This window comes from Haemaphysalis longicornis, unplaced genomic scaffold (assembly GCF_048455015.1).
Source record: "Haemaphysalis longicornis isolate Haplotype H1 unplaced genomic scaffold, Haemaphysalis longicornis Haplotype H1 scaffold_8, whole genome shotgun sequence".
Lineage (NCBI taxonomy): Eukaryota > Metazoa > Arthropoda > Arachnida > Ixodida > Ixodidae > Haemaphysalis > Haemaphysalis longicornis.
This window is the reverse complement of record NW_027526445.1, coordinates 106,300,700-106,359,485: the sequence shown is the minus strand read 5'-3', so window position 1 is coordinate 106,359,485 and position 58,786 is coordinate 106,300,700. Positions and strand designations below refer to the sequence as shown.

Here is a 58,786-nt window from a genome sequence, read left to right as displayed (position 1 = left end):
AGCTGCGGTGGAGATTCTCATGGTTTGCCGTTTCCGGATTAGATCTTTCGTCTCCTGTGAGAGTTTACCAGCATCCTGTCTAGCCATATTGCCCCCGTTTAACTCCTATTTAACTCTAACTCCAGAACTCTTCCTCGAGGCTCTGCGCGGACTGTAGGTAGAGTTCTGGATGCTGGCGCTGACGGCCTGGGTTCGAGCCCCAGAGGATCTACCCTTTAATTTTCATTGCACATTTCTTGTCTTATGAACTATTTTACGTTTTCTGAATGATATTGGTGATTTTCTATGCTTTTAGTCGCTTTACGTTCGGGGCGCATCCTATGACCACGTTATAAATTAACGCTCTGCATCGCGTGAAGACACATGTCACGTGGGATGGCTGTACAGCGAAGTGTTTGGAAATACACGGCCGGGGACTGACTCCATTTTTTTCCTCCAGCAACACCGAACTTGCGGTTTGTACCACAGATCCGCTGTTGAAACACAGACTGCGTTCAGCGAAGTGTCGCTGTAGAGGCCAGTGCGCCGTGAACTTTGATGCAGGCAGCGCCATGTTGTACGATTTTCTGAAGGCGCGCGCCCTTACTCTTTTCCCTTATCCACGTCTCCGCAACCGTTTAGGCGGCTTCCCGGCCCTCCAGAACCCAACTTTCGGCAACCCGAACACGGATCGCTTCAAATAAAGTGTCCGTCCGTCCGTACCTTGACCGCACGAGGCGCTTGTTTGAAGGTCAGAGGGACGCTACCAGGCGTTCGTACCTGCAGTAATAAGCTTAGCTTTAAGTGGGACAGGCATCTGATTATGCACACACTGCCATACTCGTACGTGTGTGTGATATATTGACTGTTGTATCGAAAGCAGGGGACCTCGGTGCGGGAATGTTACCACAGTATTCGACCCTCATACGAATCCCTGCGCGTGGGATGTATAAAAGAGATGGCGAAATTTTATTAGAAAAATATTGACATGACTTGGTAGTATCGTTCAGGAACAAAGGTGTGGGCTGGAGACCGTGTTCCTCTTTGTCATGCAGCTGATCTCCCACCTGTAAAGAGAAGGGTAAAGTGTCCGTCAGAGCCAGCACTGACAGACGATCCTTCCCTGTACCTGTAGAATTGCACTTCTACTGCTATTGCATTTGCACATCACACCTTAAAGGGGCACAACACAAAATTTTGAAGGCGAGATAACTTTGTAGGTAGATTGGTGTGAACACATATACATCATCTGTAAAATATCGGCGGCGAATTCAGCCTAGAACATCTTTAAAGTCAATTTTAAAGTGTGCGAAACGCAACCGAGCAGCCAGCAGAGGACCGCGCGAAATCGACATCCCGCGGATATTTTGTAAATAAACAACATCCAAACACATCACGAGTTTGTGTTTGCTGCTACCACACATCCGGGGTTTTTCGCCGGCTGGCCCGGCTCGCCGCTCCAATCGGAGGGCCGGAAGGCGGAGCTTCTGCTCTCGAGAACGAATGACCCGATCGTTGGTGGCGTAGGCGCTGTGATTTCATCAGCTCATCGGACAGCTGGCCGCGACCAATGTTCTACAGCGATTCCAGGCACTGTTTGTATTACTTGGTATTTACATTGGACGCGAAAACGCGCCGGAGACACGCAAAGCCCTCTGAGCGAGCCGCACGGTCGCTGTGCAGGCGGCGGCCACGGCCGCGAAGTGGCCCAGGCCGGCGCAGGTAGCTCGAGTGATAGCTTGTTACCGCTGCACGAAATTGTACCCAAGTGGCAGCTTATGAGAAAGGAGTTAATGATGCGATGGCGGGTTGCATTAAAAATTGTCATCTGCACCGCTTACGAGAGCGGCAATCGAATATCCGCCGCAGTGCTAAGCCGAACATATCTGTAGGCGGACCTGTAGGCAGACCGGCCGGCTGCTCCCAGCGTGCGTCTTGCCACCCACTGTCTCGAGCGTCGCGCGTCGTTCTTTAGCCGCGGTAGCATTTGCACTCGCAGCGCCTGCGTCACGTCCACGGTCGCTTTTTAATTAAGCGGCTCACGAGATCAGTACGTGGGGGCATTCGCAGAAACTGCCGGCGATGCGGATTCGACAGTGCTACGGCGGCTCCAAGGTAAATGTAACTGGTAGCGAAGGTTCCATAGAAGCCCATTAGTTCAGAAAATGGCGGCTCTCGAGCTGCTCATGGGGCTTAGCGCCATCTGTGTGAGGAGGGAACACTTCCGGCAGAACAAAAAACAAACCGGATGTGAAGCAAGATCCGGTCAAAAAGTGACGTCATTTTGGTGGCATTAGCGCGAAAATTTGACTTCAAAATATTTTTAGCGCGCCTCTGATCGCTCAGGGCTCATGTCATTGCCATCTGACGCAAGTTGGCGAGCCGTTGGCGTGTGTGCTTCCAGTCAACGCCAGCCTAACTAGTACAGACTCGTGACTACAGAAACGTACTTAAGCATACTGTCGTATGATCAACCTCGGCGTTGCTGAAAACATCTTGCATTATCTCTGAAACTTTATTCTGCATTCATGTCTTCAACTGCTGTACAAAAGCAATCAGTTGTTTATTTTGATTGCAGTGCGTGGCAAACCGGGAACCGGGCACGTACACCCCCGACCGGAATTTTTTTTTTTTGCCATAGGATGCAGAGCACAAAATGACACTCAACCACTCTCCCCCCCCCCCCCTTCATACCAAAAATGTGCCCACTCCTCACCCCGATACAAATTTCTACCAACGCCACTACTGGGCTGTTTAATTGCGTCGCACTTACGCAGGTTGCGTGCGTGCCTTAAGTATAGATCAATGTTATATAATGCTTGCTCGGTTTGTGTGCTTCAGTTCTAAGAGAAGAAATAACGCATAGTCAAGCTATAACCAAGATATTTGAATTTTATTCCAGCATAAACATAAAACAACTTTAACACACTGTACAAAATCAGCACGTATACAATAAGTACAAAATGCTCGTGGAAACTACATCATATGATTTTTTTACGAGCCAAAAAATTGACTTTACCTGTAACACATAGTATTATGAGCAATGAAAGCCTCAACAGCAGAACTACTTCGAAACAAGTGAAAAGAACTAGGCACTGCATCTTGACGCAGAAAACCAGGCCGCAGTAATGCGGATTCACGAAAGTGAAGCGAGCACACCGCAGCTGTCCCGGCGTCTTATCAAGTAGACATGGGTTTTTCAGAACTTCACCCAAGATTCACGCCGGCAATTTTATGGTTGCATTGTTTAGGCAAGTGTCGCAACAGATAAGTAAAAAAAGCAGGAAAGATCTGGCAGCAGGGCAGCACGGAGCAGCACAACACAGTACTGCGATGGGAATAATGCTTGCGGGAAGCAACGATCACTACAAGCGTTGTAATGCAATAAAGAAGGCACTGAGATCGACAATTAAAGTGAATCATTTGAATACAAGTGTGAATACGCTGAGAAGTCCTAGAGTAATTGACACCACTTGCTCCGATGCAACCTGAGGTGAAATCAAGAGGTAACTGTGACATAACAAAGCTTTAGACCCACTATTTTTCGAAGCACCACCACGTCCCCTTACACAACCCCCGTGCACGTATTAACAGTACCATATTTTCGCGTTACCTGTGAAAAAGAGAGGAAAATGGTGCAGTGAAACGCCAGGCGTACGGGAGTTGCTGTTGAAACCTTGTACAGCACATCGTTTCCGTAGGTACCGAGGAAAGCGCTCCGCTCCAACCGTTGGCAGCATAGTCAGCATAGTCCCGTAGTTCACCGTGCCCGCCGGGCACGGTTCTAAACGTGTTCACCCACGATACGACGCACCTCGCAACTCCACGCACAGCAAAAATTAAGGGCACACTAAATTAACAAAGAAGAACGAATGCAAATGCGCACCACCAAAACACGCGAGGGGCGTTTCCTAGCAGACGAACTTAAGGTGCTCCTTTCCGAACCACAATGACTGCATCACAGAAAAATGACATGTGCCATTCTTCAGAGGGCGCTACAAAAAAGGTTTTTAAGAATGAACAACATTTTCATAAGTTCTTTGCACACTGTGCCTAAATAAATGTGATCCAAAAATAAATACAGTTCGTAAAATATAAATGTTGCTTTATTGTTGAATAAAACTTGGTTTTTTGTTACTAGTGTTTGTTCCCTCCTCACCTAGTCGCGCTTCAATCGCTACTCCCATAAGCCCCCATGCTGATGTTGCTGGCAATAGGTTCTGAACCGCTTTTCGCGCGAGCCTTCGCTACCATTTATATTTACCTTGGCGGCTCTGCTCTGTGATATCCCTCCGACGGTCACGTGGTCAGCTTTGTTCACATAAAATCAATCGTTTCGCGGCACCCGCTGAAACCGAAACTGCGACTGGCCGCATTGAAAATGCCTGATTAAACAACCGTCGCACGCTGAAGCAAATGAGGTTTTTACAGGTGATAAGTAGGTCACTAGCGACTTATCGCAACAAAAAAAAAAAAACAAGATGCAAAATTTTTGTGTCAGTGCCCCTTTAAGTTCAGCAACAGCTTCTGGAGCTTTTCTGCGGTACGTTTTGCTTTTTTGTTATTCCGGTACCGGAAGCAGTGGTCCCTGTGACAGGTGTTGAGTTTCCCTTTGACACGTCGGAACCCACGGTTCAGAAAGACCCCCAAGATATCTGCTGCTACACTGCTACGTCATGCCTACCGTAGTAACCCGAGAAAGGGTATTAAAAATGGAACGCGGATACAAACGTAAATTGTGAGGGGCAATGGAACTGGGAATACCCTCTCGAAACGAACAACCCGCAAGTTGTGTCCAAACTGTAGCAAACTCCCCTCGTTATATTTTACGGCCACCTTCAACGTTACTTCACTCTGGTTCTTCAGCTTCGGCAACTTTGAAACCTTTCAGAAACGTCTTCAGATAGGCACTTCATTGGCAGCGAAGTCACATCAGAGGAACATTTGACCCGGGCCGGAAATTCAAGCCTATATAGCATTCGACTGCAGTCACAAAATATGCCACCTTGTGGTCCTGGAAACGACACAATTATGCAGAAAGAGCTGCAATTATCCACGGACTTCTTCTGCCTTAATTTCCTGGTTGACAAGTTGTTTGAAAATGAAGCCTCCCCGTTACGGCTGTAAGACGCTGCCTCTAGACATCGGTCTAACGATGGTAAGCCCAACTTCCAATGGCTGGGCAGTGTGCGGGGGCGAACACTAAACGTAAACCTACTTGTTTTCCTCGGGAAGGCGGTTCACGTCCTGGTGGGAGTCGATGAATACTAGGAGGCACAAGGTCTTCAGCGAAGGCGCTGTAAGAGAAAACGCATGCAGGCTCCTTGATCCCCCGAAGAGATAATTTTATGTGAGGAACAAAAATGACGCCTCCCATTCTTATTCTTGTTCCCCGTATCTTAATGCCTGCCTTCGACCGAATCGAAAATGCATCAAATTACCCGCTATAAACGAAGGCCTATTGTGTCACGGCTTAATTCCATATACAACTATGGAGAAACTTCGTACGAAAAGCAGTTCATCTAGAAATCAAAAGAGGTTGATTGAACCTAATTGATTAGATATTTAACTAACAGAAATCGAGTTCTTGAGATAGCTAAGTTATTGGTGGGTAAGAGCTCGTTGATTGATTGATTGATTGATTGATTGATTGATTGATTGATTGATTGATTGATTGATTGATTGATTGATTGATTGATTGATTGATTGATTGATTGATTGATTGATTGATACGCGTGTTACAAAGCCATGAACCCCTTTTTGGTATGTGCTATTCCGCACGTATGTGCTTTCGGCGAATGCCACGTACGCCTTGCATCGCAAACTCCGATCATGCACTAAGCGTCGACGATGTGAGCCAACATTTCTGCCTACAGGGATGTCCAGTTGCTCGGGCCTTCTGTAGGTTCTGTGTCGGTCTCCAACGGTAGCCAGATTTCTCCGAGGAGGGGGCCCACTTATCGTTCAGCCTACAGCAGGGCCGTACCCAGAGGGGGGGTTTGGGGGTTCAAACCCCTCCCGAAATCTTTTCCAGGCAGCACGTAAACAATACTTACTCTTGCTTTCAGCAAAATTACCCCCTTCCCAAAATTCATAACCCCCCCCCCCCCCCCGAAAAAAATTTCTGGGTACGGCCCTGGCCTACAGGGTAAGTGTGCCGTCAGTGTGCTATGCTCACGGGAACGGCGCTTGTATCAAACACCGTTCAAATATCATTCGTTCTTACTGGTTGACTGCATCGCATTGAACATTGGGGAAAGTCAACAAACGGTTTAGCTTCTCAAGATAATGGGACAACCATTGATCAGCAGCCGGCAGGTGCTACGACATACATTTAAATATAACTGCCTTCAAAGTGACCTGGCCACAGTGAAGTGGAAATAAAGGTAGTAACGTGGCGTTTTGCTAACGTTATTCGTTAGTTAGTTTAGTGAGTGAGTGAGTGAGTGAGTGAGTGAGTGAGTGAGTGAGTGAGTGAGTGAGTGAGTGAGTGAGTGAGTGAGTGAGTGAGTGAGTGAGTGAGTGAGTGAGTGAGTGAGTGAGTGAGTGAGTGAGTGAGAAATGAGTGTGTTCAAGATAGCCACGAGTAGGCGCTCACCGAAGTCGAGTACGTGGAGGTCCGTGTGATCGATGAACTGCGTCCCTTCCAGCGACTCGCGCATCCTCTCCAGAATGCTGCCTTTGCTGGACACCGGGCTGCGCCAGGCGCGGTGGGAGAGAAAAGGGAAATTTACTCTCTTCAACGCCACGCAGTGTGCACTGCGAGTGTGGAAAAAACTCTCCTTTTTAAGAGCGGAGCTGTTTTTACTGGCCGCAAATTGTCTGACGCGAACAGACAACCTCCGACTGGAAAGGGAAAAAAAAACGCTTCCCGTGGTGGGAATCTTACATGCGTCCCTGGTATTATTAAACCGGCGTCTATCCGATTAACCTATCATCGCATTCCGAGCGCACAGCATTATTAGATGCGACTGCATCTCATTCAATCGCCTTGTCCCTCCATACGGCGTTGTTGTTGCCCGTCCACACCCCTCCCCCATTTCCTCGCCGCGCGAGCTGCGCTCTCCGCCGCTCACTCCCTCTCCTCTCCGATAGCGAACACTCTCTCGCGAGAGGCATTGGCTTGGCTTGGCTTGGCTTGGCTTGGCTTGGATTGGCTCGGCTTGGCTTGGATTGGATTTGGAGTTGGATTGGATTAAAGTGGATTGTGTTGGATTGAGTTGCGTCATAACCGCGCCATGTTGCGTCATAGCCGCGGCAGGGAGTTCACGGCACGTTTCACGCGATGGGAGAATCAACCTAACGGAAACAACAACGGAACCCCCTATGCGTCGCATCTACACAGGGGTTCCCGCGAGGGGAGGTGGGAGTAATTTTTGATTTGGATTATTCGTAGGGTTGGCTCGGAACCGCTGGGTCTCCGGCGAATGGAGAGGCGCCGCCAGCTCGGCTGTTTCTTCAACCTTGCCCCACTATAGTGCAAGCTGCAACAATACTTTTGAGGTTATTTCCTATGGGTACTACACGTCGCCGTTGTTCTTTCGCCACTCTCATACCGGTGCGTATTTTAAATCGTGTGTAAAATGTTGTCCAGTGGTGCTTAAATTGACGGCGTGCATTTTTAATGTGTGGAATTCTTTGGCTAGTAACCTAAGCTTTGGGTTTAAGTTTTCATCTGCGCTTATCTTGCTTCATTTTTTTCCTCGTTCGAAAATTCACCAGCGCCATATTTATTATTTGTGTAATAACGAACCTGCAGACAAAGTAGACAAGACCTTCTGAAATTGCAGCCACTGGTGGACTGTTCATTTATGTAAATAATGCTTAGTCGCAGGTAGGGTTGGGCAAATTTAAGGCAAAACACCGGCACACCAACAAAAACTGCAGCGTTCTGTTAGTAAAAATTTACGTAGAATTTTTTGTATGAAAATTTATAAACACGAACGCGGGTTAAAAATTATGTAAAAGGAAGGCGTGATTAAAGCAGAAAAAAACAAAGATAAAAACATACATTCTGTCTCGCGCCGTCGCGAGCGGCGTTAGGCACAACCAAACAAAACGAACTAATGCGTTCGGCTGGTTTAAAGGAGCCATGAAGACAAAATACAAGTTGGGTTTATTAAAACGACTGCTTAGTCCCGATAACAATGATAACAATATCATCGCAATCTTCGAACAAATAACGGAGATGTTAAAGAAAACATGTGAAGCAGTCGCGACCCCCTAGCCAATTTCCCGCAACTTTTTTATGACGTCACGGAACCTTGTTTGTACGATTGGCGGCCACTGACCTGTCGCGACGACACCTGACTGGACGTCTGTAATGGGGCCTCTAGTTCCATTTGGAGTCATCGATTGAACGACAACGTGCAGTTAACGCACTAAAAGTTATGTTTTATTGTTGGCCCGTATGACGTCATTATTGCCCATAACACGTCACTGTGGGGCAAAATTTCAAAGTTTTTAAATAATTCTTGCTTTTTTTCGTTAAAAAACATATTTTGTGGCTGTAATGGAGCTGAGTGAGATACTGAATCCTAGTTCTTTTAAATTAAACAAAGTCGTATGTTCTCTTCATGGCTCCTTTAACCGCACAGATCCGGCCGACTCTACACGGTAGCAAGAGAAGATATCGCGATGGGGGATATTTATCTATGGATGCAACAAACTAAATGACTTCGGGCCGGAAAGACGGGTTTTCCGCCCCAAATTTTTGCCTTGCTGTACGAGTATGCAATTGTACGCTCCCAGAGCCATATCACACGATGGCACTGTGCCGCCGCGAGTGGTAAGTTTTACAACGGCGTCACCACGTCGAAAGAGGGTAAGAAGGCGCGTGTAATCGCATGGCCGAGAAACAACGGTATGTTGCCAGCCTTGATTGTAATCTAGGCGGGTTTGGGGCGGGAAAAGGCCCAATCACGTGATCATAGCCGATCTTTCGAAATCAATCGTAGCCTTAGGTTTTCCGAAAAATTCGTCTGTAGTTTTTGCCGTATAAGTCAGTGCCTCCATCATCGCACATTGGTGTCAAATCTCCAGAATCCGGCTGGAAACAAGCGTGGTCAAGTTTCTTGTGTGCTATATGGCGCCCGAAATCATATTCGCATGTAATCAAAAAATCAAATCCTTACTGTAGAAGGAAACTATTGGCTCCTGTCAAGTGTCCAGCGCCCACATTATCGGGCGAATCTTGATCTCTTCCGCATCTAACAAAAGCAGACGCCAAGTAGTTGCCTATATACCAGAGCTCTTCAATGCTTTTCTTGTCATTTTATGGTCATTACTGTGTCTATTGTTTCTGTGAACACAAATGCAGGGAATCGTCACCACCCAGCTAGCGAGGAGGGATCCTGGAAATGAGGGCAATGCGCTGTGACGTATTTACGTAAACGTAAGGGCAAAGTTTCGCTTCGAACCACGCACGTAGCGTATAATCAAATGGTCGAATCACGAGAGGTCGGTCTGGCTCCACGGTGCGATATTCCGTTCCAAGATAGGTACAAGCCCATGACTTCCGGTCAGATGCAACCGTTAGTTAAACTCGATCGAAAAATAGAGCGCGACTTAAGACAACGACACAAAGAAGAACGACGGGACAAGCGCTTGTTCTTCCTTGTGTCGTTGTCTACGTCGCGCTCTATTTTTCGATCATAATGCACCAGGCTCGCCCATTAGCTTGTTTTAACGACGTTAATTAAACGTGTTGATACACCGGCGCCCGCCTCCAAACTGACCTAGAAGATACCAAACTACTTTTCTTTCCGATAAGAACGCTGAGAATCGACCAGTTGGTAGAGTAACACTGCTCTCATTTAGAAAGAGTCTCGCGATTCTTTACACTTAGTCAGGGTAGCGTATGGAGATTCCCTTGACATAGTCAACGCTGACTCTGCCATGACTCCAACCTAATAAAGGCAGAGTCATGGTAACCCTTCCGTTGATTGCTGTGACACTGCGACAACAGCGAAACCGTTCCAGAGCAAAACCGGAATGCCTGCTACGGGCCGCGGGGTGCCCACCTTGTGCCCCCGAAAAGGAACAGCCGGTCGCCCACCACGCAACAGCAGTGACCCCGGCGGGCGCTGGGTCCCTTGCGCAGGGGCGTCACCGGGCTCCACTGGGAGGACTCTGCACGGCCAGGCGGTACGCGAGCGCACGACTTAGTTCCGAACTCCACGGATGGGTCAAAGAGCGACGCCCGAAGATAGGCGAACGGCGAATGGACACCTCAGCAGCATCATTCCACTTACGGCAACAAACGTTGAGGGGCAAGGCGTCAACACGAAGATCAACATATGGGTAGGTGCTCATATACAGCAGCGCTTACACGACGCGAGCAACATACTTCGGCTTACCATTCGACCAACTTTATTAATTTTCTCAGAAATGAGCCTCGGAGGAGCACTTATTTGCACCAAATCCCCTTCCCCTTTCCCCAGCCAGTTTCCTCAATCGGTCTCTGGAGCAGTTACAACGCAGGCGTAACTCCTCTTCTTCGCATTACCGATGTTTGATCGTTTTTTTTTACAGTGGCACAAACCTTGGAAGCGCGAAGGGCACGCTTCGCACTCCAAGTTATACAGCGCTGGCCGCTTCCGCTTCGCAAACTTTACATGCAGCGCGTCACTCGTTTTTCAAGGTTGAAGGCCTTCAGGCCTTTTCAAGGTTGAAGGCCTTCAGGCAGCGCGTCCCTGGAGGGTAGGTATTGAGCCTGTTGTGTTCACTGTGCTGTAAAAACGGGCCAAATCAAAGGGTTCTGTTTGTTTCCTCAAGGCCAGGAGGCGAGCCGAAACGTGTTCCCTCCGAATCCTGTCGTGCAACGGCTTTGTGCGGAACCCTTTCCGTCGGTCCGTTTTTGGCGCGCGACGAGAGCACACGGCTGCGCCCCTTTTAGGGGCGCAGCACCTTAGGACCTCGCTTTGTCCGGGGCTTGGCGTCCTTGTACACAGTGTTGCGCATGCGCGAGGACCATTGGATTGGATTAGATAGGATGGGATTGAATTGAAATGGATTGGATTATATTCAATTGTATCGGATTGGATTGGATTGGATTGAAATGGTATAAACTGTACACACGAGTTGTCACTCATTTACATACGCGAGTGGGCAATGCCACAGGTGATTTACTGTAAGAACGATCGCCAGTGCTTCGCCCACTCGTCATTGTTCACTTCGTGGAGATGCGTGGATTTTTTTCTTCTCTCTGCAATGGCGCGGGGGGCCCTCTTCTGTACATCCGGTTTTTGTGAGAATGGGGCCCTCTCCGTTGGGGTACGTTTTGCAGTCCGGAGAGAGACTGGCGGAGCGACAGACCCGTTTGTTAAAGCCGGCCTATACTGAGTTCCACCGAGGCTAGGACACTGTTAATACGTTGCCAATGCTAGCAACAAAAAAAAATGTAGCAATGACGGGAGTTTCCCTTTAATGCCTAAAACATTTAGGAGCGCGATCCTCACCTGGGTTGTACTTGTGCAGGTCTTCGAAGAAAGTGAGCCAGAGGCTGTTGAATCCCCCGAACAGGTACATCTCGCCATTGTACACAACTGGGATGAGGTGTAAAAACGCAACAGTTTCAGCAATGATGGCGTTTTATCCCCGAAATGCTCCTAAGACAACAGAGAATTCCCTGCCATCTATTTCTCCGCACATCGCCCTCTCACATAACACGATAAGCCATATATAACTCGGGGAAATGTCCCTAAACGGAGCGCGTGAAAACATGCTGCTGGTATCTACGCCAATTCCCCTGCAGCGCATCAAGGTTTCAATAAGAATGGGAATATCAGAAGGCGCATGTCGTTTCTGTTGATTCTAGATTGGCGTCCTTCCAACTGCGCAAGCATGAACACCGCAGTCCAACCATCCGGAGTGATTTTGGCCTTTCGTAAACCGGACGGTTCAGAAATAAATCCACACAACGTTTACCAAGGATATCAACACGTGTAGATGCCGTCACAAGTAATTGGAACAAGGATTTGTGAATATTAAGAAATATTTGTCTTACTGGCTTTATGACAGCCACTTCCGCTTTACAGGAAGCTAGACGTGCACACCAATTCAGCCACACAGTTTCCGCAAGAAGAAATCCCTGTAAATTTACGATACCGTGTTCCAATTACTTTTGACGGCACCTGCACGTGTAGCGAAAATTACGGGTAGTGCTTGCTCGAACAAAAAGTATAAATACAGGGTGCAGTTCACGGGCTTTTGTGTTAAGTGTAGCAGTCGCTTGTCACCACTGATATCTGTGCTATCGGTTCGTCGGTGATAAATTCTGCTGCCAGAAAACGAAATGTATTCTCTTTTTAAGGCAAGCTCGCAATTTTGAATGTTTCTTCGCTGGCGAGAAAGAAGACTGTCTCAAGGTGGCTGTCTCCACCCGGTAGAGTATCCCAGCTATCACCCTTTCAACAATTTCGAGTGGGGAGTATAGCATCACGTTCGCGAAGAAACGCCTTTTCGGCATACGTTTGGTTCTTGAAACGCGTTAAGACACCTGAGAGTGTCAAAAGGCAAAAGTGATACTTAGGTTTTTGAATACGGGGATAAACGAGCTTGCTTCTTTGGAGCGCCGTGCGAAAGCAGCAGGCGAAAATCACGTAATTTCTCACTCTGAAATAAATCTTTGAAGCGTGAGTTCAGGTTCACGGATGTCTAGCCTTTTGGCTTCGTTTATGCGTCATTCCCGCGAGCCTTAACTGGAAATCTGCAAGCAACGAAAAAAAATGTGGTTGATTCCTCTGCCATAGGAATTGGTAAAACACTAAAGTGAAATGTCCAGCGAAATCTGCAGCTGAGCATGATTTGCGGGACGACGGCTGTCCTGTGGGTGTGCTTGGCGAGCGATGTCTTCCTGGCGGGTCGCTTCGGGAAAGGTGCACTGGCGGCATTTCCGTGACGGATATGACGTCAAATATTGGTGTATCCTGGCATAAAACACTTTCGTGTTAAAATATAAAACCCGGAAACGAACCCTAAGTATAACGTGCACTTAAGTACTAAAGGTTGCTTCTCCGCAAGAAGACCCTTTGTGCAGGGGTGCATCCTTTACAGGCCGCTTGCTTCGTTGCACTGGCGGCATTTCTGTGACGGATATGATGCCATTGAAATTTTTGTGCATCCGGGAATACAACACTTTCGCGTTAAAACTGGGAACTTTTGTCAACTTCGTTAAATCCAGGTTTAACTGCGATGCTTGGGCAGCATTGTGACTCACAGGCGGCGTGTCCGTCCCTTCTGGGCGGCGGGTTCCCCCGCGTGACGGGGTGCACCCACAAGGCGCTGGTCGTGTCCAGGTAGGCGAGCCGGTCGGGGTACACCTCGTCGCGGGCCGTGCCTTCGTCGCTGCGTCGCCGGCCGCCCCACACATACACGCGGGCCCCGATCGCCACCGACGAGTGCAGGCCGCGCCAGTGCGGAGGGGCGCCCTGTACACAGCGGAAGAGGAACATCACCATCCGGGCCATCAGCAGGCACCGGGAAAGTGCTCCGTGTAAACTTAGGAGCAACGCCGCTGCATCATAAATGCGCACCAGCTCCAAAGTTGGTAGCGCCACCGCGTTCCTCGCTTTCATTTTGAGCTGCCTTTGCCTTGGTGGTAATGGAATCATATGGACGTCCCTGGGTATGGGCCCAACAAGAGAAATGCGCTCGTAGCTGGTACGATGCAGCTGTGATGCGTCCGCTCATGTGCCCAAAATTTCGTGTTCGCGCGGAACCTATTAATGCAGAGGGCGCATCCTACTCTTTCAGCCGGTGTAACGCGCCACGAGGGAGTCCAGGAAAGCAGCGTGACGGTCGCTGCGACGGCCGCACAAACGGCGAATACTGGATCCAGCCAAGAGCTGCGAACGAGTTCGGACAAGAAGCTTCAAGGGGCAATGTGCTACCACGTACGACACCACAGCCCGGCTGAACGACCTCCTGCGCATGCGCGGGTTGATCGTGGTTTACGCGTCATCACTGTGCCTGACCTGCAGTGTTTTTGCTGATAAGTGTGGGTGCGTTGTCGGACTCGGCTGTAGTACGTTACTCTGCCCGTTCCAGTTCTATTGTTTTCACATACCACCACTGTGGTGCATTGCTGCTTTTGTCTTCTCGTCGTGGATTTAAAAATTTAAGTTTAGCCTCTGGCTCTTCGTCGTCAGAACGCAGGCAACTCTTCCGCAAGCCTCTTGCCAGTCGCTCTACTTCGACGAGACGGGCCGTAGTCAAACGCCTCCGTCTTGACATAGCTTAAGAGAGCAAAATGGTAGGCAAGTTGGTTCATATTGTGCATAAAAAAAAGAGCGAAAAACTCGCAGGACACGAAAGGAGGAAACACAAACACGCCGTTTGTGTTCCTTCTTTTCGTATTCTTTTCGTTCGGAGCTTAACCGGAACACCTTTCCATAACTTCGAGTTGTTGATCAATTCGCTCTCGCGCTACAAGCGACTAGCCTCCTGGTTAGCTCAGTTAGTATAGAGCGACTGCTTCCGGTTAAGCGGTGGTCCGGGGTTCGAATCCTGTACCAGGAGGAATTTTTCTTCAACTGCGAAGTCTTTGAGAGAGCTGTATAGCTTTCCTTTGTAGTCGTATGGCTGGGTTTAGGTAGATGTCAAACTTTCCCTCGCAGAAACTTACTGCACCTTGGGGATTTCCCCTAAATCTGGTCCAAGAACGAACTCATGCGACGATTTTTTGCGCACTAAGTAAACGCATTTACGAGCGATCTAAATGTATACCGATGCGGGCTTTACGAGAGAAAGATATACTATCCTATTCCTTCTTCTTAATCGATGCGTGTATTGTCTTATCTAGAACCGTTCCTTTTTCGCGATTTTCAAGCAACCGTTTTGGCACAACGGAAGCCCGGTTTCACGCATGCGCCGTGTGTCCAGAGGTCCTAGATCTATCACAGCTTTCCGGCCAATGAACCCGTCCGTAGGGCAATGCATTAGTTTTTTGACAGGGCGAAAGCGGTCCCACTAAGAAAGACGTTGCTCCAAAAGGGCGCCGCCTAAAATGGCGGTTCCGGCTTCAGTAGAGCCAGAGTCCTTCAATGCTTTCGAAGGACTCTGGTAGAGTTGACGTCAGGGCTTCTAAGCTTTCTTTCCCAATGTCTTCAGCAGGTTGGCGCAAGGGTGGCACTGGTGTTTAAAGGAGCACTGACACGAAAATTTTATGTTACACTTTTATTGCTTTTATCGATGCTTAATGGTCTGGCCAACCTGAAACAGCACTTCAAATACTTCAGCGCGCGATAGTTAATTACAATGGACGGCCTGAAAATCGTTTGTTTCGAATTCCCGTTCTTTCATCCCGAACGGCGCAAATGACAGACTCCCTGCCTGACCTTACGCTTTGTGCGGACGTCACCGGCGCCCGCTTGAGAGGGTCTTGCGCCCGCTCGCCGCTCGTGGGGCCGCGCGCGTGAAGTGACGTCACGAGTTTTTGACGAGCGCTGTCGCGTCACTTCTTTTTCCTCTCCTGGAGTGATGTCACGCTGATGTCCATTTGCTGAGTGCCGCTCCGCGCTCTGCTCCGTCGGCGCGATAAATGAGATCCCATTGAACTATGTTCTTCGCGTCGGAGGCCGCTCATATTTCAGCCAGGGTATTCTGTTGAGTGAAGGAAGCGAACTGTGCAATAATATTAACGCCGAAAATTAGTGTCAGTGCTCCTTTAAAGGGGCACTGACACAAAATTTTGAAGGCGAGATAACTTCGGAGATAGATTGGTGGGAACACATTTACATCATCTGCAAAATATCAGCGGCGAATACAGCCTAGAACATATTTAAAATCAATTTTAAAGTGTGCGAAACGCAACCGAGCAGCCAGCAGAGGACCACGCCCAATCAAAACAAACAACATCCAAACACGTCACGAGTTTGTGTTTGCCGCTTCCGCACTGCCGGCGTTTTGCGCCGGCTCGCCCGGCTCGCCGCTCCAATCGGAGGGCCGGAGGGCGGAGCTTCTGCTCTCGAGAACGAACGACCCGATCGTTGGCGGCGGAGGCGGCGTGATTTCGTCAGCTCATCGGGCAGCTGGCTGCACCCAAAGTTCTACAGCGATTCCAGGCACTCTGTTTCTATTACTGTTTATTACCATTGGATGCGAAAACGCGCCGGAGGCACGAAAAGCCCACTGAGCTAGCCGCACGGTCGCTGTGCAGGCGGCGGCCACGGCCGCGAAGTGGCCCAGGCCGGCGCAGGTAGCTCGAGTGATAGCTTGTTACCGCTGCACGAAATTGCCCCCAATTCCCGACCATGGTGGCTTACACGAGAAAGGAGTTAATGATGCGATGGCGGGTTGCATTAAAAATTGTCATCTGCACCGCTTACGAGAGTGGCACTCGAATATCCACCGCAGTGCTAAGCTGAACGCATCTGTAGGAGGACCTGTAGGCAGACCGGCCGGCTGCTCCCAGCGCGCGTCTGGCCACCCACCGTCTCGAGCGTCGCGCGTCGTTCTTTAGCCGCGGTAGCATTTGCACTCGCAGCGCCTGCGTCACATCCACGGTCGCTTTTTAATTAAGCGCCTCACGAGATCAGTACGTGGGGGCATTCGCAGAAACTGCCGTCGATGCTGTTTCGACAGTGCTACGGCGGCTCTGCTCTGTGATATCCCTCCGACGGTCACGTGGTCAGCTTTGTTCACACAAAATCCACAAAATCCATCGTTTCGCGGCACTCGCTGAAACCGAAACTGCGACTGGCCGCATTGAAAATGCCTCTAATTAAACAACCGTCGCACGCTGAAGCAAATGAGGTTTCTACAGGTTATAAGTAGATAACTAGCTACTTATCGCAACAAAAAAAAAAACAAGATTCAAAATTTTTGTGTCAGTGCCCCTTTAAGCGAACCGGCAGGTGGGGCTACGTGCTTTCCTCGAAGCGGAATCACGCACCCGGGTGGCCAGGCGGCGCCAGTGCAGACTGTCCAGGTCGAGGACGTGCACGTCCTGCGAGGTGCGGTCGGCGTCCTCTTCCTCGAAGCCGCCGAAGACGTACATGCGGCTGCCGACCACGGTCGCCGAGTGGCCCTCACGCGCCGACGGAACCTCGCCCGTGGTGCGCGGTCGGGACCAGGTCATGGAGACTGCGACGTGGAAAAAGACATCCCTCAGTCTCTGCTAAAGCATCCAAGTCGACCTTTGAAGTTTCGACATTGTTACGAGGTGGACCTCTGCCACGTTATCGGTGCAGGGTAAGTCTCTGGCCTAGGCGATAAGTGGCGATGGATTTGGATGAACGCTTGTAGTGTGTCTGGAGGTCTTGTTTCCTTGAAGTGATTCCCCCACCGTTGTTTGTCTCTGCCGACATGATAATGGTCATCCCACGGTGGACCTCCGTGGTGTTACTGCTGGTTTATCCGCGCAGGTGCGGCCAACTCCACGAAGCAGGAGCAAAAATTTATACACGGGTGGTTTCAGCACTTCCGTCGGAAACTTGATCTATTTTATCCACCTCAACAGCCTTTCATGGGCGAGCAAATAAACATTGTCAGTGTGGGGGTAAGAGTATTCTGACAGGATTTGACGCTAATCCACGCCACCCGGCGGGGTTGCTAAGTGGTTAAGGTGTGCTGCGGTGGTTGTTTTTCTGGTTAGGCGTATAAGGCAAAAATGCCTGTGCGTCGAGATTTCGGAGCCGGGTATAACGATCCCAAGGTTGTCAACTAATCAGGAGCGGTGCGCCTCAGAGTCCAGGTGTTGTAGCTCGTTGAACCCCGCAACCAAAAATCAATCAATCCAAGGCGGCGCGTAAGACCATTTCCGTAACTATACAGGTCGTGGAAAGATCAACAACATCGACACGCTATATCTTGTAGCGGAAGCTGCTCAGCACCACCGCATTCTTTTCTATCCCGTCAGCAGCCGGCCGTAGACAGCGCGCCTACTCGTGGCGCCAGCGCCTCGCCCTCCGTGTAGGGGGAACAACTTGTTGTCGGGGCCGGCTCCCGGGATTAGCCCTGGCGGCATGCTACGTCTGCTCGCTCGGGGGCCCCCCTTTTCTCTCTCTCTTTTAGAAGAACGCGGGGGTGCCTCCTTCTCTCCCTCGTCGGGGGGAACTCTCTGCACTCGGACGTAAGGAAAATAAACAGTTTGTCTTGCAACTCCAAACCACCCGCACGTCTCCTTTCTCGCTTCATCCGGCAGCCGACATTCCCGGCTGCTACAAAATTGGTGACCCGAACGCTTCAACGAACACGCCGCGATGAGCTCCGACGACAACGCTGCTGCCTCCACGCCTGCGGTCATCGCCACAGAACTGAAGCTACCAAATTTTTGGCCGAAAAATCCAAGAGTTTGGTTCAGCCAAGTGGAGGCCCGTTTTCAGCTCCGGCACATCACCTCGCAGTCAACAAAATACCTTCACGTCGTCGCAGCCCTGCCCCCCGAAATCGCCGACGCTATCGACGACATTTTGGTTTCACCCCCCGCGCAAGAAGAATACGACACCCTCAAAAAGACGGTGCTGGACTGCCTCGAGGCGCCTGAAGAAAGCAGATTGCAGCAGCTCTTGTGTCGCGAAGAGCTGGGCGACCAACGACCTTCTCAACTGCTGCACCGTATGCGGCAACTACTCGGTGTGCACGCGCGTCAGGACGGCCAGCTCCCACTTCTTCGTGAACTTTTCCTGCAACGGCTGCCCCAGTCGGTGCGCGTGGTTCTCGCGGGTTCAAATGAGACGTCCCTTGATCGACTAGCGCAACTTGCCGATCGCATCACGGAATACTCAACTCCAACCTTTGCGCCCATAGCTGCTGCAAGAACACATGAGCAACCAGATCGACTGTCGCGCCTTGAGGAGAAACTGCAACACCTTACCGAGACCATGCAGAAACTTGTGCTATCTGGCGCTCCCCAACAGGACGAGCAACGACGCAACCGATCCCCTTCAAGACACCCAAGCTCTTCCCAGAGAAGCCAGGCACGAGATAGTCAGGACGGAGTTTGCTGGTACCACCGTCGTTTCGGCACGGGTGCTAGCCGCTGCACTCAACCTTGCTCGTTTCCGGGAAACGCTCCGGCCAGTCGTTAACGGCGGCTTACGACATCGGCCCTCCACCCAGCCGCCTGTTTTTCGTAGTCGACCGCGTAAGCAACTCGCGCCTGCTAGTCGACACGGGAGCCGAAATCTCTATTGTCCCGGCAACCCCCGAGGATCGCCGACGTAGCAAGAACACATCGTCGCTGCAGGCAGTGAACAACACTGCCATCGCTACGTACGGCTTCCGCTCGCTGACAATAGACGTCGGACTCAGGCGCCTGTTTCGCTGGGTCTTCGTGGTGGCGGATGTTAATTTCGCCATACTCGGAGCAGACTTTCTCAGCCACTTCAACCTGGATGTGAGCGTACGTGACCGTTGCCTCAAGGATAACAACACATCCCTCAAAGTACGTGGTTTGGAGTCAAACATCTGCTCATCTGGCATCTGCGCCTTCCAGCCAGTATCAGCCTACCACCACGTCCTGGCCGAATTCCCCTCGCTCACCAAGCCCCGCAACACGGAACAGCCGGTGAAACATAACGTGACTCACCACATCGTCACCACCGGGCCGCCAGTCACCGCCCGGCCACGACGGCTGTCCAGCAAAAGGCTTCAAGCGGCACGCAGGGAGTTCGAGCATATGCTGCAGCTGGGAATTGTTCGCCCTTCGTCTAGCAACCATTCATCGCCGCTACACATGGTGCCTAAGGACGACGATTGGCGCCCGTGTGGTGATTACAGAGCCTTGAACGCATCGACAACGCCGGACCAGTATCCTCTGCCACACATTCACGATTTCAGCGCGCGGCTGGCAGGTACGAAAATATACAGCAAGATCGACCTCGTAGCGGCATACCACCAAATCCCCGTCGAACCGCAGGACATACCAAAAACAGCCATAACAACTCCGTTCGGCCTGTTTGAGTTTGTCCGCATGCCCTACGGCTTGAAAAATGCCGCACAGACCTTTCAAAGGTTCATGGATGAGGTCACCCGGGGTCTTCCTTTCATCTTTGTCTACCTGGATGACATTTTGGTGGCCAGCAGAACGCCTGCGGAGCACGAAGAGCACCTCCGCACGCTCTTTCAGCGTCTGGATGAGCACGGTCTGGTGTTGAAACCTCAAAAGTGCGTGTTTGGAGTAGAGGCGCTCAACTTCCTCGGCCACCACATCACTGCTGAAGGCATTATGCCATTGGAATCGAGGGTGGAATCCGTCAAGAAGTTTCCAGTTCCAACATCTTTTCGCAAGCTGAGAGAGTTCCTCGGGCTCTTAAACTTCCACCGGCGGTTCATTCCGTCTTGTGCTCGAGTGCTCCAGCCATTGACCGACCTGCTGCGCCGAGACGACCAAAAGGCACCAGAATTTTGTTGGTCTGACGAACACCAGAACGCTTTCCAGAAAGCTAAGGACGAGCTAGCCGCGGCTACCCTCCTCATTCATCCACGGCCTGAAGCTCCCACACGCCTCATGGTGGACGCTTCCTCCACATCGGTCGGAGCAGTGCTGCAGCAACAGGAGGGCGCCCAGTGGAAGCCACTGGGCTTCTTTTCGAAACGTCTGAAGCCTGCAGAAGCACGGTACAGCACTTTTGGAAGGGAGATGCTCGCAATCTATTGTTCCATTAAGCATTTCCGCTACTTCCTCGAAGGCCGTGAGTTCTACATCTTGACAGACCACAAGCCCCTCACCTACGTATTCAACAACAACAGTTCCTCCTACTCAGAACGAGAAATCCGTCAGCTCTCATTCATCTCCGAGTTTTCTACAGACATCCGCCACGTTCCCGGGGTCGAAAACGAAGCAGCTGACGCCTTGTCTCGCGTCAACGCTTCCGGCACAGAAGTCCTGGACTTCGAAGCTATGGCCGCAGCTCAGCGGGACGACCCCGAGTTGACAAGACTGAAAGGAGGGGGATCTTCACTCGTGCTCTCGGAAGTTGCACTTCCCTACGTCCAGAGCACGATAACCTGCGATACCTCCCAGGCAGCACCACGACCTTTCGTCCCACTGAATTTTCGCCGAGTGGTATTCAACACTTTCCACTCCATCAGCCACCCAGGTGTCCGCGCCACCCAGCGGCTGATAACGCAACGCTTCGTTTGGCCCGGAGTCAACGCGGACGTGCGACGTTGGGCTCGGACATGTGAAACGTGTCAGCAAGTGAAGGTGACTCGCCACAATCGGGCTGCACTACAGGAATTTCGGACTCCTGAGTCGCGGTTTGACCACGTTCACCTCGACCTCGTGGGACCACTACCGCCCTGCCAAGGATTTAGGTACCTGCTCACATGCATCGACAGGTACAGCCGGTGGCCCGAAGCTATACCAATTGCGGACATATCAGCTGAGACCGTCGCGCAGGCCTTCATTCAAACATGGGTGTCGCGCTTTGGCTGCCCCGCCCGCATAACAACTGACCGGGGACGGCAATTCCAGAGCAACCTTTTTTCCGCACTTTCAACGCTCCTCGGCACGAAGCTGCAGCATACTACCGCCTACCACCCCGCCAGCAACGGAATGGTTGAGCGCTTCCACCGGCAACTCAAAGCCGCACTGGCAGCGAAACTTGACCGCCAGCACTGGGTGGAGAAGCTCCCGCTCGTTCTTCTTGGCCTACGCTCAACGGTGAAGGAAGACCTCGGCTTCAGCGCAGCGGAAATGGTCTACGGCTCAACAGTGCGCCTCCCGGGAGAATTCTTCTCCGACCAGACACCTTCCGCCCCAACAGCCTCCGATCACATCGAGAAGCTGCGCGCATGGCTTGCGCAACTCAGGCCTACAGCACCTCGCATCGCCCGCAACAGGAAAGTTTTCACTTTTCCTGACATGGACTCCGCTACCCATGTGTTCGTGCGACACGACGCAACGAAGCCGCCCCTTACTCCGCCGTACGATGGCCCATTCAAAGTTTTGGGACGTACTAACAAAACCATCACAATCGACGTGCGGGGGAAACGAGAAGTCGTCGCCGTTGACCGCGCCAAGCCTGCTCATATTGAGGTTTCCATTCAAGCAGCCTCTCACGTACGATTTCACTGCTAACCATTGGACTCTGACCTTTCGCTATTCAGCCCGTAACTGCTGTCCTTCTTTAAAAGCTCCGCAATCTAGGGGGGGAGCCTTTGTAGCGGAAGCTGCTCAGCACCACCGCATTCTTTTCTATCCCGTCAGCAGCCGGCCGTAGACAGCGCGCCTACTCGTGGCGCCAGCGCCTCGCCCTCCGTGTAGGGGGAACAACTTGTTGTCGGGGCCGGCTCCCGGGATTAGCCCTGGCGGCATGCTACGTCTGCTCGCTCGGGGGCCCCCCTTTTCTCTCTCTCTTTTAGAAGAACGCGGGGGTGCCTCCTTCTCTCCCTCGTCGGGGGGAACTCTCTGCACTCGGACGTAAGGAAAATAAACAGTTTGTCTTGCAACTCCAAACCACCCGCACGTCTCCTTTCTCGCTTCATCCGGCAGCCGACATTCCCGGCTGCTACAATCTCTAGGCTGTTAGAAATAAGACGTTGCGCACCCCACCTCTCATATGATATATGCCGTATTACCCAGTCCCGTACCGGTGTCGAAGCGGTAGAGGATGTTGCAGGCGCCGTCCTCATTGCGGCCCCCCCAGAGGTACGCATAGTCGCCGCAGGCCACCACCGAGTGCCCGTACCGCTGGAAAGGCACGCACTCCAGGTTGCTCTGGCATGGGATCAGCGTCCACCGAAGGGTTCCTGCAGCGCATGCGCAGACGACGGGCTCAGTTGCGGCTGTGAAGATTAAGGCCATCGCGAAGATAAGATAGAAGTTTGGTCCATTAAGAAGGTTGCTTTGTTCCGATAACAATGATACCAATTTTAGAGCAAGTTTTAGAAGAAGAAAAAAACGCCCCCAGCCACTTTGCGGTGATTTTTCTACGACTTCATAAAACATTGAGCTAATAGGGGCTGCCGACCTGATCCACCGCCAAGAAAAAACAGGACTGTTTGAACATATCACTTTAATGCGAACGTTGAGGGAATCATGGAGAACCGCGATCCCTAGCCGGTGCGCGCTTCGAGGAGAGACGCCAGAGACGCGATGCGCTGAAACCGGTCCGACGCTCCGCTGGTTCGTCGGCGCCACGAGAGATGGCACCAGCTGTCCGCACGCCGCATAGGCGCTCTGGCTGCGCGAACAGGTCCGCTTGGAAGACAGTCAGATTGGAGAGCCGGTCTGGGAGGTATCAGCGAATAAAGAGTTTTAGCATAGCGGGTATACCGTCCAATAATGCTACGGCGGCGGGTAGCGGGGCCCCACTGGGCAGGTGCACATTCGTTATCGTAGGGTGGATTCGTTTCGCGGGCCGGCCTTCGCCATGCCCGCGCATTCTCTCCGCTGAGGGGCAACCTCCTCGCCCTCCCCGCTCGCGCCTGCGCAGTCGGGTCCCGGTAAGCCGCCGCCGTGAGCCTCCGGTAGCCGCTATGCTAAAACTTTCTATCGGCGGAAGAGCGCGGCCGCGGCGGACCACATATTTCAGTTGGCGACTGCTTTTATCAGGCGCCGTGAGTGTCTGCCTTCCGTTTGCAATCACGACCGGACGGCGTTATTCGCGGACGCCGTCGAGCTTTGTGCTCGCATGCTTTGGGACTTCCGAAATAAACGGCTGTGCTTCGGCACTGTTGTCTACTGTGTTCTCGTATCGGCGAACCTCGCTGGGCTGTCGTAGGTGCGGGGCCCACGTGGTTGACACGCTGGGATGTAGCGTTGTGGCCTACGCCGGAGAACTAGCAGATTTCGCCCCCAAGAACCCCGCATATTATACAACGTGCAGTTAACGCATATATTTTAGTGCTGCCCATATTAAGGCACTCCTGCCCATAATACATGACTGTGGCGCAAAATTTGAGAGTTTTCAACATTTCTTGCGTGTTTTTTAAAGAAACTTCTTTCGCGGCTGAATGGAGCTGAGTGAGTTAACGAAGGCTAGATCTTCCAAATTGATCAAACTTGTATTCTGCATTCATGTCCCCTTTGCTGCTAGCACAGCCGGCAAATTCGTTCCACACAAATTAAACAGACTTCTGTGAGTTTGCGTTTGCGTGGCCTGATTGGGCATCCAGCGCCTTGCCAACTTCCCCTCGGTGGAAACAACGCAAAACGAACAGCAGCCTCAGAAAGCTAACAGCGGACACACCAGAAAACATAGCGCGGGAACTTACCAACAGTGGCAGTAAAACTGCGACATGATCTCGGGCACCTTGGGAACGAAGAAAACAGGAGCTTTACCAATATTCCTCGTTAACGCAATCATTGTGAAAGCACAGAAAATTTACAAAATGGGAACCGGAAACGACTCCAACAGGTACTATAAGCTCTGAAAGAAACGTGTGTAGACCCTTGGGTGCGTACACATTGCCAAGCATACGTTGGTCCGACAAACAGAATCCTCGACGATGAATTTACCCTTGCAGTTCTGACCGCAGCGATCAGGAAATGTAGTTATGTTACCGGGTCCAGACAAAATAACCGCACTTTGTCTCAGAAGCATAGGGGAAGATTGTGAACTTCTCATACAAGACATGAATAATGTGGGGACAGAGAAATAACTTCTATGTATGGCATGGGAAGAAGACAAGATGATATTCGTTTTATAGCCAAGGAAACCAATAGCTCCGAGCAATTGACTTACCAACATGCATTACTCCCTCTCTGAAACTCAAGGAACGAATGGCGCTCCACCGACGCCAAGGTTACCTTAAAGAAACGAACATATTCATTTTCAATATGCTGGATTTCAGGCCGTAATTGTCGACGCAGTACGCACTTATGGCCACCCGTGAGGAACCAACAGGAAAATCCAGTATGGATTACGGCCATTTTCGCGGTAGGTTTAAAGAAGGCGTAAAGTCGCGTGGACCATGAAACCGAACTGAGGGAGCTCAGAGTGGCTAACTGAGGGCCAAATATGTGCGAACTACGCCAAAGCACTCATTTAGGAGAGAACCTTTGAGACGTCAAAAGGCGACCAGAAAGTTACAACACCCTACACACAAATCAAATTAAAAAAAAAAAGCTCCCACCTCCCCTCGCGGGAACTCCTGTGTAGATGCGACGCGTAGGCGGAGCGGCGAAGGGACCGCGTTTTATAGCGCGCATAACGTTGAGGGGACTGCGTAAGCCGGTCCCTGTCGATGACGACGTTGGCGTACTTCTAAAGCGGCGTGGACTCCAGGTGTTTGAGCCAAGCGTGGATGTTGCTTCGCCGGAGAACGGCACACCGGTTATATGCGCAGCGCACCCGAAGGACAGGAAACCGCGGAAGAGAGAGTACTGCACATGCGCCGGCCCCAGCGCGTCTGCCGCGGCTATGACGCAACGTGCCGCGGCTATGACGCAACACAATCCAACACAATCCACTTTAATCCAATCCAATCCAAGCCGAGCCAAGCCGAGCCAAGCCAAGCCAATCCAAGCCAATCCAATCGAATCCAATCCAATGCCCCTCGCGAGAAAGTGTTCGCTATCGGAGAGGAGAGGGGGTGAGCGGCGGAGAGCGCAGCTGGCGCGGCGAGGAGATTGGGGGAGGGGCGGACAACGCCGACGACGACGACGCCGACGCCAGAGGGACAAGGCGAGTGAATCAGATGCTCTGCATCTAAAATGGCTCCAAGCCCCGCTGTGAAGGTGGTTGGACTGCGAAGCTGTAAACGACACCCTCAACGATTGGCCATGCAGCGTCACGTGCATTCACACACGTGGCCCTACAAAGAGTGAAACGAGAGACTATGGCAGCCGTTACCTGAGATTCGCGGGGGGGCGGCGTCCCGAACGCAGCCAAACGTTCAGGACGCCGGTGCAGGATGATTCTTTGTGTAGCCAGTAGTAAGTAGTGCGGGAGTTTTCTGCTGACGCGGACACGAAAATTTGCTTGGTTGGTTAGAGCTATACTGCTATGGCAGCAAAATTGGTGAGAGCATGAGCGGAGGAACAGCAGTCTGGTAGGGAGAGCCCTGACTGAGAAAGTGCGATGAGCGCTCCACGACAAATATAAACAGCTTCGACAATCGAGGGAATAAGGCTGCGACCGCACCTGCAATACAGGCCGCCTTGAGAGGTGAACTGTACCGACCAGGGCGAACAGGATGCTCCCGGCGATGGAGAGCGAGCGGAACCAGCTTCGCGGGGTGTCTAGTCCCCGTCACTCGGGGACTATAGTTCATACCACAATCTAGGTGCAGCACTGTGAAGGCTACATGGAGGGCGCCTAACTCGCTGTGAAGAGGGTCCTGAAAGAACGTTCCCTTCTAACCACGCATTACCGCCTCTCTCGCCGTCGGTACCTTCCTGCCCACCCTGAGCTAACCAACCATCAGGAGCGCTTATGGCGACCTCTACAGACGAACTTGTAGCGAAACGGTACGGCCACGCTTCTGCGCCTGCGCGTCGCGTCGATACCTCTAAACACGGGCGCCGGCGATAAGAACACTCTCGCCCGCAAGAAGCAAGAGAGAGAGAGAGAGAGAGAGAGAACTTTATTCTGGAGCTGTTGGGTCAACGGCGAGAAGCAAGAAAACTGTGTGCGTGCCCCGATTCGGGGGCAGTTGTTGTAGAACCTTCAGTGCGGAAACGTTAAAGTTATGTTATCCCACATCTGGTGACCCGGAAAACGAACGTACCGCACCGCCATGGCCGACGAGGAAACCCTTGCTGCCCTTCAACAACAAGTACAACAACTGCAACAACAACTGCAGGCCCAACAGCAAGTGATCCAGAACCAAGAGCAGCAGCTCCGGGAACAGCAGCAGCGCAATCAAAATGAAGCGCTCTCGTCCGACGACCGTGCACCGCCCCGCTTGGGCCACGCCCCCCAAAACTTCGCTCCAGCGGTCCCTGCCACCTCGGGCGCCTCCATTGCTGCGGCCGCCACCGACACGGACGTCTGTCGCGTCGCCGTCAAACTTCCACCGTTTTGGGCAGAAGCGCCTGACGTGTGGTTCGCTCAAGTCGAGGCGCAGTTTTCCACGGCACGCATCACCCAGGACCGGACGCGCTACGACTACGTCGTCGCCCATCTAGACTCGCTACGCGACTGAGGTTCGCGATATCCTTGCAAATTCCCCGGCTGATGGAACTGATCCGCCGGCTTTCACCCTCACAAGACGAGAAGGTGCGTCACCTACTCCAGGACGAAGAACTCGGTGACCGCAAGCCATCGCAGCTCCTGCGTTACATGCGTGACCTCTTGGGCAGCACACCGGTCGACGACTCCCTCCTCCGTATCATCTGGCTTCAGCGTCTACCCTCACATGCGCAGGCCATCCTCCAGGTGCAGCCGAAACTGCCGCTGGACCAGCTCTCTCACATCACCGACCAAGTCGTCGAGATTTCTTTGCCAGCATCGCCTCTCACCGTCAACGCCGTTGATACCCGACAGTCCAGCAGCGAGCTCGCGCGCCGTATCGACGAAATCACCCGTCAGCTGGACTCAATTCAAAGGCGCCTGGATCAAAGCCCGAAGCTGCGTCCACAAAAACGCCCCCAAAGCCAAGACAACAATGCCGCTTCATCGCACAGAAATAACGGCCCCTGCTACTACCATCGCCGCTTCGGGGACAAAGCCCGGAAATGTCAACCACCTTGTTCAGCTGGACGTCAGGGAAACTTCAACGGCAGCCCGTAGAGACCAACGTTACTAGAATAAGCTTTGGTAGAGACGGCCGCGAGCTGTCAACTTAGAGGTCGTCGCATATTTGTCACCGACCAAGTCAGCGGCGGTTCCTCGTCGACTGCGGCTCCGACATCTGTTGCTTTCCCCGAACCTTCCTGCATGATAAGCGTCCTTGCACGTCCTTTGAGCTCAGTGCGGCGAACCATTCGAGCATCAAGACCTACGGCTCGCTCCGCCTTAACATCAACTTCAAAAACCTGTGTCGGGATTTCCCATGGAATTTCGTCATCGCCGACGTCGCAGAGCCGATCATCGGGTCCGACTTCTTGGCGTACTACAATCTTCTACCTGACTGCCGATATGACCGACTTATCGATGCTACAACAGGCCTCTCCACGCCGAGCCAACGTGCGACCACCCAACAGCCTAACGTCAAGGCACTCACCATTGGGAACCAGTCGCCGTACCATGCCATCCTCGCAGAATTTCCCGACCTGACTCGACCTAGCGGGCGTCCGCGAGAGGTGCGCCACTCAACCGTGCACTACATCCGCACTACTCCCTGCCCCCCGGTCTCATGCCGCGCCCGTCGCCTAGCCCCGGACCGCCTACGAATCGCACAGGCCGAATTCGAAGCCATGCTCCGCGAAGGTACTGCCCGCCGCTCGGAGGGACCTTACGCCTCACCGCTTCATCTGGTACCAAAGAAGACCAATGGCTGGCGCCCTGCCCTCAACGCCCGCACCGTCCCCGACAGGTACCCCGTCCGTCATATACAAGACTTTGCTCACCGCTTACACGGCAGCACTATCTTCTCAGTGGTGGACCTCGTAAAGGCCTACACACAAATTCCTGTCAACCCGGATGACGTCCCAAAGACAGCAATTATCACGCCCTTCGGCCTATTCGAATTCCCTTTCATGAGTTTTGGTCTCCGCAACGCGGGACAAACCTTTCAACGCTTCATCGACGACGTCGTCCGCGGCCTGGACTTCTGTTTCGTTTACCTAGACGACATCTTGATCTTCTCCCGCAACGAAACGAAGCATCGCCAACACCTTCAACTGTTCCAGCGTCTCGACGAACACGGCTTACTCATAAACGTTCAGAAGAGCACGCTCGGCGCCCCCGTCGTCACGTTTCTTGGCCATGAAATCTCTTCAGAAGGAACTAGACCCTTGCCTGACCGCATCCTGGCCCTTCAAAACTACGCGCTGCCTGCAACGGCGAAAGACCTCCGCCGTTTCCTGGGCATGTTTCAACTTTTACAGGCGCTTCGTGCCTAAAGCGGCCACATATCAGGCCCCTCTCCATGATGCGTTGGCCGGCCAACGCGGCAACCATCCTGTCACTTGGCCATCCTGTCACTTGGCAACCATCCTGTCACTTGGACCCCAGCCTTAACACAAGCGTTCGAAGACTGCAAAACTGCCCTCTGCAACGCTACGCTGCTATCCCATCCCATGCCAGAGGCGCCCCTGGGTCTTTTCACAGATGCCTCTAGCACCGCCGTCGGAGCCTCTATCATGCAGCGCGTGGGAAACAACTGGCGCCCCTTGGCGTTCTTCTCGAAGAAACTCTCTTCCCCGAAGCCGCCCTCGCCTTCCGGCAGCATCGTCGATACAACCTCGCCCCCTGCGGAGACGACCTGGCCAGCCTACTACAGAGAGCTTCTTGCCATCTACGAAGCAGTCCAACACTTTCGCCACATCCTCGAGGCACAGCACTGCACCATATACACCGACCATAAACCTATCACTTACGCCTTCTCCCAACGCCGCGAAAAGCTTCCACCGGTCCAGCAGAACCAACTGTCCTTCATCGCTCAGTTCACCACAGATATCCAACACATCAGCGGAAAGGAAAACGTGGTCGCCGACGCACTTTCCCGCGTCTCGGCTGTCGAGCTACCAACCGTTACGACCGACGCCCTCGCCGAAGCTCAGAAAACGGACACCGAACTCCAGCAGCTCCTCGAGAATGGCTCCTCCCTTCAACTTCAAAAAGTTACCATCCCTGGGTCGACGGACGCTCTCTACTGTGACATATCAACAGGACGAGTGAGACCATACGTCCCTTCTTTGCATCGTCAAAGCATCTTCAACCAGTTACACAACCTCAGTCATCCCGGCATCCGAGCTTCTACACGCCTTGTGACTGACCGGTACGCGTGGCCCTCAATGCAACGGGACTGCCGCACCTGGGCACGCACGTGCATTCAATGTCAGCGCGCCAAAATCACCCGGCACGTCACCTCGCCACTCGGAGAATTCCTCCTCCCGCCGGAACGGTTTCCTCATTTGGCAGTGGAATTGCAACGGTTACCCAAGTAAAAAAGCACTCCTGCAACAGCACCTCACAACGCTTGCCCGCAAACCGGACATTATAATGGTACAGGAAACGCATAGCGAAGTTGCACCCAAGCTCTCTGGCTACCGCACGCACGCTAGCCCACCTAGTGCAAGAGCGGAAGCACGAGGAGTTGGGCGCGGAGTTTCCATATTTGTCCGTAAAGGCATCACGTTTGTCGAACATGAACTCTTAGAACGCAGCGCTATCGAGCATTGTGCTATAGAGGTCATCACCGGGAAGAAACAGCGCAGAAGCACTTTCCTCGTAACACTGTATAGTAACCCTAAGCACCGGCAGCAACGTTTTCGCTCGCTGTTACACAAGGCATCGAGGCTCGCAAACGACAACACACTCATCATCGGCGGAGACTTCAACGCTCCACATCAAGACTGGGGCTATCCAACGTCTACACCCAAAGGCCGTTACCTCATAGAGGATGGAACCGAAGTCGGTCTCCATATGATCACGGACCCAACCGATCCCACTCGATGTGGCACTTCGATCTCAAGAGACACGACCACTGACCTAACACTTGTCAGTGCGCCGGACACTCAGCGGCCTATCCGATGGAGAAACACCCATGAGGACTTAGGCAGTGATCATTATGTCCTCGAAATCACCGTTCCCCTCTCTGAAAAGACGCCGGAAGTCCATAAACACACCCATACGGATTGGATAGCTTTCCGGAAATCTCTACCCACAGAAAGAATGGAGATAGATGACATTGAGGCTTGGGCGGCTGCTGTAGTCCAAACGACCAAGGAAGTCACGCAAGAAATAGAGACTGCGGAAGATATCCCCCAACTAGATAGTCACCTGGCGCATTTATTGGAAGCTAAGAAATCCGTCAAGGCTAGATGGCAGAAGCAACGTCTGAACCGTCGCCTCCGAAAAAAGGTGGCAACTCTTAATCGACAAATCGAAGCCCACTGTAAGGTGTTATGTGCGCAACAGTGGCACGAGCTGTGTGCGGAGGCAGACGGGCAACTTCATAAGAGTAAGACTTGGAACTTGCTCCGGCATCTTCTCGATAACACCAAGACAAAGAGCCATCATCACAACACGTTACAACGTATCCTCCACAGAGCATTGGTGGCCATGGGCAAAAGCGAAGTAGAGAGAAGACTGGATGAAAAGTACTTACCCGTAACACCCACCCACGACCACCCGGAATACGCCGGAATGGATAACGCCGACCTAGACCGAGACATTGAAACATGGGAAGTTCGGGCTGCATTACTAACCCTGAACTGTAAGTCGGCAGCCGGTCCTGACCGGGTATCAAACAAGGCACTCAAAAATCTCAACGATGCTGCAATTGACGCCCTTGCGAGATATTTCAACGTTTGCTAGAGCACAGGCCGACTTCCTCGCCAATGGAAGACTGCTAGGACCGTCCTGATCCCGAAACCGGGTAAGCCGCCCAGCATCGAACACCTACGTCCCATTTCCCTTACCTCATGTATTGGCAAGGTCTTAGAACATGTTCTTATGAATCGCTGGCAACGGTATCTAGAGGACAATGCACTCTACCCAAACACTATGGTGGGATTCCGTGAAAAGCTTAGCACCCAGGATGCCATGTTACTCCTCAAGCGGGAAATTGTCGACCACACCACTACCCGGGATAATCGAGCAATTCTCGGACTCGATATACAAAATGCTTTCGACAAAGTTCAGCATTCCGCGATCCTCCAACAAGTGACCAACCTCAACATGGGTCAGCGATCCTACAACTACATAAGAGATTTCCTCACGGGAAGATACACCCAGATCTGTGCAGGCCAACTAGAGTTACCGGAGAAACAACTGGGCAGTGTGGGAACACCGCAAGGCTCCGTTATCTCTCCGCTACTCTTTAATCTAGTTATGATCGGCGTAGCCAACCGCCTAGAACAAGTGAAAGACGTCCGGCACACCATATACGCTGACGATGTTACCCTGTGGGTGACAGGAGGTAGTGATGGCCACATTGAAGAAACGCTACAGGAAGCTGTCAATGTGATAGAGGAGCAGCTGGCCGATACGGGCCTCAAATGCTCCCCGTCCAAGTCTGAGCTACTGATCATTCCGCCTTCCGGCCGACGTAAAAGGGACTATGCACACAACATCCAAGTGCATACGAAAGAAGGGCAACTTATTCCTGAAGTGTCCAAGATCAGGATACTAGGAATGCTCCTTGAACGAGGTTGTGGCAACGGAGCAACAGTGACCAAGATTGCGGCCAAGGCAGTCTCAGCGTCACAACTGATCCGGCGTGTTTCTAATCGAAGGGCAGGCATGAAGGAGAAGAGTCTCCTACGCCTCATTCAATCCTTTGCTATCAGCCATATCGCCTATGTTGCTGCCTTTCACAACTGGCGCAAACAAGAGCAAGACCGCATCAATGCTACTATCCGTAAAGTCTACAAGATCGCATTGGGTCTCCTACAAAGTGCGAGCACCGAAAGGCTTCTTGCTCTAGGGGTACACAATACCCTAGATGAAATAGCTGAAGCACAACGCGTCGCTCAACTTGAACGACTGTCTGCAACACGAACGGGACGCTACATACTACAAAGAGCCGGCCTTACACCTTCAAGCGACCCAGAGCTCATGAACAAAAGTCTACCAGATACACTTCTACAGCACCTCGTCGTATCACCACTACCCCGCAACATGCATCCTGAGCATAATCGGGAACGACGGCTCGCGAGGGCGAAAACCTTGATCGACCTCCATGCACGGGACAACGGAGCAGTGTATGTCGATGCAACCCATCTGCAGCACAATATGTACGTTGCCGCAACGATGCCTGCCACAACGGGAGTACTTCAATCAGCAGCCGGCGTCCGAGTATCTACAATCGCCCAGGCAGAAGAAGTCGCCATCGCCCTGGCCATCACAGATCCCCGGTGTACAACGGTCCTCACCGACTCCAAGACTGCAATCCTCCACTACGCCAGAAACACAGTGTGTGCGGAAGCTGCTCGTATCCTTCGCGGTGTGCGAGCCAGTGATCGTGCCATATACATCAAATGGTTCCCTGCCCACATGGGACTTGATATCTCGGGGAAGGGCAACCCTAATCATAATGAGACAGTCCACTCTGCAGTGCGAGATCTAGCTTGCCGCACGGCAGGGAACGACTGCACTGACGCCTCGGAGTCATACGACATGGGCAAGGAACCCCTGTTAGCCTACAGTGAAATTTTACAATGGTACCGCAACAGTAGAAGATCTATGCCTCCCCCACACCCTGGTCTAACCCGTACGGAGGCGGTCCTCTTTCGTCAACTGCAAACTCACTCTGTTCTTACCCCAGCCCTTGCCCGGTACGTTTGCCCCGAGGTGTACGCCACGGACATCTGTCGTCTATGCCAAGAAGCACGAGCTACCCTGGTACATCTACTATGGAACTGCCAGCCTCCTACTAGCAACACTACGGCGTTCCCACCGCAGTTTGAAGCTGCAATGAGAAGCGAAGACTACGATACACAAGCCCGGGCCACTAGACTACTCAACAATGCACTAGACCAACAGAGGCCGGCTCGCCGTCCAGAGGGGATTACCCATGGCACCGCCCAGGATAATACCGGACACCACCGGTACTTGGGTTTGACAGTGCCTGGGACAACGACATCCCCCTCACTGGAGGGCTGAGCACTGGTCGCTCTCACTGGCGCCCCTAACAGGGTAGCCTCCCCTTGACTCGCTCTTGGGTGCTCTAATAAAGTTTTTACTCCACTCCACTCAGCATGTCCACATCGACATCATTGGACCCCTCCCACCGGCCGGCCCTTACCGTTATTGCCTCACCGCCATTGATCGTTACACTCGTTGACCCGAGGTGTGGCCGCTCGAAAGGATCACCGCAGAAGACGTCGCATCAGCCTTCTTCTCCGGCTGGATTTCACGCTTCGGCACTCCTCGTCGAGTCACAACCGATCAAGGAAGGCAATTCGAATCACAACTCTTCAGGCTCCTCGGGCTCTCCACCGGGTTCGAACGTTCACGGACAACTAGCTACCACCCTTGCGCCAACGGGATGATTGAACGGTTTCACCGGCAGTTCAAGGCAGCCATCATGTGTCACCCTCACTCAACCTGGCTCGAACTCTCCCCGCTGTCGCTCTTGGTCTGCGCGCAACTTTCAAGCCGGACATTCAAGCCACGCCCGCGGAACTTGCCTACGGGGAGCCGCTTCGCCTACCTGGAGAACTCCTCTCCGCTCCCACTACTGACGTAACCAGCTCGGACCCTGCAGACTTCGTCGCTCGGCTCCGTCGCACAATGGGCGCGCTGCGCCCGTCACCAGCGGCACGCCACACCAAGCCGACCCCGTTCGTGTTTAAGGACTTGGCAACATGCTCGCTTGCCTTCCTCCGCGACGACACTGTACGCGCACGTTTCCAACCGCCTTACTCTGGACCATATAAAGTCATTCGTCGCGACGACAAAACATTCACCCTGCAAATCAGTGGAAAGGACGTTCGCGTTTCCATCGACCGCCTAAAGCCATCATACATCCTTTCCCAGGAGACCACCAACTCCCGCACGCCTCCCGTAATTCGCCCACAACAGTCCGCAACGCCTAGGCCCACACCCTACACCACCCGCTTTGGACGCCAGGTGCGGGTCCCCAAACCTATTCAACCCTGACGGCTCCTATCTGCGTGGGGGGGTGGTGTGGCGAAACGGTACGGCGCCGCTTCTGCGCCTGCGCGTCGCGTCGATACCTCTAAACACGGGCGCCGGCGATAAGAACACTCTCGCCCGAAAGAAGCAAGAAAACTGTGTGCGTGCCCCGATTCGGAGGCAGTTGTAGAACCTTCAGTGCGGAAACATTAAAGTTATGTTATCCCACAAACTCTTTGGCCTGCCGAGCACTACTGCATCGCATTCACCCCTCGCAATTCCCCTCGCCAAACTGTCCACTCTGTGGGGACCCAGCCACACTGGTCCACTCTATGTGGGCCCGCCCTCAAGATCCATTTCCCTTCATAGTTAGTGACGAGCAGTGGGAGGGAGCGCTGGGCAGCTCGGACCCAGAGGTCCAGATACTTCTGGTCACCCACGATGACAACGTCGCCGCCGGACTCAAACCGACGGCCACATCGCTCCCGTGAACCCGGTTAAGGTTCAATAAAGTGATCTCTCTCTCTCCCCTCTCGGCAAGTAGAACCGCAAGGCCCCGGCGCCTTTTGTCGCTTCCTTCACGGTGAGTTAGGCGCCCTGAGGGGGCGCACTGTTGACAACAATATAGCCTTCACAGTGCTGCACCTAGCTTGTTGTGGAATGAACTATAGACAAGTGGTTACAGGTGCGGCCACAATGTTCAGCAGAATATCCACCTATGCTTTCGCCTTCACATTCAAAGAAAGTTGCAAGCGTTGCAAGCCGACTTCGAATAAATACAGGGCACATTGCAACTGCGGCTACATACTGCTCATGCAAGGTCGACACTGCCGAAGCCCTAGCAATCGCCCACGCCGCAACAACCCACTCAGGCCTTCACTCCCTAACAATCATCTCCGACTCCCAGCAGGCCTGCCGCCTCTACCAGGCAGGCCTTGCCCCACCCAGGCCATCCCTCTCCTACAACGGCTGCCAGAAGATCTTACCATCCCACTAATTTGGGCACCTAGTCACGCTGGACTCCCAGGCAACGAAGGAGCGCATGCTGCCGCTCGAGCGCTTCACTCCCGGGCATTCCCATCCAAGGAACCGGCGTGCCGGACACCTCAGTTATCCCCACCTGACTTACTCACACCCCTCGACGCCACATCCAGTGCCCGCTCACCAACTACGAATGTTAGTCATACCGCCGACTACAAACTGGTACATTCTTCAATCATGCCATCCTACACCACATCGCCCCCACTATCTACCCTTCCCACTGCCAGCACTGCAATACCCCTCTCACCACTTACCATCTAGTCCACTTACCATCTAGTATTCTCCTGCCCATACTCACCTAACCCCCTCCCCTCACCCTCCCTGGAGCAGTGGGAGACTGAGCTGACCAGCCCGGACCCAGCCCGCCAGCAGGCCCTGGTCTCCCGGGCTCTCCAGTCAGCGCGGTCACGAGGCCTTCTGGACTATGGAGGCCTCCCACACCCCTTCCCCTGTTGCTCCAATAAACGTTCACCACCACCACCATGTTCGCCGTACCTGTGTTGAGCACGTGCACGTCGATTGGCTGGCGCGTGCTGTACAGCTCGTCCGTGCAGAAGCCGCCGAACGAGTACACCTCGTCGTTGATGGCGACGGCCGCGTGTCGGGCGCGGCACGGCCCTCCTTCCAGGCGCACGGTCCACATGTACGACGGCGCGACAGGGCTCCTGCGCTGGAGTATGGGCGACATGCAGCGACCCTACTGGCCTACGCCTCTGGGTAATACAGGGTGTTGTGACGATAATTGGAACAATTTTTAAAAAAATTTCCTTAGCGAACCGTCGCTCTGTTCGCGCTCAAACTTGCCACGAAGGTCGCATTTCGTGGTCTATTTTGTTTGATACCGGGAACAACGATGGGGCTTACCTGTGTATTCTGAAAATAAATAAAAACGATTTTCGCCTATGCAAAAATGGCGGCTGATTTGGACGTGCGAGCCAGCGCAAGTTGATGTTGGAACGACGGAACCGCCTTGGGTATACAGAGCAAAGCGCACGTTTGGGAATCACGGTAGGAAGGAGCCAAATGGTGCAGCAGACGATCAGAAAACCCGGTTTTCGGGCTCGCACGTCCAAATCAGCCGCCGTTGTCCCATAGGCGAAAACCGTTTTTATTTATTTTCAGGATAAACAGGTAAGTACCGCCGTTGTTTCCGGTGTCAAACAAAATAGACCACAAAATGCGACCTTCGCGTGAAGTTTGAGCGCGAACAGAGTGGCGGTTCGCTCAGGGAAAATTTTTAAAATGTTCCAATTATCGTCGCAACATCCTGTACAAAAGCAGACGGTTATAGCCGCCCTCCATGCGTTTCCAATTACAAGCCAGGGCGAAAGTTGGTTGTACTTTATTTAATCACATTGTGGTGCTTTAAAGTGACTGCATACTGAATAAAATGCTCTTAAAGTAGTTGCAGAGGCTAAACAAAATAATATCCGCTAAAACAACCTAGCCGCTTTATCGGCTTTCTTTTGAACGAGCTGTCGCGGTCGTCGCGGCGCGCGTGGCAGTATCGCCAGGTTGGGTGGTCTAACTTCCTGACGACAATTAGTTTTCTTTCTTGCGTGCGGTCGACAAAGGAAAGTTCACGAGTAGCATAAACACGGAACGCTGCTCATCATATAGCCTGAGGTAACTGCAAAAGGTTGCTTCAGCGGGAGCATGCAAGCGAGCGCAAAAATTGCGCAGCCGATTCAGCTAGTCCTGGCACCGCCTTGAAAAGCAATGAAAATTTCGTTTTGTATTTTCGCAATCTAATTTATTCTTGCGCAACGTTTTACGCCGCATGATTTACGAACGGCAGGGTACATGTATACTAGCGAGTAGGTGAGGCAATAGCGTCAAATTAAGCCCTATTAAAGGACGCAAAACACTCACCAAATGGCACACCCGCTGCCTGGAGATATGTGTACTTCTATATTTGCATAACATAACACAGCCGCATACACGGACGCCGGCCCCCAATATTTACATACGATCATCACAGACTTCTTTGGTTATCTTCTAGTGCAGGGGTCGTCACTATAACAATCTGAAAGCCGACACGCCAGTTTTGCCCTCAAATGGAGTTAGACAGCGAGACAAAACCAAGAATTGGTCGCTTCAAGTTGAATTGTCCTCTCTCTCTCTCTCTCTCTCTCTCTCTCTCTCTCTCTCTCTCTCTCTCTCTCTCTCTCTCTCTCTCTCTCTCTCTCTCTCTCTCTCTCTCTCTCTCTCGCTATATATATATATATATATATATATATATATATACTTTATACCTATATAGACTTCCTCTATATAGCTACTATATAGCTATATAGGAACTCTACGTTCATCATTCGACGGAGAGAGCACGTACTACAGCATTTAGAGAGTGGGGCAACTGAGGGGCGTACAGGTAGAGAGCTAAAGTTGGAGAATCTAAACTGGAAAAAAGCCGAAGAAAATGTTCTAGCTAATACGGCAACAGGGACGGATGAAATTCCTATACGGCTGGTCAACCTGCTGGGTCCAAAAAGCAAGGCACAACTGATTTGAGCAATCGAAGAAGTGATCAAAACTAAGCAAGTACTGGACAATTGGCGTAAGAGCAGGATGAAGATGATATATAAAGGTAAAGGAGACAGGGCTGATGCCGATTCGTACAGGCCTATTACAGTTACATCAGTGGCATACAGGCTGGCAATGCAATCCATAAAAGCGGAACTACGGAACTACACTATTATGCAAAGCGTTATTTTATACACTTTTTTTTATGCACACCAGTACGTGCTCGTGGTATGAATGGAAACCGTTTACTTCACGCAGCGTTCTCGCAGGTCTTGAAAGCGTGATCGCGATGGAATTCGGCCGGATGTCGTGGTAAAATTCGCCCGCAGCCAAAAGGAATGCCCCGGCTTCGCCCAGACGTTCGCGCGGACACAGCTTCGAGACTCGAGTGACTGTGTAGACGTGCTACTCACGTTGAGACTCCCAAAGGTCCGTTCAAGACACCTGCCGAGAGCTGCGCCAATAAGGGTTGCGTTTTGGTATACTCCGAATTTTCAACACCGCGGCGAGCGAGGAGCCGCGGCAGCTTGCCTCACGATAGATCTTCTTCTTCCTCGTATCTCACACTTCTTTCTCTACGCGGAAGGGTGGGAGAACGCAGTTTCGACCATCGTATGAGAAATAAATACATTCCACAATATGTATTCGGAATTCTGGTTACCATAACGTTTACGAGCTGTTTTAAATCTAGATCCCTCCTAAGGAGGGCCGTGATAGTTCCCCTGGTGTGAGTGCCAGCTGGTTAGTATGGTTACGATACAGACAGAGTTGCGATACAGAGTTACGATAGAGGCATAGAGTTACTGCAAAAAATTCGCAGAGAGAGTTAAAGAGGAAAAGTTATGAATCTTCATTTTTCGAGCAGAATGATGTGTTATATGGGCCTCGCCCCGTGTATGGCATCCATATTCTGGGATTACTTGGCTTTGCAACTGGCTGCCCTCGCTCGGTTCACCAGTTTGAGCTGGGTATCCGGGTATAGGCTGGACAGGAAAGCCCTCCACTGGTCGAAGGATGGGTCGGGGAGTGGGGGCAAATCTGGGGTGCGTATAGTGAGGCAGACTGGGGACAGTAAACGCAGAGGGAAGTTTCCTTGAGATATATGCTTCTAAAGTGTTTCAAATGCGTAAGCATTGCAGATACTCCATGCCTATTCTCGAAGCAGTACAACTTGCCAAGGCACAATAACAAACGATATCGCTCTCAAATGGCGCATTAAAAAGGATTCCCGTCGCCAGTGGAATGGCGGGATCTGATTTCGAGGGCGAAGGGGCTAACGCGTAGAACACGCGATAACGGGAAGCGGGAGGGGAAGCGACAGGAAAAAATTATTCAACTCAAAATTTTGAAAAAAAAATGCAGTGAAGCTTTACTTCGTGGAATTCGGTTACGGGCAAGCGAGTCGGATGTCTTACAAGGGCTCCGATTCGACGGTATGGCTGCTCCAACCATGGAATATCGTGCGAAGCATGCATACGTATACGTTCTTTTGTTTTGCGATCGCTCAGTCATTGTGCCAAGGCAAACGCGAGTAACAAACTGGAAAATAAGGGAAGCCGAGAGCGCCAACTTTCTCTGCCCGTGCGTGTAATGGCCAACCGCAGGTGCTTTCCTTATATATGTCCGAGAACAGCTTCACGGGATTCTCCTCGCCATAGGAAAAAAAAAATGGCGCAGCTGGCACAAGTGGTGCAAGGCTGGGGAAACACCAGAGATGGGGATCGACCCAGCTTCACCCCACACCAACAGCGGATCACAGGGGAGAGGGGGAGGTCGGACCAAAGTCCAGGTGGTGTTGGCCGGACCCCAGCAGTGCAAAGCCGTTTTGGACGGCACTGTAAAGCAAAGACCACTAAAGTGTCTACACTGTTTTATTCAGTAGCAATCGTCGCCATCCCTTTCGTCGTCGTATTCGTACGGCACAGCCACCTAGGGCAAAATCTTTGTGGTTCTCTTAAAGGAGTACTGACACGAAATTTCAATGCTGAGATAACTATGTAAAATGCTTCCTTTTTATCAGGAGATATTTCCCAGCAAGTTTCAACAGCAACCGTTGGGCGTAATATACTTTAAATTCATTTTAATATTCGCCCGCACGAGAAAACCCAGAGCGGACCGACATGACATCTGCTACTTGCCCCAAACTGCCGACGTCGGGGTTCCCGTGACGAAGCCGACGCGCTGGCTGTGGTTGGCGCGCGCGTTGCTCCGGCGTGTGTACACGTCATGGTTTTGGGACTGGCGTCATGCTGCCCGGACGCGTGAGGTCGCTGAAGACCTCGGCCGGTCTGGGCGCGCGCACGTCCACAGCGGCAGCAGTACGGCAAGAATGGTGACGTCACGTGATACCTCCTGTCATGGCGGCCGCTCGGCGTTGGTTCTGTCGAAACCGAAACTGACACGAATAAACGACGCCGTAAATGAATGTTTACGCTGCGCTCGACCGTCTAATGTGTCATTCTATGATTAGTGGGCTGGTAGGCGCGCATAGCAGCGAAAAAAAACGTAACACGAAAATTTCGTGTCAGTGCTCCTTAAGCCGACGCGCAAGCCTGGACGACGCCGGGCGCACTCCTCATCGGGCGCACGCTCACTCGCGCGTGGTATTTCTTTTTGCGAAAGCCACAGCGCGAAGGTCGTGAAAGGCACCTCGCGCCGGATTTTTGATGCATTTTTTTTTTCTTTTTTTCGAACTCCCCAGTCCCATGGTGAGTGCGGGGCTGATATTCGAAGAGCCCGTTAAAGATCCCCAGGTGGTCAAAATTAATCCGGAGCCCTCCACTACGCCGCACCTGTGTAGTTTCGGCGCGTTAAACGCCCATAATCAATCAATATTCGAAGAGCCCCCCCACTGTCTCGCCCATTTTATACTTGACGGGGAACTTACCCTTGGTGCAGAAACAAAAAATTATCGATGCACTGGGCGTATACAGCACTCCACCTGAACTTATGATTTTTTTTATTCAGGTGAAAGCCTCAGATATCTCACCAAACGCGAAAAGTGGCCGTTGTCGATGTCAATTACACGAATGGTGTCAAAATGGCCGCCGCTAAGGGCAAACTAAATGAGAACACATTTCGGTTCTTGTGCCACTTCAACCGGGGATTACAGAGCAGTAGTTGTGCGTCACATTTCGGTTCTGCGTTAAGTTGGCACCGTCCAAGAATCATCCGAGCGCTGTCCGCGTGGAAGGCGAACGTGGCGGTGCACGTGACGCCACAGGGCATGCGCACGCGAGCCGCGGAGAGCCCTCATTCTGGAGAGGCTGTCGCGTGAAGTGGCGTGCCAGCCTGCCTATCGAATTCCTTGGCGCCAAAATAACGGGAAAGGAAAACGAAGAAAGAGACGTCACGATGTAATAGTAAACAAGTGTGTATAATCACTAGGTTTTCGCCTTCAAACAGCATAAGAAGACTTAAGTGGCCGAGGAATGTTCCCTGTTTGCGTTCATTGGTGTTGTGTCGTGGGCGACGGCGAGCGGCCTCGGCGGCGACGGGAGCGAGGGACGGCCGCCGGGCCCACGCACAAGCCCAAGAAGAAAGAGTGCGGCCTGCTCGTCCCAAGACCAGAACCCAAAGAGAACGTTTATTGTTCGACAAGACGACACCGAGACGCATACGCACGTGACCCGTCACGTGCGACCACAGCAACGACATCTAGTTACAATTAATACAACCAAGCACACACAGTGAGCGGGCGCTCCACTAGAGGGCGCCACTACACCACAATTGGCATTGCAAAATTTCCGATCTCTGCGGAGATATAACAATAATCAATCAATCAATCAATCAATCAATCAATCAATCAATCAATCAATCAACCTTTATTTTCGGTGCCCAGGAACAACCCTAGGGTCTTGGTGCTGCAACACCATACAAAACGAAAAAAACACAGAAAAATTAAGACGAGACAACACACAAAAACAACCTGTATGACATAAACAATAAAGTAAAAATAGTTACAGAAATCTTAGAAAGCAAAAAAAGGAAAAAGAGAGAAAAAAAGAACAGAAAGTCAAAAAGGAAAAGACAGGCTTGGCGTTGCAAGCCATGACACTCGGCCAGCGAAACGTTCAATAGAGTTGAAAAATAGGAACTATACAAGCAAATATTGGATGAACATGACATAGAGTATACGTATAAATCGAAGGTTTTCTAACAACATGTTAGGAAGTTCCACAAAAAAAACAGAGAAAAAGCTTCACCGTTACTAATACTGACACTAAAACGTACAGATATTCAAGCAACACAAAACAAGGAAAACTAAAAAACAAGCAAGAATACAGTTTGCACATAACAAATACGGTACATAAATTTCGAATGACATAAAGGACTTAAGCTACAACAGTTTTCAACTCATTAGAGAACATAGTAAAAGAGCTCTGGAATATATCAAGACGAACGGAATATTCATTATATGAACATTGTATTCGGCTGATGGACGAGCGTCGGCTATTTAATGCAGCTGGTCTGAAAGCTGGAAATTTCCTGAAAAGTTTATTTGGTAAATTGACATTAATAAGTGTAACCAAATCGCCACACAAAATATTACCATGAAGAAGTTTATAGAGAAAGATAATATCAGGTCGCATTCGTCGACACCAAAGGGAAGGAATGCTTTTCAAAAAAGACATGATGCCGTTTGCGTCTTCTAGCACATGACGGAAGCGGTGGTTAAAGATAGAAAGGAACTTATTTTGAACCCTTTCGATACGGTCACTATTGGACTTGCAAGTTCCATTCCAAACAACAGACCCGTATTCGAGAAGAGGTAAGCAGAGAGCCGAATACAACTTTAAGAAAGGAAGCGGACCTTTAAACTCCCTAGAATACCTGCAAACAGCACCCAGACATCGAAGAGAGCGCCGGGTAATTTGTGTAATGTGGGAAGAGAAAGTCAGAGAAGAATCAAACAGTACTCCCAAGTCCCGAATTTCGGTCACCCTCGGCAGTGCAGTGCCTGCAATTCTATAAGAGTATTGCAGCTGTTGAGTTTTTCTACTATAGGAAACCACTTTAGTTTTTGAAGGGTTCAAAAATCAGGTCGTTGTTGGTGCACCAACGATGGAATGACACAATATCAGCCTGAAGAGAATTACAGTCCTGAACACTACGCACTTCTATAAAGATTTTTATATCATCTGCATACAACAAAAAAGAAGAGTTTTGAATGGCAGAAGCAACATCGTTAATGAAAATGGAAAAAAGAAGAGGAACCAGAACGGAGCCTTGTGATACACCACTGGTTGCTTTGTACCTAAATGACGTTTGACCGTTAACACTTACATAGCAATATCGCTCCTTGAGATAGCAACGTATAAGACCCACCAAAGAAGGGTGTACATCTAACAGAGTGAGCTGGCAAGCAATAACGAGTGGTTGACAACATCAAATGCTTTGCTCATGTCACAGTAAACCACATCCAGCTGGCTTCTACCAACGATTGCTGGGACAGCCTGCTCCATGAAGCATACAAGGTTCGTGGAAGTTGAACGACCACGCATAAATCCATGTTGATTAGGAATGAGGACGTGTTTAAATGAGAATGACAAGACCGTATGAAGAGATAGCTCGAAAATTTTAGAGGCAGAACAAAGCAGCGAGACAGGCCTATGAGTTTATAGCATCAGTTTTTAGGCCTGACTTGAAAACAGGGAATACGCGAGAGATTTTCCATGAGCGAGGGAACGTGCCAGACCGGAGACAGTTATTAAATATTGAATTGAACACAGGAACAAATATATTTGCATGTGTTTTTAGAATTGCAGCAGGAATACCATCAGGCCCACACGAAAGCGAGGGCCTGAGCCGCTTGATGCTGGTCCGAATGATGTTCTCGTCCAGTTGCAAACAACCGGAGTTCCCGCCCTGGTGACAAGGCACGCTGCTGTTATCACTACCACCGCTAATCCCAAAAAAAGAAGAAAATTGACGAGCAAACCAACTGATCTAAATTATCCTTCCTAGGCGTGTCGTGAATTGATAAGAGTACCATTCATTTTTACAATCCTCTGTTGTTTGGCCGATCCCCTGATTGGGTATGCGCCAATAATTATCAGGATCAACAACAACAACAAAGCAGTCGGCCACCTTGGCAACCTCATCGCCGTTGGAGTCTAGTAGACGAATAGAATCTTTAGTTGTACTAGATCTAGAATGGATGTACTTCCAGAAGGCTCCCAGTTGGTGAGTTGCTTTAGTTTCTACCGACGCCAGGTACGAAGTATGATCACGTTTGTGCAATATTTTACATAGGGCACGTAGACACCGGAACTCCTGAGCGAACTGGTTGGCACCAGAGCGCTTCATCTTTCTGTGCGCACGTTCCTTGAGTTTCAGGACATCCCGCAATTCAGAAGAAAACCAGTGTGGAAACTTGAACTTCTTCGGTAAATATTGCGGGATGTATTCCTTCATACCCGAAAGCACAATCTCAGTGAAACGGTCGACTTGTTCATTGGCATCAGTGTGGTCAATGACGGCCGACCAAGGGGCAGCGGAAAAGTAGCCATACAGCCCAACATAATCTCCCCGGGCGAAAGCGTAACGAGGTTGCGTGTTGTTGGAATTTACGGAACGGTGGAGCGATGAGGGGAGGCAACAGGAAATATAAAGAGGAGGATGAAATCCGTCGGGTATTACTGAAGAACAATCAGAGCGCGACACACTAACACCATCAAAGTTCGAAAAGCACAGGTCCAGAATATTTCCACTGCAATTTTTTATGCGATTACACTGTGCCATAGACGTAAAAGCCAAAAAATCGAGTAACCTATTACCCTTCTGTTCAATGTAGTGGTTATAGTGAGAACAGGTTAGCTGACTCCACTGAACGCCAGGAGCATTAAGATCTCCAAGGAGGAGGACCTTGCGGCTGCAATGATTGATAAGCACCTGTTCAATGGAGGAGATTAACTTATTGAACGCGTCAGGAGCTACACCAGGAGGAATGTAAAAAACACCAACTAGAAGTTTTTCAGTTTTAGAGCAATTAATTTCGACCCATAATGACTCATCTGCGTTATCAATATCACTACGTAGCACACACGGGAGAGATTTGTTAGCGGCGAGAAGGACCCCGCCCCCTTTTTGTTTGCATCCCGTTAAAGCTCTATCATTGCGATTGATAGCCGTCGGTGGTTCTTGGATCCGAATCTTGGTTGGACGACAGCATAAGTGATTCCGAAGTTTTTCCCGCGGAATATGTGTGTTACCGTAAAGACCGAGATCGACACGGCGGCGGCGTATTCATGCTAGTTCATTATAAGGTTAGCTCTCGTTTAATTGACATAGAGACAGGAACATGCGAAGCTATATGGGCTCAGCTTAGATTGAAAAATGGGAAAGTTTTAGCGGTGTGTTCATTTTACAGGCCACCAGGGAGTCAGGTTAAAGTCCTGTCTGAACTTTGTGAACAAATAATAGCAATTAATGCGGATAATCTAGTTCTAGGTGGAGATTTTAACCTACCTAATATTAGTTGGGAACAACCTGAGCCCACTCAAGCAGGCTACTGCGCGTCTAGTAAGGAAATGATAAATATATCTGGTATGTTTACACTATCCCAGTTAGTGCGGCAAAGTACGCGAGGGAACAATGTTCTAGATCTTTTATTCACCAATATGCCTGAGGCAACGGGTACCCCGGTCGTGCTACCAGGCATTAGTGATCATGACGCAGTTCTGTGCACAATGCGTCTAGATTATGCTAGCATAGCTGTTACCCCTCCTAGACGCATATACAGCTATAAAAAAGCGCGTGTTGCAGCAATATCGGAATCACTAGAAGCATACTACGATGTATTCGAAACATTATCCGAATCACTCAGTCTGCAGGAACTGTGGGAGGTATTTAAAGATAAGTTATTTTGCCTGCGTGATCTGCATGTACCTTCATGGGTAATGACTGCACGAAAAAGCAAAAGTAAGCCATGGGCCTCAAAGGCAGTGCGTATAGCCGCAGATAAAAGGCGTCGGGCTTATGCAGTTTTCAAAAAGAAACCGTCCCCTGCGGCATCTGAACGCTTACGTCGCACAACTAATGAAATGAAAGTAGTTGTTAAGCAGGCAAAGACTTCATTTTTCGCATCTTTCCACTCGCGTTTCAAGGACCGACCAAAAGAGCTGTGGAAATTCATCAAACAAAGCAGAAATGACCAGGTTTCTATTCCACCCCTTGAAGTTGACGGAAATATTGTTGAGGACCCTGTTTCAAAAGCCCAACATTTTAACTTGTACTTTTCCTCGGTGTTTTCAAACTGTGATTACTGTAATCATGCGGTTTGTCCCGTTCCTTATGCTGCAGGCCTTATGCATGACATTGTCTTTGACGAGCGTGGTATTCAACTTCTGCTCGAGGGCTTAAACGTGAATAGTGCCCCAGGGCCCGATAACCTTCCAACTGCTTTGCTTTCCATGTGCGCCCCATCAGTATCAAAATATCTGCGCATTATCTTTACAAAGTCACTTGAAGAAGGGGCGTTGCCACGAGATTGGAAGATGGCAAATGTAGCGCCTATTCACAAGACTGGCCCTAGATCGCTTCCATCAACTTATCGGCCGGTGTCGCTAACAAGCGTAGTTTGCAAAATTTTTGAGCATGTTCTTTTCTCCGCTATCATCAATCATTTGAATGCTTTTTCTTTGTTAACGCCGGTGCAGCATGGATTTCGCCGCGGGTTCTCGTGTATAACTCAGCTTACTGAATTAGTACATGATTTTGCTTACGCGCTGGACAAAGGTTTTTCCATTGATTGTGTGTTCCTTGATTTAAAAAAAGCCTTTGATGTTGTTCCTCATTCCTTGTTAATTGAAAAGCTTTCCTGGTATAATATTAATTGCACTGTGATTCATTGGATTAAGGAGTATTTGTCGAACAGAATGCAAAGAGTTGTCCTGGATGGCGAAAAATCCCAGGATATGGATGTTACTTCAGGGGTGCCTCAGGGCTCCGTTCTGGGCCCGTTGCTTTTTTTGATTTATATGAATGATGTGACTACCGGCATTACTTCGTCTATGCGACTCTTCGCTGATGATTGTGTTCTCTACAGGATTGTTAAAAATCAAGATGACTGTGAATACTTGCAACATGACTTAAATAGGTTTTCCGAGTGGTGCATGAAATGGGGTATGAGCATTAATTCGGACAAAACTGTTTGTATGCGTTTCACAAAGAAGAAAAATGCTCATTCCTATACCTATGTCCTTAATGAAAAAGATATTACCTTTGTAAATGAGCATAAATATCTCGGTATTTTTTTCACTTCTACCCTTTCCTGGAGTCGTCAAATTAGATATGTCTGTGCTAAGGCATCACGTAGTTTAGGGTTTTTGCGGCGCAACACCAAACATTTTCCGTTAGACACAAAGGCATTGTTATACAAGACTTGCATCCGCCCTATCCTCGAATACGCGTGCACAGTCTGGGACCCTTGGACGGCCACAGATACAGAGCGGTTAGAAAGGATTCAAAATTTGTCCGTTCGTTTTGTTTGCAATAATTATTCTAGCAATTTCAGTGTGTCCCGGGCAAAAAGTTCTCTGGGATGGCAACCTTTGCATGGCCGCAGACAAATGCTCCGATTGAAGCTTTTTCACAGCATATTTCACTCCAAAACTGGAATAAACCGCGACAATTACTTACAAAACCCAGATTACATCTCGTCCAGAAGGGATCATTCACTCAAAGTAAAAGAATTTTCATGCAGAACAAATCTGTTTAAAATGTCCTTTTTTCCGAGGTCTATATCGGAGTGGAATAGTCTAACTCAGCAGGAGGTGTCTTTTACGTCGAGTGAAACTTTCGCCGCATGCCTGCAGATGAGGTGATTCATTTCAATTGAATGCTGTCTTTACTCGCCGTTGTACAATCAGTTTGTGTTATTTCGGTTGTTACTGTTCCATTTTGCTTTGTACAAACCTGTACTCAGTGTTTTCTTTGATTGTATGTTTCCCCCCCACTGTAATGCCAACTTTGGCGCTGTGGGTATTGTGATAAATAAATAAATAAAAATATACATGGTAATTTTGAGGAAAATAATCACTGGAAAGAATATCAGGGCATAACCAAGTTTCAGATATAGCTATTAGCGGAAAGCAAGAAGCCAGAACATTACCAAAAAATTCAGTCGCCTTAGTTCGAAGACCTCGCACATTCTGATAAAAAACATCTAAACTAGTCATGATTGCTTTTTCTATCTGATGCGCTCAGAGCTGTGAAGCATGCCTTCGCGAAACATGCCTCGAAACTCTTTAAAGAGGCAGTCTTTCGGCCAAACAGCGGGGTCATTTAAGCGCTCGAAACACTCTTCATTCAAGGCAATATAAAAGGATGCATACGTGTCGAATTTAGTCTTCAGTCGTCGGCAGCTCAAGGGCGAGACACCTAAAGTTGACAGATGGGCATTGAGACTGACAGTGGTGGTGGTCGGAGAAAGCTTTGAAACGAACATAGCTTTGGGGCGCTGCGGCTGCGAAACGACGACAAGTCCAGATGTGTTCGATGCACCCACAATAATAATAATAATAATATAAAACCTTATTATGTTCATTGAGTATAGCGACGTGGTGGGTGCCCCTAGTCCAGGGCTACAGTGTCCAGCGATTGTTCGGCACTGCTGCTGAGGTGAGAGCAGACTTGAAATTCGACATAAGAATGGCTGCGGCTTAGCTCCGCTAACCCTGGATGTGCAAAGCGAAAGCAACTGGCTTAGCCTGTTTATGTCTCGGTATCACTAGGTTACCCTTTGATTTAGCTGTTATTATTATATGCTCTTCTCCAAAGCCTGTCTTTTTATACGGTTGTGATCCCCCTTCCGGCGTTTTCCGAGACCAACGGCTCATCGGGCGGTATCCGCGGGGTGCCCAGACGCCGCTGCCGACAACAGCTCAAATAATCCAGCTCCCGCTCAACGCTCAAAGAAGTCTGCCCGGACTCGCTCTCATCCATGACCAACCTCGCATGCACGTGGTGCGTCACGTGGCCAGGCGCAAATATAGCTGCGAAGAGCGCATGCGCCAAGCTGGCAGAGGCGCATGCGCTCACGGAGCATACTGTGGATGGCGCGGTGAATTTACCCAGCGCTCCCCGCGCGGAGGTGCCTGTTCGCCGGCGGGTGCGTAGGCAGTACGGCTTTGCCGTCTGCTTTAGCGACGGTTGTTGATGATGATGCTTAGCGGCTTCACCTTTGTAAAGGGGTGGCCTTGCACAGCGACCTCAACCGTAACGCCACTGTACAATCACCTCGCAAAAAAAAACTTTATGAAATTGTTGTGCTAGTCTGACTTCCTTGCTCGCACGTCTTCCCAGATTCTTCTCTGCTCTTTTCCACCAACATTCTAACTTTCTTTTACTAACCTCTACTGTTTTGGGCCTGTTTTGGCGCAGCTTTGCGTCCGTTGCGCGCTTCGCACGGCTTGATTAACTTGTTCGACAGCACCTCCTGGGTAAACCGGATCCGACGGAATTAAGTGGTCGTACGGCAAAGGTACATTGGTTTGCAGGTGGGATAACAAAATGTAGAGACCACATACAAACGTCTGGCCACTATAGAGAAACGCTACCTTTTGCGCACTGCTTGCCACGAATGGGACCCCGTTTTTCATCAAACCTATTCGGTTGTGTTTTAAGAGATATTACAAAAGGTGAAAGTGACAACTGGATCTGATAAGTAGCGATTGTAAAAGTTCCCTCAGCTTACTCGCAATTCTCAAATCTACTAAACTAACTAATTTAAATCGGTAGAAATGGGAATCACTATAGGCTCACATGGCGAATTGTTTCGGTGTCAACGCTGGTGTCGCGCGGTGGTGTAGCCCCGAGGATGGCTAGGTTCCGCTATCTTACCCTTCGAAAGACGCTTCTCTCCGTTTTCTTTCTGCCGACGCACGGCCGGGCTACGGCGGTGGCGTCCACCGCTCTAGTCCGGCCGTGGACGACGCTGCTGAGTTCGGGACGCCGCCCCCGCAAATACCATATGTAACGGCTGGCAGAATCTCTCGTTTCACTCTTTGTAGAGCCACGATCTGAATTCAAGTGACGTCGCATGGACAATCGCTGTGGGTGTCGTTTAAAACTTTGCTTTCCAACCACCTTCACAGCGTGGATTGGAGCCAATTTTGTGTTCAGCGTTTCTGGCAGCTGCTTTTGCTGGTCCGCCGACCTCAGATGCATTTCCAATGATGAGTTGACCTGTCACATCCATTGCCATGTGTAGCGCCCACGTTTTCTGGCTCTGCGATTCTTGAACTCCCGCTTTCTTTGCCACCGCTTCAGTCCCTACTATCTTTGTATCCGCCAAAGTACAGTATACGCCTCGAGCGCGGCCTGTAGGGGCGCCACTGAAATCCCCCTAGCGGCCCGTTTCGAAAGCAGGCGCGGGAGTCCCCGGCCCGCTCCCCCCTGTCGGCGCTGCTTTTGGGGCTCGTTAAAGACAGCGATTTACCGTTTGTCCGCGTTCGAAATGCCGAATAACGTGGAGCAGGCACTATGTTTGCAAGCCTGGTGTGTTCACGAGAGTATAAACGTTTATGACGCGATCTTAGAAAGAGCTATGAGCGTCGGGCGTGTGTCACAGGCCGGCGTCCCAAAGCCAGCATTTGCATGCAGCTGATTGCAATTCCGCTGCCCTGAAATTTAGTGGCAGTGTCTCTGTAAGCAATGTTTCCTCCGATGGTCATGTTGCGGCCATACACACTATGATGTAAATCGACTTTGTGCACTACAAAATCCAGCGGAGCACTCATACCTGACAGCACGCAAGTTACGCCTGGCAATATCACATATCAGATATCAGTACCCTGAACAAGCCAATATTAAATTTCGCAAACATTGTACCAAAGAAGTACGATTAATAATGCAAAATTACACTCCGGAGTCAGCACACGACGACAAATTTAATGCTGGGTCGTCTTGTCCCGAGGTGAGCGCTCGCTAAGATTCATCTATTACATTTATCCTCCACGAGAAGCGCGAAGATGGGCTTATAGAGTAATCCGCGTCCGCGACCAAACTCTCCTTCGAAACATCGTCGTATGACACTGGGAGGCTGCAGAATCTAGCATAAACCGAAATCAGAGACCCTTATCAGATACGACACTCTTCCAACGAGCCCGTGTGTACGAGATTTCGGCGCACGTTAAGGATCTCCAGGTGGTCAAAATTAATCCGGAGCCCTCCACTACGGCGCGCCTCATCGTCTCCGTTGCGTCGGCGCGTTAAACCCTGCAATCAATCAATCAACTCTTTCAACGACACCTCGTATTTCTTGTGAACTGCTTACCCTGTATTCTTCAAAAAATGCGTCCGCCGAATGATCAGCCGTTCGTTGAAGGCGAAAAACAAACGAAAAGTGAACACGCAGCTTGTGTGTGTGATTAATAAAACGTTCCTTTGTTGATTTCACTCCGCATTTGTAAACGACAGTTGAGCGTCCTCCTCCATATCAGTGCATTTCGCATCTAGTTGGTCTGGTGCATAGGCGTAGAGTTTTCAATTTCCCGGTGGGGGCAAATACACATGTATATATATATATATATATATATATATATATATATATATATATATATATATATATATATATATATATATATATATATATATAACTGGCATGTTGGCGATGGGGCCGAAGGCATGGTGAACACAAAGAAACCTCGGTAACAGCAACAGCGGAGGGTTTATTTCGACGTTTCGACTTCGAGACAAGTATTCTACGGGAATGATGGCTTCGGTCGCTTCGGAAAAGAGCATATATGCCGAGAGTGGAAAGCGGGTTTACGAATGGAAAACGATACCACACCCAAACATACGTGAATAACATAAACACGAAGCGGGAATCTTCCTTATTAGAAGAATGAACAAAAAATTAACAAAAAATGAAGAATGGAGAGAGACGCCAAAACAGTTGAAAAAAAAAAAAAGGAAGGAAGGGAGGCGAAAGAACACTGAACAGGAATTCGAGTGGTGGCGGAAACGCTAAAAGATCAACAGCGCCCGAAAGTGGGGTTGTAGAACAAAGGAGAGAAGGCAATATATCTTCCAGCGCTAGCCGTCACCATGAAAACGCCCAGACGCTCGGAGGGATCGCGTTTCCGTTGATTGAAAGCGAGTGTCCCGCCATATGTTCGGAAAGTGCGAACAAGGCATTTTACAGCCCGTTTATGGGCCCTTTCCCGGAGCTGAGACAATTAAAGGACGTGTTGTGGTCCTGCAGAAGGAAACGGTCTGCCACCATTCCACGGTTCCCTCGCCGGACGGACGCCTTCCGAGAACGGGGCGCTAGGCCGAGTTTTCAGGTCTTTGTTAAGAGCTGTCACTTTGCAACTCAGCGACAACCCGTGCGTCGTCAGTGTCTCCCCTCCGCTGAGTGGGGGATGGGGTGGAAACAGCCAAACCAGAACGCAAGCTGCTCAACGGGATGGAGGGGAAAACGGAGAAAATAAACCCCGATGGTTCGGTCACGGCCGCTGGATGAAAGGCGCACTCATCCAGCGGCGGTGGTTCGGTAGCCCGGCTTAGAAGACGACTGTAGGTGCAAGGGAGGGAAAAATAGATTTGCAAGCCGTCAAAAATGTAACCAGTCCTCGGGGGCGAAGAGCGATAACAGCGGCAAAGATATGTGCGCTCGAGAGAATCCGTTGGCTTCCGATACAGCTTTGTCGTGAGTTCACCGTCTTCAATTTTCACGGTCACATCCAGGAAGTTTATGCTCTTTTGAGAGTAGGTGTGAGTAAAATTGATGTTCAGGTGTGCAGAATTGTAACAGTCGATGAAGTGGAGGAGTTCATCCTCGTTGTAGGTCCAAATAAAAAAGATATCGTCAATGTACCTTTTGTACAGGAGGGGTTTTAAGTGGGTTCAGACAGGAATGTGGCCTCTAACTTCCCCATAAACAGGTTGGCGTAGCTTGGTGCCATCTTGGTTCCAATGGCGGTTCCACTAACTTGCCGAAAGTACTCATTGTTGAATTCAAATGAATGTAGTTCTAAGACGAGGGCCGCTAACCTCGTAGTTGCGAGGTTAGCGGCCCTCGCGTAAGGTTACACCGCATACGCGCACACGCCGGCATGGTTATCGCCTCCTCCGCAGAAGCGGCCACGGCTGCAGCCGTGGCCGCCGAACCACGTGCACTTGTTTCGAAGAAGTCGCTTCCTTTACTAGTTGCCGACGACTGGGGCGTCCGCAGAACAGCCGGCCGGCCCCATTTTCCGCCTTTGCCGATGCCTACACTGCGTGGAGGCTGGAGCGTTGGGTTACTGCGGCTTCCCTGTGTCCCACTGGATTGAAGGCCGCACGCTTCCCCACCGGCTGCCTCCTTTCCAGCTTCCTCACCGTTTCTACGAACCGTGGGTGTGCGTGCGCGCACGGCTCAGGACGCATTCCGAGAACAGTGCACCGGCAGCTTCCGAGGCATCACGGGTGTGTGTTCGTTTGCCGTTTGGGTATCGGAGGGTCCTGTCAGCATGCGGCATTTCGGGACGTTCCGCGTGCGTCACGACGAACGGTTTTAGGCCATCGACTGATTTGTAGTGGGGGTGCGACCTTTGACGTCACGTTTATGCGCGGAGAGCAGGCTTGGGAACAAGTCAAAGATCCTCAGAGGTGCAATAAAGCCTCTTCGCCCCTAACTGATTTCGGAAAAGGGGACCGCTACACCTGCATGCTGCGGAGCATCGAATAATAACGACGAGTGCCCTCTTATTTCTTCTTTACTGTCTTTTTTTACTGTTTTTTCGGTATCGAAATTCGCACCCCCGCCCCCCCCCCCCCCCCAATAAAAAAAGAGAGAGAGAAAAAAAAAACAGTCTCTGGGACCGCTTATGCACCCAACCAGGGTTGTGTGGAAGACGTTCACGCTTTCATTGTTTTTCTGGGAAAACCAAGATGTCGCGAATTTATAATTACGCGCACAACGGGCGGAGAGCCGCACCTTTGCGGTCTTGCCAGCAGAAAGGCCGATAATTTGTATGGGAGTATTGAAAGACGCGTTTTCCTGTGCGACTGCGTCGAAGGGGCCTGAGAGACGTCGATGTTTCTCTTGTAATGCCGGCGAAATGTCAGTTGTCAGGGGTAGTTGCCGCTTTAGAGCGTGCAAAGAGCGGGTGCGTACTGGTCGGTATAGTTACACTAGCTGCGAGGTCATTACAGGTTTCACCAACTATCAATAGAATGGCCCCGGCCGGCCGAACGGAGAGACTTCCACACGAACTTCCCCGGTGGGGGCGACGCCCCCACCGGGGAAGCTCGGTGGGGGCACGCGCCCCGTTGCCCCCACGTAGTTGACGCCTATGGTCTGGTGAATACTACCTAGCTCAAACAAACGTCTTTAGCATTTCAGAAGCTGCACTCGTTTTTTTTATTCCCGTACGACTATTCTATTTATTCCTGACTTGCAGACCATTCATTTTCCCGTGGTTTAATTAACATATACCTTGGTTCTTACCATAGGGCATGAGTGGGCAATCTGACAATGCACAGCCTTTGAGTGTACTTAACATTTTCGCGTGGCTTATATTCCCATAAAAGGCACAAGTTTGTGTACGCTATTGGGTTATCACATCCCCGAAACATATTTTTCTACGGCGTACATATTCGAAGCAAAGCCGCATTTGTTGTCTGCGCTGCAAAACAAAACAACCTCTTACAGTGCCAATTTCATGTCTAAACGAGGTGACAATAAATAGAATTCACTTGTGCTAACGTGTTCGAAGGTGCCAGCTGTGATATGCTGCTGCCGTCGCCGACGCCCGCAAGAGCGGCCAAGAAGGGCGCAGAACCGCCTCCCCGGGTAGCTCTTGTTGGCGTTCGAGCGCTCTACCAAGACGCAGCTGTTTTTTTAAGCGCCCTAAACGTGCAGTTAGCTTACAGAAGTCACCTTAACAAGTTGTTTAGTGCGCGGAAAGGCAAAGAGAAGCGAAAGAGAACAAAACACTGCATGACCACCTATCAGCCACGCAGCGCTAATCCCGCAAACGCCGCGGAGAAGCGGCGGCGGAAATAAAGCCTCGCATTGCCAGCCCGCGTCGTCCGCGGTCCGTTCGCTAGGGTCGAGAATCAGTGACGTTGTAACACGTGGTACGCATTCCGCGGTCCGAATCGGTGATTTCGCTCGCCCTGTGAACCGGCCTTCAGCAGCACAACTCCTTAGCCACGGAGTGGCTTTAGCCACGGAGTAGCTCCACTCCCAAGCAAACGCCGGACGTCCGTCGGCCGTCCAACGTGCGTCCATTCCGTCTGTAACGAACGTCCGTACAACGTCCATTTCAGGGCCAATGGACGTCTTATGTACGTCCGTGGGACGTCCGGAATAAACCCCATACGTCCACTCGTACGTCCTAAATTGGATGTATTTTGGATGTTCAGTAAAAAAAGCCCAGAATCGCATGAGAAGATTATGTTCCCACAACGAATATTACACCGCACAAGACCAACGCACTGCCGGGCAGACAGGCTCAGATGAACACAGGGAACATGCTTCACATGTTTCGTAATTAAGCGGCTCTCAATTCGTATATATCCTTCCCCAAAGAGACCATCGTTGGAGTCGGAGAGGTGCTTCAATAAAGTAAAAAAAAATTAGGTTTAAAATTTAGAAATTTGCAGATGAAACTTGCAATATACAAGTCAGGGTGTTGATGTACAAAATCTTTTTGATGGAAAAGCAAAGTAGCTTTTTCGTTTGTGATTTTATATTCAATTGAAGCCATTATACTATGGTCCGTAGTAATTTTGTACGTGTACTGGCGGATGTCATTCGGACTTGTACATCCGTTTCTGGATGTCCACTGTACGCCCGAAAATGTACATCCAACCTTGGGCGTACAGTGGCCGTCCAAACTATAGTGAACTATTTTAGTTCACTATAGTCCAAACTGGGCATTGGATGTTCTGTTGTATTTCGGACGTGCCACGGACGTCCGTGGATGCTTGGGCTGAGCCACCGCAGCGGACTATCGCATAGTCGCCGCTATGAGAATCAGTGGCTATAGACATGTGCTGGTCAGCCAACGGACGCTTGTTCTTTATCGCTGCGCGGCGGCCGTTTCATAAAAAAATTCACGCATCTCCACAAAGTGAATCGTGACAAGTGGGCGAAGCACTGGAGATCGTTCTTACCGTAAATCACCCGTGGCATTGCCCACTCGCACATGTAAAAGGAGTGACAACGCGTGTGTACAGTATATACAATTCCAATCCAATCCGATACAATTCAATTTAATTCAATCCAATCCATTTCAATCCAACCCAACCCAATGCTTGTCGCGCATGCGCAACGCTGTGCACACGGAAGCCACGGACAAAACGAGGGCCTAAGGTGCTTCGCCGCTAAAATATGATGCACCCATCCGTCTAACGGCGGCGATGGCTGAACGCGAAGCTTTCTCGCGAGGAATTCCTCTGTTGATACGAAAGCCTAAAGCTGGCTCCACCTGTGAAAGAGTATATTTGAGGCAGAGTACGCTTTACAGGGGGAAGTTGGCCTTAATTGCTGCAGTAGGTTTTGAGGTGGACTACAAGCGCCATCAGTCGGACATAAAAAGCTTCGCTTAAATAGAAAGCTATTAAATGGCCCATTGAGCAAAAAATTCGCCGCATGTGAGCTCACTTCGCTGCACATGTCGTCGAAAGACGATAGTCTTGTGCCACCGCTGCCACGTAAGTGCACTCCTATCGTCTCTGCCCCCACCTGCTACCTGTCCTGTTGCCGTCTCACTCCTCTTACGATAAACACGGTGGAGGTTCGCTCACGTAAATTCAATTTTGCCGCGTTCCACTAGTCGTTCCACTGCTCGCGCACCATCTACCGGAACCGTTCGTTAAGACGAATTTATACTCCGATGTAGCGTAGGCGCGCGTGGTACGGTTCTGGCGGAGCTCGACAAACTTCGGCGGCTCAGGCGCCGAGATAGGGCATGTCTCTAATCCGCACGTAGCGCATCGGACACGTCGGCCAACATCGACCCCGTACCCCAGCATGCACCTCACCAGGCCGCCCGGAGTGCCGCTCTAGCCCGGCCATGCGGAGGCTCGACCGTTTCGTTAATTTTATGACAGTCGGCGCACTAGTCGCAAAACCTTTTGCGCATGCGCCAGCCAGATGGTGCACCGACTACCATTTGGCTATGCGTACCTACTCTGCGCCGGCCGTGTTACAGTGTAGGCATTGCCGCTGAAGCAGCTGCCGACGTGCCGTACGTCGCTGACCGCTCGCCGGAAAAGTTGGAGTATATACGCGCCTTTACTGTGGCACTTCTATAGGAACATCGTCACGAGGCACGAGCCACGGGCACGAGTGATTTTGGTATTTTTGTTTAATTAAAAGCACGATGCGAATATAACATGGATTCATTTTTTACCTCAAATATGCCAAGTGTTTTTTTTTCTGCTGAACCATGTTGACAAGTACGCAGTGTGTTTACACATTTATTGGTTTGGAAAGTTTTGCCTATATAAACCCTTCGTTCTAGTATTCCTTTACCTTTTGACCAAAGGCTGAACAGAGAGACAGATAGACAGGCAAACAAAACAAAATTTTGGGTTTAAGTAGCCCAATAAAGACTGTCGACGGCTTTTAAAAAGCCGGCGTCTGTAGCAGCTCCTAAATTCCCATTGCCTGCGACGAGTTTTCAGAAAAAAAAAGCGCCCATTGGCTGCGAACGCGTCATGCGCCTGTGAACACAATACAAAGGAGAGAAGCAAAGGAGCGCGGCGTGTGATAGGACATCCGGCGGCAATCGGGGTATGTGCCAGACTGATGATAGGCTTACCGTTACGCTGTGATGTCTAACATCGTCATCCGGTAACCGTAACTTGCCGTACGAGTTCGACCTTGCTTTGCATGTCATCTGTAGGCTCAACGGTAGAGTTAGCAATCATTAATGGTAAAATTACTCCATATTTACAAGTTGCAAAACTCCCCATATAGGGCCCCCTGTATCAAAAGTTGAACTGCGGTTGTCCCCCCTGGAAGAAGCGCAAGCTTCGGGCGAGTGGACCAGCCTGCAATCTGTCGCCAGAAAGCTGTAGTAGTGCTCAAGAACTTGGGGCTACTGCCGTAAGTCAAAACAGAAAAAAACCATGCAACCTTAAATGCACAGTTTAGGTTCCCTAATTTGATGATGATGGAGAGATGAAATAACAAAATTCGGAGGCAAAGAATGGAATGAGAGGCCTTCATTCTGCAGTGGACCTAAGTAGGCTGCTGATGAAGGTGATTATGATGTCGTCTAGTACCATCTCTGTGTTGGAGAAAAGGCACGTTTCCTTGTTCTGAACGTGAGGCTAGGTAGAAATTGAACCAGCCCACGTATTACGAACATTCGAGGGGATTTAAGCGAGTGCTATGGCCTCTGTGGTGCCAAAACCAGCATTTGTGAATATAAACGACCTGCTTAACAGATTGACACTTCGCTGGGCTGCCTGTGGCAGCTTTCTGAAGCGTGCCTGATTTGTGTCCATCGCGCTATTAGAAACTGTACGGGAAACGGGAAGGTGCACAATTACGAAGCAAGCATCACTTGTGTGACCCCTAGTCAAGTCTCAGCCCTTGGGAAGTGTAAAACGAAATTAAAGTGTGGTAGAGAGATTCAGCTGAATACTCCTCCTCAAAATTTAACCTTTCAAAGGGACGACTGCCAAGGAGTTCTCCTCACTAGAGGTGA

General features: G+C 50.6%; 1 protein-coding gene across 1 annotated transcript; it reads right to left on the bottom strand.

The window, feature by feature from the left end:
- Positions 1-938: 938 nt before the first annotated feature.
- Positions 939-36,279, bottom strand: LOC144148160 (kelch domain-containing protein 3-like). The gene is made up of 9 exons (XM_077679742.1): positions 36,099-36,279; positions 22,519-22,677; positions 16,874-17,064; positions 13,199-13,409; positions 11,439-11,525; positions 10,002-10,110; positions 6,578-6,675; positions 5,198-5,276; positions 939-1,046 (listed from the first exon to the last, which is right to left on the bottom strand). Exons 1-9 carry the CDS (start codon positions 36,244-36,246, stop codon positions 986-988), a joined length of 1,143 nt encoding a protein of 380 aa, XP_077535868.1. The 5' UTR covers positions 36,247-36,279; the 3' UTR covers positions 939-985.
- Positions 36,280-58,786: the final 22,507 nt, after the last annotated feature.

Coding starts and splice junctions, on each gene's coding strand:
- LOC144148160 (XM_077679742.1), bottom strand. CDS start 36,246: ATGTGGACCGTGCGCCTGGAAGGAGGGCCGTGCCGCGCCCGACACGCG. Junction 13,410..16,873: donor GGCGCCGCCTGGCCACCCGG/GTGCGTGATTCC, acceptor CGCTGTGTACAG/GGCGCCCCTCCGCACTGGCG. Junction 10,111..11,438: donor CCTGCACAAGTACAACCCAG/GTGAGGATCGCG, acceptor CTGGCCGTGCAG/AGTCCTCCCAGTGGAGCCCG.